At 46.5% G+C, this 72089-nt stretch overlaps 2 non-coding genes across 2 annotated transcripts; both read left to right on the top strand.

Annotated features, from left to right (window-relative positions):
• The first annotated feature begins 7177 nt into the window (after positions 1–7177).
• On the top strand, positions 7178–7251 carry trnan-guu (transfer RNA asparagine (anticodon GUU)). The gene has a single exon. It is a non-coding gene; the product is annotated as a tRNA-Asn (tRNA).
• Positions 7252–46578: 39327 nt separating this feature from the next.
• On the top strand, positions 46579–46650 carry trnae-cuc (transfer RNA glutamic acid (anticodon CUC)). The gene has a single exon. It is a non-coding gene; the product is annotated as a tRNA-Glu (tRNA).
• Positions 46651–72089: the final 25439 nt, after the last annotated feature.

The raw sequence follows: 72089 nt of genomic DNA, 5'->3' as shown, positions 1-72089 counted from the left end.
CCCCTGAACTGCGATTAATGGAGTTCAATGTGGGCAAGTGTCAGATCATCCACTTTGGGTCTAAGAACGATCGGTCAGTGTTTGGTCTGAAAACATTATGTCAGGGAATATTTTTTCTGCGAAAAAACCGGTCCTGTTAAATTTACCAAATTTGTCTCAGATCCCTGCTCTTACAAGCAATGAACATTTTAAACCACTCTCGTAAAATCCAATGTATAAAATGAGATGAGTTAAAAGTTCAGCACATGAAAAGAGCAAAATAAATGACTGAACTTTCGACTGTCCCTCAGTCACCATATTAGAATAGTTTTCATTCTGCAAAAAAGGTTATCGGTTAATTAATGGTGATTAAAACATTTCTTATTTTTTCACATTAGTTGCATGTTAATTATTTACTTAAATATCTTCACTTTAAATAATTAAAAACGGTGATGTCAAAGTTATTTCCCTAACCGGGAATCGAACCCGGGTCACACTCACTGATAAGACCAGGTTATTGAATCATTTAAGGGTGTCCTCGAAAAATATCACTCTGCTAAATTAAAAACACGGCTACCATGTGCTTCGGTGTTGAAGAAGGGGATTGAACATGACAATAAAAAAACGCCAGATAGCTCCCGCGGTGACAGGAACGCGTCTATTGCGAAGTAACCGCTGAGCTAAAGCTGACATCGAGCAGCAAGCGGGAAACCGCTCAGTATAAAGGATGAGCTCACAAATATCAGGCACAGTGCAGTCTGGTCAACGTCAAGCCCCTCCTTTCTTATTCAACAGAGGAAGAAGAGACATGAGTGTGAATCAGACGCCACAAACTTTAATTAAAGGCTCAAATACTTACAAATCTTTTCACTGTAAAATGTTTTCACTTTATTTCAAAGCTGACTGCATTTAATCTGAATGTCAGCACCATGGGATTTTAGTTCGCAACTGTTTCTATTTTCTGATCACGGTGGAAATAACCGGTCCTGTTCGATTTGACAAATATTGCCCCAGATTCCTGGTGTCATCAGCAATGAACAATTTAAAACAGACTCCTAAAGCACAGTGTGTAAAATGACATATGGGCAACAGTATAAGTTATTGAACTGTCGACTCTCCCTCAGTTAGCATTTCTTTCATTGAGCCAAAGAAAACTATCGGTTAATTCATGATGCTTTACCGTGAAAGCAACAAACAAAAAGTTTAACAAAAACCTTCGGCCAACGTGGGCCCCGGTCCCACGATCGTGCTACCGACTGAGCTCGCATAGCCTGATCACTTTGAGTATCTATTGTCACTGATCAGCGCTGGTACAGTAATTAGTGTGGATGGGAGCAGGGAAATGCAAAGGGACATTGATTGAGTGGCAAACTGGAGGCATATGATTCAGAAGATTCAGGGGCGACGCGGAAATTCGAAAGTTTAATGACTTTCAAAGGAACATTTTTGACTTGTGCAGTTTCAGTCAGAGAAATGTTAGTGAAAGGAAATTAATCCAGAATCTGGGATTCAGCATTTCACCTTCTCGCTAAACAGTTCTGAATAGAGGTTTCTATAGTGCAGTGGTTATCACGTTCGCCTCACACGCGAAAAGTCCCTGATTCAATCCCGGGCGGGAAAGATTATGTTCGAAAATGGTTCCTGGTTCGAAACTGGATAGGAATCGTTATCATTAAAATAGAACAAATCTGAAAATGGAAAAATTCATCTTGTAATTAAATATAAATAAAATATCGCATAGAGCTCGTATATTACCTGGGCCCCGACCATTCTTCACAGACTCAAACTCAACAGATACCGACAGTCTCACTCCGGATTCCCTGTTCTAACTGACTCTACCTGGTTCACACTGCGCTGCTCATTAATGATTCTTCAATCAGTGAATTACAGGGTTTGGCGGCACAGTGATTATGTTACTCGACTTGTAATCCAGAGAAAAATTGGAATGGTGGGGAGACAATTGCCCAGTGCTCGCTGGTGGGAGAGGTTTGCCTTGAGGGGGAAGCGATGAATCGCCATTGCAGTGCTGGTCACCGCCACAAACTCTGTTCCTCAACCACCGACTTCATGATGATCTGGAGACCTGAGTTCTAATACAGCATCAAGGTTGCAAGCTGCCTGGTTCAGCCTCAGTGACCAGGGATTGGGATGAAGTCGGTGGCTGGGGAACGGAGTTTGTGTCGGGGACCAGCACCGCAATGGCGATACATCGCTGCCCCCTCAAGGCTACTTGTAAACCTCGCCCAGCAGCAATATTGGAAAAACTGGACAATTTTATCTCCACCATTCCATTTTGGCCCGGCCTTTTCTCATCCATACCTTCAGCTTCTACACTTCCCGCTGCTGAGCAGCCAATCACACAGCTGCCATCAAAATCACTTTAATTTGTCCAAATTTTACAACCGAGATTTAAACTCGGATCACTGCATTCAAAGTCCAGAGTGCGCACCATTACCCCACAGGAGCCTCACGCAGAGTTCTGAAGCCAATTTGCTTTTTTACAAATTAATTCTCTTCTCTCCAACTCACCTGCCATCCACAGCTGCTGAGCATTTCCATCAATTTCTGTTTTTATTTCAAACTTCCAGCATCCGCAGCATTTTGTCTTGTTTTAGAAAAGCAAACGGGATCCTGGGCTTTATAAACAGAGGCATAGAGGGCAAAAGGAAGGAAGTTATACCAAACCTTTGGAGTATTGTGTGTAATTCGGGCACTGCGCTTTAGGACGGATGCGGGACTTCAGTTCCGTGGAGTAGTGGAGAAGAAGAGGCTGTTCTCCTCAGAGCAGAGAAGATAAGGGGAGATTTTGTCGACGTGTTCAATATCATGAAGAGTTTTAATAAAGTAAATAAGGAGAACATTTTCCAGCGGCAGAAGTGTTGCTAACCAGAAAACACATATTAAAGTGATTGGATAAAGTATCAGTAATAAGGTTCTCTCGGGCTTTTGTTGGCAGATTTACTGGTAAAGCTGGGAATTGAGGGGAAACTGGTTCATGATTTGTAACACAAGCAGTGCGCGGGGTCAGACCGGCCCGGCTAGCTCAGTCGGTAGAGCCTGAGACTCTTAATCTCAGGGGCGGTTTGTGTTTCAAATTATTGGGCTGGTTTCACAGGCGATCCCCAGCTCTAAATCCCCGGCACCTCTCGGTCAACGACTCTTTCAAAAAATGTGATTCAACAACATTATCAGGAAATCTGAAGTGTTTATAAACACCGGAAGCTGACACACCAGGGAAGACCTCACAGTGTTGGACACAGAGTGAAATACACTGAAGTGTTTATAAAAAGTTACAGAACACAACACGTGTGTAAAATCCCCCGTTGTTTTCTCGGCCCTGATGGGTTGTGAAGGGAGAGATGGGCCGAAGTCCCACTGAGCCGCACTGACCCCGAGCCAAGGTGAAATTAAAGTCAGTTCAATCTTTAGCAGCGGGCGGCTGGAGAGAGACAAGATTCCGGAATCAAGGAGAGATTTTCTTATTTTGTTGAACAACATTTATATGAAACACTCATTGGCCGAGCTGGGAATCGCCTTTAAAATCAGCCCAAAATTTAAAACGCAAACTCCCCGCCGTGGGGATGAAGTATCCGACACTCCACCGACTGGGCTAGCCGGACTGGTCTGTCGCAAGGACCCTGCCTGTGCTCCAGTTTCCTCTCAATTCCCCGGTTTATCAGTAAATCCACCAGCAAAAGCCCGAGGGAACCTTATTACTGATTCATTGTCCAATTACTTGAATAGAAAGCGAGCGGAGGAGAAGGATTGAGAGCTTTTAGTGTGGGACAGAAATGATGTTGTTTGACGGAGAAGCGACACAATCTCAATCAGTGCAGAGAGAGGTGAGTCAGCGGGTCACCTTCTCCCTTAACACATCCTTCTGACTCGCGGCTGACAAACTGAGCAGAGGTTTCGGGACTGTAGCAATTATCCCGCTCGCCTTACACACGAAATGCCCCCGGTTCCGCTCCAGGGCGGGATGAATGATTTTGGAACTTGCTCCAGGTGAGCCTCCAGGGGCGAGCTTCCTCCCCTGTGTAAAAGCGGTGACAATTGTCGGTCCCTGTTAAACTGAACAACGGCTGCAGCAGATTCCCGGTGTGATAAACACTGAACAGTTTTAACCAACTCCTCAAATATCGTCTGTAAAATGAGAACTGATGACAATTCATCACAAGCAAAAGACAAACCACTTAAAAAAGTTTTGCCCTTCACTCGGTGACCATGTTAGGATTTCCTTCAGTTTGAAACAGAAAGTCGATTCATCAATTAGAACAATTGTTCATCTTTTTACAGAGTTTAACGAAATTCAGATAATAAAGTGTATGAAAACAAAAGTTAATCCCGGACCTGCATTTGTAAACCACATTTCTCTTCTGTGATGCTCTTGCCATAATCAACGGCGGTAGAGTTTCTGCAGTGTAGTGGCTGTCATATCCCCCTCGCGCACGAAATAGTCCCCGGTTCGACACCGGGCGGAAACATTATGAAAACCTTCCCCATTAAAATTGAATTAATATAAAAATATGGAAGAACTGATTTTGTGTTTATTATCAATACAAGTAAAAATCTCAACGAACCCGTATATTTTCTCTGTATATTTCTGCACAGACTCAAACACAGCACAGATGACAGTGTCCCTCCCTCACTCCCGTTTCCTGCCCTGACTGTGCCGAAAGCCCCTCTCAAAGCTGCACATTCGGCTAGTTTCAGTGGATCCGCGGGTGATCTTTAAAGGATCCTGCAGCGTCGCCTCGGATAATAACCATAGATCGTCACCATATTTCACATACCGCAGCAACCCCGTCCATTTCAGTCTAAGTCCCCTTTTTAACTCTTTCGCGCCAGGCAAACTGTTTGTACAAAATTACATTTTAGGTGAAAACACAAATCAAAATCAAAAATCAAATCAAATCACCTTTTATTGTCATTGTAAGTGCACAAGTGCAGTACAACGAAATGTAGGCTTGCGGCTCCCGAGAGTGCACATTTAGATTAAGACATACACGCTCGAGCCGCAAGCCTACATTTCGTTGTACTGCACTTGTGCACTAACAATAACAAAAGACATGTTCGCGCAACCACAGCACCAAGTGTGGGTAGGCATCCACTTGAAATGTACAGTGAGGTGAAATATTACCACAAGCTCCTGATGGACATGTTTCCATGTCTAAAATGCACGCACCGAACAATGCAGCTCCTGGGAAAACTGCAAATCCACGCAGGGCTGTCCTGCATCATTTGAAACAACAGACAGACACAAGATTCTGCCAGTTTCCAATGTCTTCTCCTTCTGCTCCTATCACTTCTTTCCCTCCAGCTGCCTCTGCTCCTCCAGCCTGCAGGTGAATTAGATGCCTGATGTAAACGCAGCGGGTTCATGACACAAACCCTTCCCTTTCCCTCCGAGAGGATGACGCACTGTAGGTTGCTCCGTAGCCGCAATAGCTCAGTTGGGGGGAGCGACTTGAAGATTTATAAAAGTACAAAAGCAAAATACTGCGGATGCTGGAAATTTGAAATAAAAACAGAAACTGCTGGAAATACTCAGCAGGTCAGGCAGCATCTGTAGAGAGAGAAACAGAGTTAACGTCAGACGAACGGTCATCGACCTGAAACGTTAACTCTGTTTTTCTCTCCACAGATTTAATAATGGTCCCGGATTCAATCCCGGGATTCGGCAGTTTTCAGTTCATTTGAGTTTCTTTCCGCTGCCATTCTCGAACTGAACGATTTAAACTGGAATTATTTCTCCGGCACTGAAAGTTTGGCGATTGAATAGAGAGACATCAAGCACGGGAAATATTTATAACGTTTTAGATTGATCGATTTCCTCCTGTGCTTTTCTCTGGATGTTGTCTCTCTCGGTGCCGGCGAACATTTCATTGATGCATTTGTCCTGAACTGAAGCCTTTTGCCCATCTCGCGGGGTCAGAGCCGCTCTGTCTGTCTCTCACCTGCTTGTGACCATTATCGGGAACAGGCCGCCTGTTTAACGTTCATCAGCAAACCCAGAAACACAAATAAACAGAAAGATGTGTCTCTCAGCCCCGGTGGTAAAGGTGCAATGGATGTTAATCCAAATAAAGCCCCCGTGAGATTCTGTGTGGATTGGTTTACTTATAAAGTTTGTATTTTAAATATTTAGAAATTGCGTAAAATAATGAAAACATCCTGATGGTTTATACGGGGATTGAACCCGCGAGTTTGGCATTATTGGCACCACGCTCACACCAACTGAGCTAACCGGCCACAAAGCTCCTATTGGCCAGTCTTGAACCCAGGCTGGGGAATTATCGTTCAGGCTCATACTGGGTGACCGACTTACTGCACAAACATTGAACAGACCACATCGCTTAAACATGGTTAACTGTTCGTATATACAACTGGGCAGAGTGTAAATCAAAAGTAACAGAGAAAGAGCTCTTTAGTTTAACAAACCTCATTCTAAAAATTATTATTGCACCACCGCTGAACAGCCCCTCCCTCAGTCCCGGTATTAAAACAGCCGGTGGGACCCCGACTGGATTCCAACCCCCAGCCGGCGGCTGGAGCCGAATCCCCGGCTCAGATGTGGTTTCACGCTCATTCCTTTAGGAAACGCGGGTTCGGGTACGAAAAATCTCTCCTGATTCGCTCCCCTTACAGTGAAGGAGACAAAAAGTAACTAAAACCTGCCGAAACCTGGAATGGTCAATCTAACGCTTGCCCAACTAAGCTGTTTCGGCTTTACGGGCCGTGGTAGGTTCGTTGTTCTCATTCAGTTTCTACTGACCCCCACATAGAGCAGACAGGGCAGAGTCCCATCATTGGCCTGTGCTCTGGTGTATCTGGTTCCCAGGGCTCACAGTGAAGCGACCACGTGTATATCTGATCTCCACATTGATGAACAAATACAACAGCAAAAGAACTCGTGGGAAGATTCCAACAGTTGTGAGAAACCCAGACACCATGTTAATATCTCACCGTCACCATTGGTCGATGAACCGATCTAATGGCTCAAAGCGGGTTTTCACATCAGTTTGTTTAACGGATTTTCTTTCAGCGACTATTTCCATGTTCCGACAATAAATGTTACATTTCTTTAATTTGCACAAGTAAACAGAGTTTGGACAGTTACTATCTTGCTCTCCGTGACCTGAGGTTTTATCTCGGTAATCTCCGGCTTTAGTATATGTTGTAAATAATTTTGGAACAGGTCTCTGTGGCGCAATCGGTTAGCGCGTTCGGCTGTTAACCGAAAGGTTGGTGGTTCGAGCCCACCCAGGGACGGTGTTTTAACTTTTCCAGGTTTTCAAAATGTGCATTTTGGCTGCAAGATCATGGGATAAACTGTAGCACTGGCTACAATGTCGGTGAGTATGAAATCATCTACTGGGATCCGAAAAAACCGTTTCGTAACATTTTCTTAATGGTGACAGACTAATAGCAACATGAGGAGGCCCTTCAGCACCTCAGCCCTGTTCCTTCATTCAATTAGATCCTGGATAATCTGTATCTCAGCTGCATTGGCCCGCCTTGGTTCCATATCCAGCTTCACCAGTTTGGAATGGTCTCATTTTTAGGTGCGCCTGGTGCCGCTCCTGGCCTGCTCTTCCACACATCTCACTGAACCAGGTTTGGTCCCCTGGTTTGACGGTAATGGTAGAGTGAGGGATCTGCCGGGCTAGGAGGCTACAGATTGTGGTTGAATACAATTCTACTGCTGCTGATGGCCCAGAATTGTACAGAGAAAATACACGTGTTTTATGAGATATTTTATTTTATTAATATTTAATCACAAAATGATTTCAACTTTTTCATATTGATTCAATTTTAATGGGTAATATTTTACAAAATGTTTCCGCCCGGTTTCTAATGGGACCTTTCGTGCGTTAGGTGAATGTGATAACCACTACACTGCGGAAACTCTGCTCCGTGAGCTGTCGTTAGAACATCACAGAAGAGAACCGCAGTCTACAAATGCAGGTAATAGAATCATAGAGTCACAGAGTCACACGGCACAGAAGGAGGGCATTCGGCCCATCGAGTCTGTGCTGGCTCTCTGTAGAGCAATCCAATCAGCCCCATTCCCCCGCTCTATCCCAGTATCCCTGCAAGTTTATTTCCCTCAAGTGCCTATCCAGCCTTCCCTTGAAAACTGAGTGTCTCCGCTTCCACTACTTCCGTCGGCAGTCAATTCCAGGTCCTCACCACTCGCTGCGTAAAAAAGTTTTCCCTCACATCCCCCCTATATCTCTTGCCAAAAATCTTAAATCTGTGTCCCCTATTCATTTTCTCTGTTAACTATTCCAAGGAACATCACAAAGGTTTAAAATTGTGGATGTTAAAATGCATCCTTTCCATCGGGGAATATGAAGCCCGGTCTCTCTCGTGACAGGCAAAGATACTCACAACTCTACTAAGGAGAACTAACAAATACAAAATCTGTCAGAGCAACAGTCGAGCTGTGAACAGAGTGAGAAGGACACAGAAGAGACGGACATAGAGAGAGAAAGAGACAAAGAGAGAGACAGAGACAAAGAGAGAGAGAGACGGACACGAAGAGCGAGATCCTCAGTTTGACGTCTCACAGAGTGGGCCCAGGGATGAGGGACTTCAGTTATATGCAGAGACTGGAGAAGCTGGGATTCTTTTCCTCAGAAGGTTAAGAGGAAATTTAATGGAGGTTTTCAAAATAAGGAGAATCCAGTGGCAGGAGGGTCAGTAACCAGAGGAAACTAATTGAAGATAGCCGGCAAAAGAACCAGAGGGGAGATGAGGAGAATTTTTTTACGCTGCGAGTTATTGTGATTGGGAATGTGCTGCCTGAAAGGTCAGTGGAAGCAGATTCAATAGTAACTTTCAAAAGAGAATTGGTTTACTATTGAAAAGGAGAAATTTCCAGGGCTGTGGGGAAAGAGCAGGGGAGCGGGACTGATTGGAGAGCTCTTTCAATGTGCCAGCGCTGACTTGATTGGCCGAATGGCCTCCTTCTGTGTCGTATCAATCTATAAATCCATGGTCTATGAGTCTCTCCGCCCTGGGGTCGAAGGTGCAATGGATGTTCATCCAAATAATTCCCCATTGAGATTCGGTGTGGATTTGTTTCCTTATAAAGTTTGTATTATAAATTTCATGAAAAACCGTAAATTGCTGAAAATATTCTGATGACCCGAAAGGGGATTGAACCTGTGACCTTGGCGTTATTAGCACCACACTCTCAGCAATTGAGGTAACCGGCAACAAAGTACCCCTTGGAAAGGTTCGAGCCCAGGCTGGGTGGTTGTATTTCAGGCTCCCACTGGGTGACAGAGTTACTGCACAAACAATCAACACACCACATCGCTTAAACATTGTTAACTGTTCGTATATAAAACTGGGCAGAGTGAAAATCGAAAGTAACAGAAAAAGAGCTCTTTAATCTATTAAACTTAATTCTGAAAGTTATTATCACACCACCGCTGAACAGCCCCTCCCTCAAACACTGCCCTGATATAAAACCAGCCGGCGCGACCCTGAGCCGCTGTCACCACAACCGGACTCGAACACGCAGCGGGCGTCTGGAGCCGGATCCAAAGGGTCAGATGTGGTTTACATATAAGAACATAAGAAATAGGAGCAGGAGTAGTCCATTTGGCCCTTCAAACCTGTTCCACCATTCAATAAGATCATGGCTGATCGTCTATCTCATCTCCACTTTCCTGCACTATCCCCATATCATAAGAACATAATTGATTCCTTTAATATTCAAAAATCTATCGATCTCTGTCTTGAATATAGTCAATGACTGAGCTTCCATAGCCCCCTGGGGTAGAGAATTCCAAAGATGCACCACCCTCTGAGTGAAGAAATGTCTCCTCATCTCAGCCCTAAATGGCCAACACCTTACTCTGAGACTGTTACCCCTGGATCTAGACTCCCCCAGCCAGGGGAAACATCCTCCCTGCATCCAACCAGTCAAGCCCTGTAAGAATTGTGTATGTTTCAATGAGGTCACCTCTCATTCTTATAAATTCCAGAGCATATAGGCCTAGTCTACTCAATCTCTCCTCATAGGACAATCAACCCAGCCCAGGAACCAGTGTGGTGAACCTTCGTTGCACTCCCTCTATGGTAAGTATATCCTTCTTGAGGTAAGGAGATCAAAACTGTACACAATACTTCAAGAATGGTCTCACCAGGGTCCTATATAATTGCAGTAAGAAGTCTTTACTGTTATAATCAAATCCTCTTGTAATAAAGGCCAACATACCATTTGCTTTCCTAATTGCTTGCTTAACTTTCCATGATTCGTTTACAAGGACACCCAGGTCCCTCTGAACAACAACATTTCCCAATCTCTCACCATTTCAAAAATACTCTGCTTTTCTGTTTTTCCTACCAAATTGGATAACTTCACATTTCTCTAGATTATATTCATTTGCCATGTTCTTGCCCACTCAAGTAGCCTGTTTATATCCCCCTGAAGCCTACTTGCATCCTCCTAACAACTTTGTATCATCAGCTTACATACAACTTAATATTCCCATCCAGCTTTGTATACAACATTTGGTCCCCTCATCCTATTGATCTGGGAGGCGCGAGTTCAAGATCGGAAAATCTCTCCTGATCCTCTCCCCTTATGGTGAAGGAGAAACAAATTAAACAAAATTGGCGAGACCCTGGATTGAACCAGGGACCTTTAGATCTTCATTCTGACGCTTTCGAAATGAATTGTAGCCGGGCCGCAATGGCGGACTGCAGCTCCCACAATGCCGAGCGACAGCGAAAGGGCCCTATCTCTGTGACACAGGCCGCACTGCACTCTGGGGGCAGAGCTCGCACATGCGCACCTGAGGCACCCGATGAGCCGCCGCTTTCTCTCTGCGGCGCGGGACAAACTTTCAGTCTCTCCGTTAACAGTGAGCGGTGATTTTGCTGGAAACTGACGACACTTTCCCTTTTAATCGCGCGGTTTTATGGCCGTAAACAGCACGCATGCGCAGTGAGCTGGGTCACAGCAAGATGGCCACCGGGCGGCGAGTGACGCCACAATGCTGGCTGACGTCAGAAGGCCGCTGATTGGCGGTTTGCTCCGGGGCCGAGGGTCAGGGGTGAGGGGGCGGATCTTGTGTCCGGCCAGAGAGCGGGCGGGCGCTGAGATTAGAGGGAGCCCGGGGTAACTTGCATTTCACCATCGCCTTTCACAGCCTCAGCCCGGCCCAGAGCCTCACACACAATGGGGGGCTTGGCTTGTGAAGGGAGCTCACTCCAGGAAAAGCGGCAGGCACAGCAAGATCCCACACACAGCACTGTGAGCACAGCAGGATCCCATACACTGCACTGTGGGCACAGCAAGATCCCACACACAGCGCTGTGGGCACAGCAAGATCCCACACACAGCACTGTGGGCACAGCAAGATCCCACACACAGCACTGTTGCCAATGGCCAAATAATCCACTTTAGTGATGTTGATCAAGGGAGAAATATTTGCCCTAGACCCCGGGGAGGACTCGGCCACTCTTCTTCGATATGCTGTCGTGAGATTTTTTGCATCCACCCGAGAGGGCAGACAGGGCCTCGGGTTAATGTCCCATCCAAAAGATGGCAACTGCGACAATGCGGCACTCCCTCAGCACTGCACTGCAGTGTCAGCCTGGATTTTGTGCTTAACTCTCTGGAGGGGGGCTTGAACACACAACCTTTATGATTGTAGAAGCGAGAGAGTGTTATCAATGAACCAAGGCCGACACCGAGTACTTCAGAACGGTCCTTAATTGTTCCGTCCCCTAACCCAATGTCTCTTTTTTTTCCACAGGAGAAGTCATGCTGAAACTTCCAGGAATTTTGAGAAGGAATTTTCACCGGTGTTGAAGAAATGTTCTGGAAAATACTTCATTCCGACTGGAAACTGCTTTGGATGATCACATGGCCGGGAGGCACCGAGACAATTCGATGAGACTGTGAAGGACGTAAAGTGAAATCAGGCACATGGCGAACAACGGTGTTCAGGTAATTGGGATCCCCGGGGTAATGGCCACTCTGTTCAGGTGACTGGGGATCCCCGGGGTAATGGCCACTCTGTTCAGGTAACTGGGGATCCCCGGGGTAATGGCCACTCTGTTCAGGTGACTGGGGATCCCCGGGGTAATGGCCACTCTGTTCAGGTAACTGGGGATCCCCGGGGTAATGGCCACTCTGTTCAGGTAACTGGGGATCTCCGGGGTAATGGCCACTCTGTTCAGGTAACTGGGGATCCCCGGGGTAATGGCCACTCTGTTCAGGTAACTGGGGATCCCCGGGGTAATGGCCACTCTGTTCAGGTAACTGGGGATCCCCGGGGTAATGGCCACTCTGTTCAGGTAACTGGGGATCCCTGGGGTAATGGCCACTCTGTTCAGGTAACTGGGGATCCCCGGGGTAATGGCCACTCTGTTCAGGTGGGCAGTTTAAAAGGAAGTGGAACAGTGCGGGGAGAAAGTTGGCTGAGGATCGGAAACAGAGGCTCAGTGTTAATGGGAGTTGCTCAGATTGGTGATGGGTTGGAAGTGGTTACCCCAGGGCTCAGTGCTGGGCCCACTTTTCTTCTCCCTATACAGAGACTGTTCGGATTTTCACAATCTCAACATTTGCTGATGGCACAAAAGTAGGAGGTTTGACAAACAGTAATGAGACTGTAAATGTGTTCAGGAAGACATTGTGTAGAAAAGGAAAAATCAACCTGGCACGTAATTATTTTGGTCTTAAATTGCTATCCTCTGGTTACCGACTCACTAACCAGCGGTGATAATTTTTTATCAGTTACTTGATCAAAACACCCTTCAAAATTTTGAACCCCGTTATCTGACCCCCTTTTCAACGTCTCTTCTCGTAAGAAAAGTTCTGTGAAGTCTCCCGTCCTTGGGATCATCTCAGTGAATCTCTTCTGCACCTCTCCATGGCCCCGACATTCTTACTAAAGTAATGCACCAAAATCGGGGGACAATATTCTGACTGTGGACCAACCAATGATGTGTCCAGGTATAGCATTAACTCTCCATTTATACTCTGTACCCTTATTTATAAATCCTCGGATACCGTGTGGAATTTTGTAAAACCGCTTTATCAACTTGCCCCCCATTTTTAAAGATTTGTGTATCTGAATCCCTGAATCTCTCTGCTCCTCCACTCCTTTTACAGTTTTACCGTATAGTGTCTATTTCCTCTCATTCTGCTCACCTCACATCTCTGCATTAATTTCCATCTGACATCGACCTGTCCAATCTGCTCACCTGTCTCTCTCCTGAAGTTGTCTACAGTCCTCTTCATGGTTAACCTCACTCCTTATCTTTGTGGAAGCTGCAATGTTTGATATTGTGCTCCAAACACCCAAATTCAGGTCAATCATATCCATATATATTGAGAAAAGCAATGGTGCCCACACTGACCCCTGGGGATCACCACTGTTTAAATCCTTCCAGTGCAAAAAACAGCTGTTAACCACAACTCTGTTTTTTGTTATTTACCCATTCTGTTTCTCTCTCTCTCCCTCCTATCTAACCTCTCACGTTCTTTATCACTTAGTTCTCGGACACAAACAGACACTTTTCCCCTTTTCTCTGTCCTTCTCAATTAAAACTGTTTCTCCCCTTTGTCGCCCCTTGTCTCGCTCCTTCTCACTCTTGTATCCACACCATCTCTCGCACTCCCTCCGTTTCCGATCCTCCCTCATTCAGACGCTTACTCTCACACACTGTCTCGCTCAGACTCTCTCACACACTGTCTCTCTCAGACTCACTCTCTCAGACTCACTATCTCACACACTGTCTCACTCACACTCTCACACACGGTCTCTCTCAGACTCTCTCTCTCTCAGACTCACTCTCTCACACACTGTCTCTCAGACTCACTCTCTCAGACTCTCTCTCAGACTCACTCTCTCACACACTGTCTCTCAGACTCTCTCTCTCAGTCTCACTCTCTCACACACTGTCTCTCTCAGACTCAGTCTCACACACTGTCTCACTCACACTCACACTCTCACACACGGTCTCTCTCAGACTCTCTCTCAGACTCTCTCTCTCTCTCAGACTCACTCTCTCACACACTGTCTCTCAGACTCACTCTCTCACACACTATCGCTCAGACTCTCTCTCACACATTGCCTCTCTCAGACTCACTCTCTGATACAATGCCTCTCTCAGAGTCACTCTCTCACACTCTGTCTCTCTCAGACTCTGTCTCTCACAGTCTGTCTCTCTCCGACTCACCCTCTCACACAGTGTCTCTCTCAGACTCACTCTGAAACACTGTCTCTCGCCGACTCATTCTCTCATACAATGTCACTCTCAGACTCACTCTCTCACACACTGTGTCTCTCAGACTCTCTCTCACACACTGTCTCTCAGACTCACTCTCTCACACACTCTCTCAGACGCACTCTCTCACACACTGTCTCTCTCAGACGCACTCTCTCACACACTGTCTCTCAGACTCACTCTCTCACACACTCTCTCTCAGACTCACTGTCACACACACTGTCTCTCTCAGACTCACTCTCTCACACAATGTCTCTCTCAGACTCACTCTCTCACACACTGTCTCTCTCAGACTCACTCTCTCACACACTGTCTCTCTCAGACTCACACACTCTCTCACACACTGTCTCTCAGACTCACTCTCTCACACACTGTCTCTCTCAGACTCTCTCACACATTGCCTCTCTCAGACGCGCTCTCTCACACAATGTCTCTCTCAGACTCACTCTCTCACACACATTCTCTCAGACTCATGCTCAGACTCTCTCTCAGACTCTCTCAGACACACTCTTTCACACACGGTTTCTCTCAGACTCGTTCTCTCACACACTGTCTCTCTTACACTTTTCCTCTCTCAGACTCACTCTCTCACACACCATCTCTCTCAGACTCACTCTCTCACACACTCTCTCTCAGTCTCACTCTCTCACACACTTTCTCTCTCAGACTCACTCTCACACACACTGTCTCTCTCAGACTCTCACTCTCACACACTGTCTCTCTCTGACTCACCCTCTCGCAGAAAGTCTCTCTCAGACTCACTCTCTCACACTATGTCTCTCTCAGAGTCTCTCTCACACACACTGTCTCTCTCAGACTCACTCTCTCACACACTGTCTCTCTCAGATTCACTCTCTCACACACTGTCTCTCAGACTCACTCTCTCCGACTCACTCTCTCAGACTCTCTCAGACACACTCTCTCACACACGGTTTCTCTCACACATTTCCTCTCTCGGACTCACTCTCACACACCATCTCTCTCAGACTCACTCTCTCACACACTGTCTCTCTCACACTCACTCTCTCACACACTGTCTCTCTCAGACTCACTCTCTCTCTCACACGCGGTCACTCTCAGACTCACTCTCTCACACACTGTCTCTCTCAGACTCACTCTCTCACACACTGTCTCTCTCAGACTCACTCTGAAACACTGTCTCTCGCCGACACATTCTCTCATACAATGTCACTCTCAGACTCACTCTCTCACACACATTCTCTCTCAGACTCATGCTCAGACTCTCTCTCTCCGACTCAATCTCTCAGACTCTCTCAGACACACTCTTTCACACACGGTTTCTCTCAGACTCGTTCTCTCACACACTGTCTCTCTCACACTTTTCCTCTCTCAGACTCACTCTCTCACACACCATCTCTCTCAGACTCACTCTCTCACACACTCTCTCTCAGTCTCACTCTCTCACACACTTTCTCTCTCAGACTCACTCTCACACACACTGTCTCTCTCAGACGCACTCTCTCATACACTGTCTCTCAGACTCACTCTCTTGCACACTGTCTCTCTCAGACTCACACACTGCCTCTCTCAGACTCACTCTCTCACACACTGTCTCTCTCAGATTCACTCTCACACACTGTCTCTCTCAGACTCACACACTCTCACACACTGTCTCTCAGACTCACTCTCTCAGACTCTCTCTCTCCGACTCACTCTCTCAGACTCTCTCAGACTCACTCTCTCTCTCACACGCGGTCACTCTCAGACTCACTCTCTCACACACTGTCTCTCTCAGACTCACTCTCTCACACACTGTCTCTCTCAGACTCACTCTCTCACACACTGTCTCTCTCAGACTCTCTCTCTCCGACTCACTCTCTCAGACTCTCTCAGACACACTCTCTCACACACGGTTTCTCTCACACATTTCCTCTCTCGGACTCACTCTCTCACACACCATCTCTCTCAGACTCACTCTCTCACACACTGTCTCTCTCACACTCACTCTCTCACACACTGTCTCTCTCAGACTCACTCTCTCACACACTGTCTCTCTCAGACTCTCACACACTGTCTCTCTCAGACTCTCACACACTGTCTCTCTCAGACTCTCTCTCACACTCTCTCTCACACTCTCTCTCACACTCTCTCTCACACTCTCTCACACACTCTCTCACACACTCTCTCACACACTGTCTCACTCAGACTCATAGATACATAGATACATAGAAGATAGGAGCAGGAGTAGGCCATTCGGCCCTTCGAGCCTGCTCTGCCATTCAATGAGATCATGGCTGATCATCCAAATTCAGCACCCGGTCCCTGCCTTCTCCCCATATCCCTTGATCCCTTTAGCCTTAAGAAATATATCCAACTCTTTCTTGAATATACTTAATGAACTGGCCTCCACTGCCCTCTGTGGCAGAGAATTCCACAGGTTCACCATTCTCTGGGTGAAGAAATTCCTCCTCATTTCAGTCCTAAATGGCTTACCCCTTATCCTGGACTATGACCCCTGGTTCTGGACTCCCCGGCCATCAGAAACATCCTTCCTGCATCTAGTCTGTCCTGGCCTGACAGAATTTTATAGGTTTCGATGAGATCCCTTCTCAATCTTCTAAACTCCAGTGTGTATAAGCCCAATCGACACAATCTCTCCTGATACGTCATTCCTGCCATCCCAGGTATCAGCCTGGTGAATCTTCGCTGCACTCCCTCCATGGCAAGTACTTCCTTCCTCAGGTAAGGCGACCAAAACTGCACACAATACTCAAGGTGTGGTCTCACCAAGGCCCTGTACAACTGCAGCAAGACATCCTTGTTCTTGTACTCGAACCCTCTTGCTACGAAGGCCAACATACCATTTGCCTTCTTTACCGCCTGCTGCACCTGCATGCTTACCTTCAGCGACTGGTATACAAGAATACCCAGGTAACTCTGCCTTCCCCTTCTCCCAATCTATTACCATTCAAATAATAATCTGCCTTCCTGTTTCTGCCACCAAAGTGGATAACATCACATTTATCCACATTATAGTGCATTTGCCATGTTTCTGCCCAATCACCCAACCTGTCCAAATCGTGCTGGAGTTTCACGACATCCTCCTCGCAGCTTACCCTCCCGCCCAGCTTTGTGTCGTCTGCAAATTTGGAGATATTACATCCAATTCCCTTGTCCAGATCATTAATATATATTGTGAACAACTGGGGTCCTAGGACCGATCCTTGCGGTACCCCACTAGTCACTGCCTGCCACTCGGAAAACGACCCGTTTATTCCAACTCTTTGCTTTCTGTCCGCCAACCAGTTCTCTATCCAAGTCAATACCTTGCCCCCAATCCCATTTGCCTTTATTTTGCACGCTAATCTCTTATGCGGGACCTTATCAAAAGCTTTCTGAAAGTCCAAATACACCACATCCACTGGTTCCCCCTTATCTATTTTGCCAGTTACATCCTCAAAAAATTCCAGTAAATTAGTCAAGCATGATTTACCTTTTGTAAATCCATGTTGACTTTGTCCGATCCAGTCACTGCTTTCCAAGTGCTCTGCAATTACATCTTTTATAATGGACTCTAGCATTTTCCCCACTACCGATGTCAAGCTTACCAGTCTATAATTCCCCGCCTTTTCTCTACCACCTTTTTTGAATAGTGGGGTAACATCAGCTACCCGCCAATCCATGGGTACCGTTCCAGAGTCTAATGAGTTTTGGAAGATGACCAGCAATGCATCTACTATTTCTAGGGCCACTTCCTTAAGTACCCGGGGATGTAGATTATCAGGCCCTGGGGATTTATCGGCCTTCAGTCCCATCAATTTTCCTAACACCATTTCCCTACAAATACTGATTTCTTTCAGTTCCACCCTTTCATCAGACCCTATGTTCCCCGGCATCTCTGGGAGGTTATTTGTGTCCTCCTTTGTGAAGACAGAACCAAAATATGTATTTAGTTGGTCTGCCATTTCTTTGTTCCCCATTATAAATTCCCCCGATTCTGACTGCAAGGGACCTACGCTTGACTTCACCAATCTTTTTCTCTTCACTTATCTATAAAAGCTTTTACAGTCAGTTTTTATGTTCTCTGCAAGCTTACTCTCATATTCTATTTTCCCTTTCTTAATTAATCCCTTTGTCCTCCTTTGTTGAATCCTAAACTGCTCCCAATCCTCAGGATTATTGCTTTTTATGGCCAATTTATATGCCCTCTCCTTGGAACTTATGTTATCCCTAATTTCCCTTGTTAGCCACGGTTGGGTCACCTTTTTTATTTTATTTTTATGCCAAAGTGGGATGAACAAATTCTGTAGTTCATCCATTCGGTCTTTGAATGTTTGCCATTGCCTATCCACCGTCAACCCTTTGAGTGCCATTCCCCAATCAATCCTACCCAACTCGCTCCTCAGACCATCATAGTTTCCTTTATTTAAATTGAGGACCCTAGTCTCCGAGTCAACTACTTCATTCTCCATCTTAATGAAGAATTCGATCATATTATAATCGCTCCGACCCAAGGGGCCTCTTACAACAAGATTGCTAATTAATCCTTTCTCGTTACATAATACCCAGTCTAAGATGGCCTGATCTCTGGTTGGTTCCTCGACATATTGGTCCAGGAAACCATCCCGTAAACACTCCAGGAATTCCTCCTCCACAGTATTGTTACTCATTTGGTTGGCCCAATCTATATGTAGATGAAAGTCACCCATGATGAGTGCTGTTCCCTTATTGCACGCTTCTTTAATTTCTCTTTTAATGCCATCCCCAACCTCCGCCTTACTGTTTGGAGGTCTATAAACCACTCCCACTAACGTTTTTTTCCCCTTAGTATATCTCAATTCTACCCATACAGATTCCACCTCTTCAGAGCTAATATCCTTCATTAAAATAGTGTTAATCCCTTCTTTAACCAGTAATGCTACCCCACCTCCCTTTCCTTTTTGCCTATCTTTCCTGAATATCGAATACCCCTGGATGTTGAGTTCCCAGTCCTGGCCTTCCTTGAGCCACGTTTCCGTAATCCCAACCAAATCGTATTTGTTTACTTCTATTTGCGCAGCCAATTCATCCACCTTATTACAAATGCTCCTCGCATTAAGACACAAAGCCTTCAGGCTTGTTTTTTTAACGCTCTTTGACCTAATAGAATTATTATTTACTGTGGCCATGTTTGATTTAAACCGTTGATTTCTCTGACTGCCACTTTTGTTTTTCTCCTTCCTATCTTTTGCTTTTATCCTTGTTTCCCTTTCCTCTGTCTCCCTGCTCAGGTTCCCAACCCCCTGCCATTTTAGTTTAAACCCTCCCCCACAGCACTAACAAACACTCCCCCTAGGACATTGGTTCCAGCCCTGCCCAGGTGCAAACCGCCCGGTTTGAACTGGTCCCACCTCCCCCAGAACCGGTTCCAATGTCCCAGGAACTTGAATCCCTCCCCCTGGCACCATTCCTCCAGCCACGTATTCATCTGAAGTATCCTTCTATTTCTACTCTGACTAGCACGTGGCACTGGTAGCAATCCTGAGATTACTACCTTTGAGGTCCTGTTTTTTAATTTATCTCCTAACTCCCTATACTCCGCTTTTAGGACTTCATCCCGCTTTTTACCTATATCGTTGGTGCCTATATGCACCACGACAACTGGCTGTTCACCCTCCCCTTCCAAGATGTTCTGGAGTCGCTCGGAGACATCCTTGACCCTTGCACCAGGGAGGCAACACACCATCCTGGAGTCTCGTTTGCGGCCGCAGAAACGCCTATCTATTCCCCTTACAATAGAATCCCCTATTGCTGTAGCTCTACCCCTCTTTTTCCTCCCATTCCGTGCAGCAGAGCCACCCCTGGTGCCAGGAAGTTGGCTGCTCCTGCCTTCCTCTGATAAGCCATCCCCCCGCCCCCCCCCCCCAACAGTACTCAAAGTGCTGTATCTGTTGGAGAGGGGGATGTCCACAGGGGACCGCTGCACTACCTGCCTGCGCCTAGTACTCTGCCTGTTGGTCACCCGTTCCCTTTCTTCCTGTGAAACCTCTACCTGCGGTATGTCCAACTCTGTAAATGTGCTATTCACATTGTCCTGAGCATCGTGAACGCTCCAGTATGTGTCCAATCGCAGCTCCAGCGCCGCAATGCGGTCTGTCAGTAGCTGCAGCTGGATGCACTTCCTGCACATGTAGTTGTCAGGGACACAGGAAGTGTCCCTGAGTTCCCACATATCGCAGGAGGAGCAGATCATGGGGCCCGGCTGTCCTGCCATGACTTACCCTTTATTAATTGAATTTAAATTAAATCAATCAATCCCACTAATTACACTACAGTTAACTGGTTTACATAGAAACATGGAAGATAGGAGCAGGGGTAGGCCATTCGGCCCTTCGAGCCTGCTCCGCCATTCAATGTGATCATGGCTGATCATCCAAACTCAGTACCCTGTCCCTGCCTTTTCCCCATATCCCTTGATCCCTTTAGCCTCAAGAAATATATCCAACTCTTTCTTGAATATATTTAATGAACTGGCCTCCACCGCCCTCTGTGGCAGAGAATTCCACAGGTTCACCACTCTCTGGGTGAAGAAATTCCTCCCCATTTCAGTCCTAAATGGCTTACCCCTTATCCTTAGACTATAACCCCTGGTTCTGGACTCCCCGGCCATCAGAAACATCCTTCCTGCATCTAGTCTGTCCAGACCTGACAGAATTTTATAGGTTTCGATGAGATCCCCTCTCAATCTTCTAAACTCCAGTGAGTATAAGCCCAATCGACACAATCTCTCCTCATACGTCATTCCTGCCATCCCAGCTATCAGCCTGGTGAATCTTCGCTGCACTCCCTCCATGGCAAGAACGTCCTTCCTCAGGTAAGGTGACCAAAACTGCACACAATACTCAAGGTGCGGTCTCACCAAGGCCCTGTACAACTGTAGCAAGACATCCTTGTTCCTGTACTCGAACCCTCTTGCTACGAAGGCCAACATACCATTTGCCTTCTTAACCGCCTGCTGCACCTGTATGCTTACCTTCAGTGACTGGTGCACAAGGATGCCCAGGTCTCTTTGCACTTCCCCTTCTCCCAATCTATTGCCATTCAAATAATAATCTGCCTTCCTGTTTTTGCCACCAAAGTGGATAACCTCACATTTATCCACATTATAGTGCATTTGCCATGTTTCTGCCCAATCACCCAACCTGTCCAAATCGTACTGGAGTTTCCCGACATCCTCCTCGCAGCTTACCCTCCCGCCCAGCTTTGTGTCTTCTGCAAATTTGGAGATATTACATCCAATTCCCTTGTCCAGATCATTAATATATATTGTGAACTACTGGGGTCCTAGGACCGATCCTTGCGGTACCCCACTAGTCACTGCCTGCCACTCGGAAAACGACCCGTTTATTCCAACTCTTTGCTTTCTGTCCGCCAACCAGTCCTCTATCCAAGTCAATACCTTGCCCCCAATTCCATGTGCCTTAATTTTGCACGCTAATCTCTTGTGTGGGACCTTATCGAAAGCCTTCTGAAAGTCCAAATACACCACATCCACTGGTTCTCCCTTATCTATTTTACCAACAGTCGCTACTACACCAGAGAGACCTTAGAAACTATAAACCAGAGTTAAAGTTTAAAAAAAAAAGAGATACACTCACCAACCAAATACTCACCAACCAATCACTTACTTGCTTCCTGGTGACGTCACACTTTGATTACTTTTTACCTCTCTTCCCTGCTCCTGACTCACTGCCACCGGTTTGAACTGCCGCTGAAGCTGCGTTCCCACACATGCCCGCTCTAGTCGGGCTGCTCCTGACTCACTGTCACCCGTTTGAACTGCTGCCGATGCTGTGTTCCCACACAGGCCCACTCTAGTCGGGCTGCTCCTGACTCACTGTCACCGGTTTGAACTCACTCTCTCACACACGGTCCCTCTCAGACTCACTCTCTCACACACTGTATCTCTCAGACTCTCTCTCACACATTGCCTTTCTCAGACTCACTCTCTCATACAATGCCGCTCTCAGACTCACTCTCTCGCACTGTCTCTCTGAGACTCACCGTCTCACACACTGTCTCTCTCAGACTCACTCTCTCACACACTGTCTCCCACTCACACACTGTCTCTCTCAGACTCACTCTCTCACACGCTCCCTCTCAGACTCACTCTCTCACACACTGTCTCTCTCAGACTCACTCTCTCACACACTGTCTCTCTCAGACTCACACTCTCACACACTGTCTCTCTCAGACTCACTCTCTCACACACTGTCTCTCTCAGACTCACTCTCACACACTGTCTCTCTCAGACTCACTCTCTCTCACACTGTCTCTCTCAGACTCACTCTCTCACACACTGTCTCTCTCAGACTCACTCTCTCACACACTGTCTCTCTCAGACTCACTCTCTCACACACTGTCTCTCTCAGACTCACTCTCTCACACACTGTCTCTCTCAGACTCACTCTCTCACACACTGTCTCTCTCAGACTCACTCTCTCACACTGTCTCTCTCAGACTCACTCTCTCACACACTGTCTCTCCCTGACTCACTCTCTCACACACTGTCTCTCTCAGACTCACTCTCACACACTGTCTCTCCGACTCACTCTCTCACACACTGTCTCTCAGACTTACTCTCTCACACTGTCTCTCTCCGACTCACTCTCTCACACACTGTCTCTCAGACTTACTCTCTCACACTGTCTCTCTCCGACTCACTCTCTCACACACTGTCTCTCAGACTCACTCTCTCACACTGTCTCTCTCAGACTCACTCTCTCACACACTGTCTCTCAGACTCACTCTCACACACACTGTCTCTCAGACTCACTCTCTCACACACTGTCTCTCAGACTCACTCTCTCACACACTGTCTCTCAGACTCACTCTCTCACACACTGTCTCTCAGACTCACTCTCTCACACACTGTCTCTCTCAGACTCACTCTCTCACACACTGTCTCTCTCAGACTCACTCTCTCACACACTGTCTCTCTCAGACTCACTCTCTCACACTGTCTCTCTCAGACTCACTCTCTCACACACTGTCTCTCAGACTTACTCTCTCACACTGTCTCTCTCCGACTCACTCTCTCACACACTGTCTCTCAGACTTACTCTCTCACACTGTCTCTCTCCGACTCACTCTCTCACACACTGTCTCTCAGACTCACTCTCTCACACTGTCTCTCTCAGACTCACTCTCTCACACACTGTCTCTCAGACTCACTCTCACACACACTGTCTCTCAGACTCACTCTCTCACACACTGTCTCTCAGACTCACTCTCTCACACTGTCTCTCTCAGACTCACTCTCTCACACACTGTCTCTCAGACTCACTCTCTCACACACTGTCTCTCAGACTTACTCTCTCACACTGTCTCTCTCCGACTCACTCTCTCACACACTGTCTCTCAGACTCACTCTCTCTCACACTGTCTCTCTCAGACTCACTCTCTCACACACTGTCTCTCTCCGACTCACTCTCTCACACACTGTCTCTCAGACTCACTTTCACACACTGTCTCTCTCAGACTCACTCTCTCACTCACTGTCTCTCTCAGACTCACTCTCTCACACACTGTCTCTCTCAGACTCACTCTCTCACACACTGTCTCTCTCAGACTCACTCTCTCACACACTGTCTCTCTCAGACTCACTCTCTCACACACTGTCTCTCTCAGACTCACTCTCTCACACACTGTCTCTCTCAGACTCACTCTCTCATGCACTGTCTCTCTCAGACTCTCTCTCTCACACACTGTCTCTCTCAGACTCACTCTCTCACACTCACTCTCTCACACACTGTCTCTCTCAGACTCACTCTCTCACACACTGTCTCTCTCAGAATCTCTCTCTCACACACTGTCTCTCTCAGACTCACTCTCTCACACTCACTCTCTCACACACTGTCTCTCTCAGACTCACTCTCTCACACACTGTCTCTCTCAGACTCACTCTCACACACTGTCTCTCAGACTCACTCTCACACACTGTCTCTCTCAGACTCACTCTCTCACACAATGTCTCTCAGACTCACTCTCACACACACTGTCTCTCTGAGACTCAATCTCACACACAATGTCTCTCTCAGACTCACTCTCTCACACACTGTCTCTCTCAGACTCTCTCTCACACAATGTCTCTCTCAGACTCACTCTCTCACATGCTCCCTCTCAGACTCACTCTCTCACACACTGGCTCTCTCAGACTCACTCTCTCACACAATGTCTCTCTCAGACTCACTCTCTCACACATGGTCTCTTTCAGAATCACTCTCTCACACAGTTTCTCAGAGTCACTCTCTCACACACTGCCTCTCAGACTCACTCTCTCACACACTGTCTCTCAGACTCACTCTCTCACACACTGTCTCTCCCTGACTCACTCTCTCACACACTGTCTCTCTCAGACTCACTCTCTCACACACTGTCTCTCTCAGACTCTCTCTCTCACACACTGTCTCTCTCAGACTCACTCTCTCACACACTGTCTCTCAGACTCTCTCTCTCACACACTGTCTCTCTCAGACTCACTCTCTCACACACTGTCGCTCTCAGACTCACTCTCTCAGACTCACTCTCTCACACACTGTCTCTCTCAGACTCACTCTCTCACACACTGTCTCTCTCAGACTCACTCTCTCACACACTGTCTCTCAGACTCACTCTCACACACACTGTCTCTCTCAGACTCAATCTCTCACACACTGTCTCTCTCAGACTCTCACACTGTCTCTCTCAGATTCACTCTCACACACTGTCTCTCTCAGACTCTCACACACTGTCTCTCTCAGACTCACTCTCTCACACACTGCCTCTCTCAGACTCACTCTCTCACACACTGACTCTCTCACACACTGCCTCTCAGACTCACTCTCTTGCACACTGTCTCTCTCAGACTCACACTCTATAAACACTGTCTCTCTCAGACTCACACACTGTCTCCCTCAGACTCTCTCTCTCACACATGGTCTCTTTCAGACTCACTCTCTCGCACACTGTCTCTCTCAGACTCACTCTCTCACACACTGTCTCTCTCAGACTCACTCTCTCACACACTGTCTCTCTCCGACTCACTCTCTCACACACTGTCTCTCTCAGACTCACTCTCTCACACACTGTCTCTCTCCGACTCACTCTCTCACACATTGCCCCTCTCAGACTCACTCTCTCACACACTGTCTCTCTCAGACTCACTCTCTCACACACTGTCTCTCTCAGACTCACTCTCTCACACACTGTCTCTCTCCGACTCACTCTCTCACACATTGCCCCTCTCAGACTCACTCTCTCACACACTGTCTCCCTCAGACTCAATTCAATTCAATTCAAATCGCTTTATTGGCATGATAAGGTCCATCTTATGTTGCCAAAGCATCGAAAAACATTCATGGTTGAACATATAAACGCAGATCTATCCATACAGTGTATAAACAGATATATCCCTGAGTGTATAACTATACATTCGTATAATTTGTATATACTCTTTTCTTAGGTTTACTGGTTGTCCCTCTGTTTCTGGCAAGCTGTAACATAGTGTGCCGCTAAGGTTACACAATTTCTCTGTTCCCCTAGTAGGTATGGGAGTTTTTGGTCGTCATTCAAATTTCTGAATTTAGGGCATATTTTTGTGAATTTGGGGTAGAAATTCTCCCTTAAGGCCTGATATTTTCCACAAGCTGTGAGGAAGTGCATCTCTGTCTCCACCACTCCCTGACTGCAGTGAGAGCATATCCTGTCCTCTCTTGGCAGCCGGGTCTGTCTGTGTCTGCCTTTTTCGATGGCCAGGCTATGTTCACTAAGTCTGTACCTTGTCAAGGTTTTTCTCAGTTTGCTATCCTTTACCACGGTCAGGTATTCAGCCATGTTGTATTGTCTGTTTAGGGCCAAGTAGCAAATGAGTTTTTTGGGTTTTTGTTGTTTCTGCCCAAAATGACAGGTATTTTTCCTTTTGCTTAGTGACAATTGTGTTGGGTCGAATTCTCTGTGCTACGATGTCACTCTCCTGGGGCTGGTTATTGTTAGTAGTGTTAGCAGTTACTTCACTGAGTCCCAGGACTAGTTGACTGAGGGTATTCTTCTTTATGGTCCTCTCTTGGCATTTCAGGGCTTCGTAATGATAGCAGTGGGAGTTGCTCATTTTTAGGCGTTTCCAAAATTTGGTGGCTCTTTTTTGGATAGTAATTATTAATGGATATTGGCCTAGTTCTGCCCTGCATGCATTGTTTGGTGGCTCTTTTTTGGATAGTAATTATTAATGGATATTGGCCTAGTTCTGCCCTGCATGCATTGTTTACGGTTTTCCTTTGAGTCCGGAGGATACTTTTACAGAATTCTGCGTGTAGGATCTCAATTAGGTGTTTGTCCCATTTTGCAAATTCTTGTTGTGTTAGCGGTCCCCACACCTCACTGCCATAGAGTGCAATTGGTTCAATTACTGATTTAATAATTTTGAGCCAAATGCTAATCGGGATTTCTATTTGGATTGATTTTTTTATGGCATAGAAAGCCCTTCTAGCTTTCTCTTTCAGTTCATTCACAGCCAGATGAAAATTTCCCGTAAAGCTGATTTTTAAGCCCAAGTATGTGTAGTTAGTGGTTTGTTCAATTTTAGTTGTTCCTAGTGTGAAATTTATTCTGGGTCCCTGATGTCTGGATCTTTGCTGGAACACAAGGACTTTGGTTTTTGGGGGTTTATTGTCAGGGCCCAGGTCTGACAGAATGACTCTAGCAGATCCAGGTTCTGCTGTAGACCCTCCTTAGTTGGTGAAAGCAGAACCAGGTCATCTGCATAGAGGAGGAATTTAACCTTGGATTCATATAGGGTGAGGCCGGGTGCTGTAGATTGTTCAAGTAGTTTTGCCAATTCATTTATGTAAATATTAGAGTGTCGGTGAGATGGGCGAGCCCTGCGTCACACCACGCCCCTGTGGGAAGTATTTTGTTTGTTTGTCTCCAATTTTAACTGCACATTTATTGTTTGTATACATTGATTTAATTACATCATATGTTTTTCCCCCTACACCACTTTCAATAAGTTTCAAGAATAGACCGTCGTGCCAGATGGAATCGAAAGCCTTCTGGAAATCTATAAAGCAGGCAAAAATTTTGCTTTTGTTTTGATGAACATGTTTGTCAATTAGGGTCTGCAGGGTGAAGATATGACCTGATGTTCTATAGTTTGGTAGGAATTCAATTTGGCTTTTACTCAAGACATTGTGCTCCTCAAGGAAGTTTATAAGTCTTTTGTTTATGATACTACAGAAAACCTTCCCCAGGTTACTGTTTACACAGATGCCTCGATAGTTATTTGGGTCAACTTTGTCTCCACTTTTGTATGTGGGCGTTATGAGTCCTTTGTTCCAGATATCAGGGAAGTAACCGACACTCAGAACCAAGTTGAAGAGTTTCAGTATAGCCAATTTCATTTTATCGTCCGTGTGTTTAATCATCTCGCTTAGGATGCCGTCTGCACCGCAAGCTTTTCCTGGTCGCAGGTCCTTGCGTTTTTCAAATAGCTCTTTTTCAGATATTATGGGGTCTATCGGGTTTTGGTTATCTTTTATGGCAAATTCGAGCTTTTCCAGTTTTTCGCATATTTGGTATTGCTCTGGGCTTAGTGTGTTTTTCTGGTATAATTTTTCAAAATGGTTTTCCCATGTGTCTCCATTTTGAATGGCCAATTCGTCGTGTTGTTTTTTGTGTAATGTATTCCAGTTGTCCCAGAAACAATTGGAATCAATGGATTCCTCAATGGAGCTGAGTGTATTCTTAATATACTGCTCTTTCTTGGTTCTGAGTGTGTTTTTGTATTGTGTTAGTGCCTGACAATAAGTAAGGCGTAATTCCTCGTTTTCTGGTTGTCTGTATTTTTGGTTTGATATTTTTCTGAGTTTTTTCCTCGTGTTCTGGCAATCGGAGTCAAACCATTTTTCGTAGTTTTTTGTTTTGGGTTTGTTCTTGCGAACTTTCAAGTTTGACATTGATGCCAAATTATCAAAAATATTTTTTAGGTCATTCACTGCCTGGGTTACGCCTTCTTTATTGTGTGTGTATGTATTTTCCAGAAAGGTGTCCAAGAGAGCTTGAGTTGATTGATTGCTAATTACTTTCTGGTATTTTTCCGTGCTGTTTTTGGCCCATCTGTAGGATTTTTTAATGTTGTACAGCTTACTGGGTTGTGTTTCTGTGTTGGTTGTTTCTGTCCTTTTAAGATATGCAGTAATTTGACTGTGATCTGACAGTGTTGTTTGTGGTTTGACTGTGAATGCTTTGAAAGAGGATGGGTCCAGATCCGTAATCATATAGTCTACAGTGCTGAAGCGAAGAGGTGAGCAATAGGTGGATCTTCCTAGGTAGTCTCCCATGAACCTACCATTGACAATGTACAGACCCAGGCTTCGACAGAGCTGCAGGAGCTGTTTTCCATTAGCATTTGTCTGTTTGTCGCAGTTATGCCTGTGTGGATGGGAAGGGAGATCAAAGTGGTTATTCCCAAATATGTAATTATTCCCCTGTCTCTCAGACACACTCTCTCTCACACTATCTCTCTCAGTCTCACTCTCACACACTGTCTCTCTCAGACTCACTCTCTCACACACTGTCTGTCTCCGACTCACTCTCTCACACACTGTCTCTCTCAGTCTCACTCTCACACACTGTCTCTCTCAGACTCTCTCTCACACCGTCTCTCTCAGACTTACTCTCTCACACATTGTCTCTCTCACACGTTGCCCCTCTCAGACTCTCTCTCTCAGACTCTCTCTCTCTCTCAGACTCCCTCTCTCTCTCAGACTCACTCTCTCACTCTCTGTCTCTCAGACTCATTCTCTCACACACTGTCTCTCTCAGACTCTCTCTCTCACACTGTCTCTCTCAGACTTACTCTCTCACACACTGTCTCTCTCACACACTGTCTCTCTCACGCATTGCCCCTCTCAGACTCACTCTCTCAGACTTTGTCTCTCTCAGACACTCTCTCTCAGACTCACTCTCTCACACTCTGTCTCTCTCAGACTCACTCTCACACACTCTCTCTCAGACTCACTCTCTCTCACACTGTCTCCCTCAGGCTCATTCTCTCAAACACGGTCTCTCTGAGATTCACTCTCACACACTGTCTCTCTCAGACTCACTTTCTCACCCACTGTCTCTCTCAGACGCACTCTCTCATACACTCTCTCTAACTCAGTCTCTCACACACTGTCTCTCTCATACTCACTCTCTCACACACTGTCTCTCTCAGACTCACTCTCACACACTGCCTCTCTCAGACGCACTCTCTCACACACTGTCTCTCTCAAACTCACTCTCTCACATACTGTCTCTCTCAGACTCACTCTCTCACACACTGTCTCTCTCAAACTCACTCTCTCACATACTGTCTCTCTCAGACTCACTCTCTCACACACTGTCTCTCTCAAACTCACTCTCTCACATACTGTGTCTCAGACTCTCGCACACACTCTCTCAGACGCACTGTGACACACACACTGTCTATCTGACTCACTCTCTCACCCGCTGTGTCTCTCTGACTCACTCTCTCAGACTCACTCTCTCTCACACTGTCTCTCTCATACTCACTCTCTCATATACTGTCTATCTCAGACTCACGCTCTAACACCCTGTCTCTATCAGACTCACTGTCTCACTCAGACTCGCTCTCTCACACACTGTCTCTCTCACACTCACTCTCGCACACACTGGCCCCGATTTTCGGGCAGCTGTCGGGCGGCTTTTCATGCGGCCGTGGTTCGAAAATCGCGGAAAAAGCGAGTCGGGACCCCTCCCCCGTCTGATTCCCCGCCTCTTCTGAATTTCGGACCGCCGTTTCCACGCACCCCGCTTCAGTCCCGCCCGCCGCTGGCGGGACTGCTCGTCGGTACACTAATCACCAATGATCACCTTGTTAAGGACGATTTTCCCGTGCCGTTGCGACTTTGGGGCTTTCCCCACCTGAAACCCGCCTGCGGGGAACCCCGCCGATGAGAGCTGGCGTGAAAACAGCTGGCTTGCTTGCTTGCAGCAGCAGGTCGCTGAGTGCTGAAGATATTTAAAGAGGCAGCATTTCCAGGCTGCAGGACCTTGTTGATCAAGGCTTGGGGGAACTATTTGAAGCCTTAGGAGCAGCTGCAGAAAGTTGGAGCCTCACACACTTCTCCAGTGTGAGCTCCTGGAAAGCCGTTCTCACCACCCTAACTCAGGACCTCCTCAACCGAGGCATCTGCTAGAAGCATGGGAGGCCTTTGGCACCTTCCCTTCCTGGCATTAGAGGATCTCCAACAGCAGAGGTGGCAGCAGCAGAACCAGGATCAGCAGGATGAGCACCAGGCTGCTGCTCACTCACCTGAAGCTGCACAATCCAGAAGGGGCCAGCGCTTGGAAGTGGCTTGAGAGCACCTTGCTGCGCTTTAGGGGGCCAGTGGGACCCGTTTCTGCACTGGCAGTCCTACTCAGAAGGACTTCCATGAAGATCTGGTTTCTCTGTTCAACAGATGGCCAACGCTCCTCAAGAGATGTCATTCTCTTATGAGCACTCACCATGTTTTCCGTATGAAACATAGAAACTAGGAGCAGGAGTAGGCCATTCGGCCCTTCGAGCCTGCTCCGCCATTCAACGAGATCATGGCTGATCATCCAAACCCTAGCACCCGGTCCCTACACCGACAGCCATCCCACCCAAGCCCTAACCCCATAACCCCACATATTTAATCCCCCCTAACACTAAGGGCCAATTTTTATCATGGCCAATCAACCTAACCCACACATCTTTGGACTGTGGGAGGAAACCAGAGCACCCGGAGGAAACCCACGCAAACACGGGGAGAATGTGGAAACTCCACACAGACAGTCACCCGAGGCCGGATTTGAACCCGGGTCCCTGGCGCTGTGAGGCAACAGTGCTAACCACTATGCTGGCGAGTTATCTCCTCCATGGAGGTTGCCAACCTTTCCATGGTGCTGCGTTCATGCACCAGTGACTCCACAAAGGCTCTGCTCATGGTCGCTATGGACTCCTCCATTCGCTCCACATTCGCAGCGACCCTGGAGACAAAACCTGCCAGAGACTCCTGCATCTGTGCATGGAGATCCATCAGCTCTTCTCTTGCGGATGGACCCAGAGGCAGAGGGTCGAGATGCAGCGCAGCTGAGCTGAGCTGGCAGAGCCCTGCGCCCTCCAACGAGGACTCTCCACTGCTGTCCCTGTCTCCAGAATCTGCTGAGGCTCACTTGTCAGCTGTGAAACACCAGGTGACAACACTACTCTATGTCCCAAAGGTCCCCCCGAGGTGTGAGTGTCTGCGCTGGTGCTGGGTGCGCTTACTTCTGCTGACGCTGCACCCTCAGAGGTTGGAGCTTCCTCTGAGGAATCTGGCTGCACAGCCTCTTCCTCCTCCACAGTGAGGACGGGGGCTCTGGATGGTACTGTGGGGGAGTCAAGGAAGGAGTTACAGATGTAATGCCAAAGTTCCTCTGGTGACTCCCAGCGAGTTGGCATCTGCTGACACCTGCATCCATGCAGCATTGGTCTCAGTGGGAGGCCTCTTCCTCCCTGACCTAGGGAAGAAGACCTCCCTGTGGGCCCTAGCCCCATCCAATAATGCCTGCAGTGAAGCCTCCTCGAATTTTAAGGCAGCTCGGGGTCTGGCACTGGCCACAGCTGCTGCAGGCTCCTCTGCCATCCTGTATGGTTCATTTGGAAGCCTTCAGAGGATGCAGTGCTTGCCATGGACCTTGAAACCACCACGAATGATGACATCATACTGTGGGGATTTCTGACTCGATTTAGACAATTAGCAAGGCTTCCCACATGCTTGGAATTAATTGGCCAATTGAGGGAAAATTGCATGGGGCGGGCTGACACTATTATGTGTGTCAGAAACCCCACATTCGGGGAAATCCGACCATTTCCCACACAAGCCGAAAATCGGGGCCACTGTCTCTCTCAGACTCACTCTCTCACCCACTGTCTCTCTGACTCACTCTCTGATACACAGTCTCTCTGACTCTCTCTCTGATACACTGTCTCTCTGACCATCTCTCTCTCTCTCTCTCACACTCTCTCTCAGACTCACTCTCTCACACACTGTCTCTCTGACTCACTCTCTCACACACTGTCTCTCTCAGACTCACTCTCTCGCACCCTGTCTCTCTCAGACTCTCTCACACACTGTCTCTCTCAGACTCTCTCACACACTGTCTCTCTCAGACTCTCTCACACACTGTCTCTCTCAGACTCTCACACACTGTCTCTCAGACTCACTCTCTCACACACAGTCTCTCTCAGACTCACTCTCTCACACACTGCCTCTCTCAGACTCACTCTCTCACACACTGTCTCTCTCAGACTCACTCTCTCACACACTGTCTCTCTCAGACTCACTCTCTCAGACACTGTCTCTCAGACTCACTCTCTCACACACTGTCTCTCTCAGGCTCACTCTCTCATACACTGTCTCTCTCAGACTCACTCTCTCACACACTGTCTCTCAGACTCACTCTCTCACACACTGTCTCTCTCAGACTCACTCTCTCACACACTGTCTCTCAGGCTCACTCTCTCATACACTGTCTCTCTCAGACTCACTCTCTCAGACACTGTCTCTCAGACTCACTCTCTCACACACTGTCTCTCTCAGACTCACTCTCTCAGACACTGTCTCTCTCAGACTCACTCTCACACACACTGTCTCTCTCAGACTCACTCTCTCACACACTGTCTCTCTCAGACTCACTCACACTGTCTCTCTGACTCACTCTCTGATACACTGTCTCTCTCTCAGGCTCACTCTCTCATACACTGTCTCTCTCAGACTCACTCTCTCACACACTGTCTCTCAGACTCTCTCTCTCAGACACTGTCTCTCAGACTCACTCTCTCTCACACTGTCTCTCTCAGACTCTCTCACACACACTGTCTCTCTCAGACTCACTCTCTCACACACTGTCTCTCTCAGATTCACTCACTCTGTCTCTCTGACTCACTCTGATACACTGTCTCTCTCTCACTCTCAGGCTCACTCTCTCATACACTGTCTCTCTCAGACTCACTCTCTCACACACTGTCTCTCAGGCTCACTCTCTCACACACTGTCTCTCTCAGACTCACTCTCTCACACACTGTCTCTCAGACTCACTCTCTCACACACTGTCTCTCTCAGACTCACTCTCTCACACACTGTCTCTCTCAGACTTTCTCTCACACTGCTTCTCTCAGACTCAATCTCTCACACTGTCTCACTCAGACTCTCTCTCTCTCACACACATAGAAACACAGAAGATAGGAGCAGGAGTAGAACATTCGGCCCCTCGAGCCTGCTCCGCCATTCAATGAGATCATGGCTGATCATCCAAATTCAGTACCCTGTCCCTGCTTTCTCCCCATATCCCTTGATCCCTTTAGCCTTAAGAAATATATCCAACTCCTTCTTGAATATATTTAATGAATTGGCCTCCACTGCCTTCTGTGGTGGAGAATTCCACAGGTTCACCACTCCTTATCTCAGTCCTAAATGGCTTACCCCTTATCCATAGACTGTGACCCCTGGTTCTTTACTCCTTGGCCATCGGGAACATCCTTCCTGCATCTAGTCTGTCCAGTCCTGTTAGAATTTTATATGTTTCAATGAGATCCCCTCTCGTTCTTCTAAATTGCAGCGAGTATAAGCCCAATCGATCCAATCTCTCCTCATACGTCATTCCTGCCATCCCAGGTAACAGTCTGGTGAATCTTCACTGCACTCCCTCCATGGCAAGAACATCCTTCCTCAGATAAGGCGACCAAAACTGCACACAATACTCAAGGTGAGGTCTCACCAAGTCCCGGTACAACTGCAGCAAGACATCTTTGTTCCTGTACTCGAATCATCTCACTACGAATGCCAACATACCATTTACCTTCTTAACCGCATGCTGCACCTGCATGCTTACCTTCAGCGACGGGTGCACAAGGACACCCAGGTCTCGTTGCACTTCCCCTTCTCCCAATCTATTGCCATTCAGATAATCTGCCTTCCTGTTTTTGCCACCAAAGTGGATAACCTCGCTTTTTTCCACATTGTACTGCATCTGCCATGCTTCTGCCCAATCACCCAACCTGTCCAAATCATACTGGAGATTCTCGGCATCCTCCTTACAGCACACATGCCCACCCAGCTTTGTGTCGTCTGCAAACTTGGAGATATTACATCTAGTTCCCTCGTCTAGCTCATTTATATATATTGTGAATAGCTGGTCTCTGACGGTCTCTCTCGGACTCACTCTCACACACTCTCTCTCTCAGACTCACTCTCTCACACACTGTCTCTCTGACTGACTCTCACACACTGTCTGACTCTCTCTCACACACAGTCTCTCTCAGACTCTCTCACGCACTGTCTCTGTCAGACTTACTCCCTCACACACAGCCTCTGGGTCTCTCTCTCACACACTGTCTCTCTCAGACTCACTCTCTCACACACTGTCTCTCTCAGACTCACTCTCTCACACTGTCTCTCTCAGACTCACTCTCTCTCACACTGTCTCTCTCAGACTCTCTCTCTCACACACTGTCTCTCTCAGACTCACTCTCTCACACACTGTCTCTGTCAGACTCTCTCTCTCTCACACTGTCTCTCTCAGACTCACTCTCTCTCACACTGTCTCTCTCAGACTCTCTCTCTCTCACACTGTCTCTCTCAGACTCTCTCTCTCACACACTGTCTCTCTCAGACTCACTCTCTCACACACTGTCTCTGTCAGACTCTCTCTCACACTGTCTCTCTCAGACTCACTCTCTCACACACTGTCTCTCTCAGACTCACTCTCTCACACACTGTCTCTGTCAGACTCTCTCTCTCTCAGACTCACTCTCTCTCACACTGTCTCTCTCAGACTCTCTCTCTCTCACACTGTCTCTCTGACTCTCTCTCACACACAGTCTCTCTCAGACTCTCTCTCTCTCACACTATCTCTCTCAGACTCACTCTCTCTCACACTGTCTCTCTCAGACTCACTCTCTCACACTGTCTCTCTCAGACTCACTCTCTCACACACTGTCTCTCTCAGACTCACTCTCTCTCACACTGTCTCTCTCAGACTCTCTCTCTCTCACACTGTCTCTCTCAGACTCTCTCTCACACACTGTCTCTCTCAGACTCACTCTCTCACACACTGTCTCTCTCAGACTCACTCTCTCTCACACTGTCTCTCTCAGACTCACTCTCTCACACACTGTCTCTGTCAGACTCTCTCTCTCTCAGACTCACTCTCTCTCACACTGTCTCTCTCAGACTCTCTCTCTCTCACACTGTCTCTCTCAGACTCTCTCTCTCACACACTGTCTCTCTGACTCTCTCTCACACACAGTCTCTCTCAGACTCTCTCTCTCTCACACTATCTCTCTCAGACTCTCTCTCTCACACACTGTCACTCTGACTCTCTCTCACACACAGTCTCTCTCAGACTCTCTCTCTCTCACACTATCTCTCTCAGACTCACTCTCTCACACACTGTCTCTCTGACTCTCTCTCTCACACACTCTCTCTCTCAGACTCTCTCTCTCTCACACTGTCTCTCTCAGACTCTCTCTCTCACACACTGTCTCTCTGACTCTCTCTCACACACAGTCTCTCTCAGACTCTCTCTCTCACACACTGTCTCTCAGACTCTCTCTCTCTCACACTGTCTCTCTCAGACTCACTCTCTCACACACTGTCTCTCAGACTCTCTCTCACACAGTCTCTCTCAGACTCACTCTCTCACACACTGTCTCTGTCAGACTTACTCCCTCACACACTGTCTCTCTCACACTGTCTCTCTCACACTGTCTCTCTCAGACTCTCTCTCTCTCACACTGTCTCTCTCAGACTCACTCTCTCTCACACTGTCTCTGTCAGACTTACTCCCTCACACACAGCCTCTGGGTCTCTCTCTCACACACGGTCTCTGTCAGACTCTCACTTCTTAGGCAGTCCCTTGGAACAGAGGATGACTTGCTTCATTACTGATAATTAGTTCTCAAGTGACTGATGAGTCCAATGCAGGACCTCCAGTCTCTGTCACAGGTGGGGCAGACAGTGCTTGAAGGGGTGGGTGGGTGTGGTGCCTGGGTTGACGTGCGCTCCTTCCACTGTTTGCGCTTGGCTTCCGCTTTCTCCCGTCGAAGAGACTCGAGGTGTTTGGCGCCTTCCCGGATGCTTCTCCTCCACTTTGTGTGGTTTTGGGCCAGGGATTCCCAGGTGTTGGTGGGGATGTTGCACTTTTTCAAGGAGGTTTTTAGGGTGCCCTTGAAGCATTTCCTCTGCCCACCTGGGGCTCTCATGCCGTGTTGGAGCTCCGAGTAGAGCGCTTGTTTTGGGAGTCTCGTATCGAGCATGCGGACGATGTGGCCCATCCATCGGAGCTGATCGAGCGTGGTCAAAGCTTCAATACTGGGGATGTTGCCTGAGCGAGAGCGCATTCATTCATGCGCCTATCCTGCCAATGGATTTGCAGGATCTTGCGGAGGCAGCGTTGGAGGTACCTCTCCAGGGCTTTGAGTTGCCTGTTGGACATGGTCCATATCTCTGAAGCATACAGGAGGGCGGGAATCACGACTGCTCTGTAGACCATGAGCTTGGTGCCGGGTTCGACGTCCTGGTCTTCAAACATGCTCTTCCTCAGGCGACCGAAAACTGCACCGGCAAACTGAAGGTGGAGTTGGACTTCATCACTGCCTCTGAGTCTCACTCTCTCACACACCATCTCTCAGACTCACTCTCTCACACACTGTCTCTTTTAGACTCACTCTCTCACACACTGTCTCTCTCAGACTCACTCTCTCTCACAGTCTCTCTCAGACCCACTCTCTCTCAGAAGGTTGTGATTTCAAGTCCCATTCCAAAGACTTGAGCACATAAAGCTATGCTGACACTCCAGTGCAGTGCTGAGGGAGTTCTGCACTGTCGGAGGTGCAGTCTTTCAGATGAGACATTAAACCGAGATCCCGTCTACTCTCTCAGGTGGATGTAAATGATCCCATGGCACTATTTCGAGGATGACCAGCGGTCTTGGCCAATATTTATCCCTCAACCAACATAACAGAAACAGATTATCTCGTCATTATCACATTGCTGTTTGTGGGAGCTTGCTGTGCACTAATTGGCGGCTGCGTTTCCCACATTACAACAGCAACTCCACTTCAAAAGTACTTCAAAGTACTTTCTTTGTTATTATTGCTATTGTCATATATTCCTATCGCACTTTTACCCTGAATTACATTGAATTTACAGCACGGAAACAGGCCATTGGGCCCAACTGGTGTATCGCGGTGTTTGTGATTGACACAAGCCTCCTCCCAGCCCTCTTCACCTCACCTTTCAGCATCTCCTTCTATTCCTTTCACCCTCAGCTGCTGATCAAGCTGCCCCTCAAATGGGCCTGTGCTGTTCACCTCAACTGCTCCTTGTGGGAGCGAGTTCCACATTCTAACCACTCTCTGGGCAAAGAAATTTCTCCTGAATGCCCGGTGGGATTTATTAATGGCCAGCTTGTATTTATGGAGCCTAGTTCTGGTCTCCCCCCCCCAAGTGGAAGAATCTCTCCACGTCTACCCTATCAAACCCTTTCATAATCTTATAGAACTCTGAGCTCACCCCTCAGCCCTCTCTTTTCTACAGGCCTGTTCTGCCTTTCCTGAAAATTATAACCTCTTAGTTTTGGTATCAACCTTGTAAATCTTTTTTGCATCTTCTTCAGTGTCTCTCCATCCTTTTTATAATATGGAGACCAGAACTGTGAAATTAAAGTTAAATGTGGTCTAACCAAGGTTCAATACAAGTTTAACAAACCTTGTCTGCTTTTCAATTCGATCCCTTTAGAAACAAACTCAAGGGGTTGGTTTGTTTTTTTTGGCCTTATTAACCTGGGTCGTTACTTTTAGTGATTTGAGTATCTGTCCCCCAGATCACTTTGATCATCTGCCCCAGTTAGACTATTAATTTCCAAGCAGTCTGTGGCCTCCTTATTCTTCCTATGAAAATGTAAAATCTCTCACTTATCTCTGTAGAAATTCGTTTGCCAATTACACGCCCATTCTGCAAGTTTATTAATGTTCTCTTGTATTTTGTCGCAGTCTTTCCCAGTATTAACTATACTCCCCCAATTTGGTGTCATCTGCAAATTTTGAAATTGTATTTCCGATTCTCAAGTCCAAACCGTTTGTGTAAACTGTGAACAGTGCTCCCAGCACCGATCCTTGTGGAACACCACTTCCCAACATTTTCCAGTCAGGGTAGCTCCCCTTAACCCTGACTCTCTGTTTTCCATTCTGCATCCAGCTTGCTATCCATTCTGCTACCAGTCCCCTGACTCCACATGCTCTGACCATAGTCATGAGTCTACGATGCGGTACCTTATCGAAGGCCTTTGGAAAATCCTAATCTATTACATCTACTGTATTATCCTTGTCTTCTCTTTGTTACTACTTCACAGAATTGAATAAGGTTGGTCATGCATGACCTTCCCTTTTGAAATCCGTCCTGACTATTCTTTATTACATTTTCTGTTTCCACATGTTTTTCTACTGTGGGTACATTGCAGGATATTGTCATACATGCTTAGTGGCCGCATGTGGGGGTATCATAGATATTGTTGACATGAATCAACTGAGCGGCCTGCGGTTGGCGCTGTCCAGGGAGAGTATGAAAACTCGGGCACGGGCCCAACTTGCGCAGGACATACTTAACAGGAACTAATGAAGGACACAACTGGACCTCCATCTTGTAAAACATTTGATTAAAGCTTTGTTTAATGCTTAGACCAAGTGCCCAGTAGTTTTCTTACGTCTTTCCCTGTTCTGTGGAGGTATTGTATGATATGGGATATACCTCAAACATCCATTGCCTTTATTAACGCTACAATTGACGATTCCAACGCTCTCCTGGCCAGCGTCCCACCTTCTCCATTCCGTAAACTGCAGGTCATCCAAAACTCTGCTGTCCGTGTCCAAATCGCACCAAGTCCCGTTCACCCATCACCCCTGTGCTCGCTGACCTACATTGCCTCCCGGTTAGGCAACGGCTCAGTTTAAAATTCTCATCTTTGTTTTCAAATCCCTCCCGGGCCTCACCCCCTCCCTATCTTTGTAATCTCCTTCAGCCCCACAATACTCCCTCCGAGGTATCTGTGCTCCTCTAATTCCGGCCTCTTGAGCATCCCTGATTTTAATCACTCCTCCATTAGTGGCCGTGCCTTCAGCTGCCTAGGCCCTAAGCTCTGAATTTCCTCTCTAATCCTTTCTACCTCTCTTTCCTCCTTTAAACCTTTGAACAACATTTTGGCCATTTACCCTAATGTGGCTCGGTGTCAAATTTTGTCTGAAATGCTCCAGTGAATCATCCTGGGACTTCTTACCATTTTTAGTACGTTAAAGACGCTATATAAATACAAGTTGTTGTTGTATTACCCTCATGTCGAAGCTTTGTAGGACAATGTCACATATCCCTATTGCCCTTATTGAGGTACTGTAGGATATTGTCATATAAATCTCTATTGCCCTTTTTGAGATATTGGAGGATATTGTCATATATTCCTATTGCCCTTACTGAGGTATTGTAGGATATTGTCATATATCCCTATTGCCCTTATTGAAGTATTGTAGGATATTGTCATATATCCCTATTGCTCTTATTGAGGTATTGGAGGATATTGTCATATATCCCTCTTGCTCTTATTGAGGTATTGGAGGATATTGTCATATATTCCTATTGCCCTTATTGAGATATTGTAGGATATTGTCATATATCACTATTGCCCTTATTGAGGTATTGGAGTATAGTGTCATATATCCCTACTGCCCTTATTGAGGTCTTGGAGGATATTGTCATATATCCCTATTGCCATTATTGAGGTATTGTAGGATATTGTCATATATCCCTATTGCCCTTATTGATGTATTGTAGGATATTGTCATATATCCCTATTGCCCTTATTGAGGTCTTGGAGGATATTGTCATATATCCCTATTGCCGTTATTGAGGTATTGGAGGATATTGTCATATATCCCTATTGCCCATATTGAGGTCTTGGAGGATATTGTCATATATCCCTATTACCGTTATTGAGGTATTGTAGGATATTGTCATATATCCCTATTGCCTTTATTGAGGTATTGTAGGATATTGTCATATATCCCTATTGCCCTGATGTGGAATATGAGAAGCACAGGACATAGAAACAGGAAGAGGCCCTTCAGCTCATCGAGCCTGTTCCTTCATTCAATGAGATCGAGGCTGATCTGTGTCCTAACTCCATCCACCCGACTTAGCTCCAGATCCCTTAATACTCTTGGCGATGATAAATCTATCGAACTCAGATATGAAATTATTATTTGCGCTGACTTCTACTGCTTTTTGTGGGAGAGGGTTCCACACTTCTACCACCCTTTGTGTGAAGAAGTGTTTCCTAAATTCTCTCCTGAATGGCCTGGCTCTGATTTTAAGGTTATTACCCGTTGTTCGAGACTCCTCCACCAGTGGAAATAGTTTTTCTCTATCTATCCTATCAATTCCTTTCAAAATCCTGGAAACCTCAATCAACTCACCCCTTAACCTTCTATATTCCAGGAACAGAAGCCAGGTTTATGTAATCTCGCCTCATACTTTAACCCTTGGTCCCAGTTAACATGCTCCAAGTCCAGGATATCCTTTACCAGGTGCGGTGCCCAGAACTGTACACAGTGCTCCAGATGAGATCTAACCAGGGCTTTGTAAAGCTCTAGCAATCCCCCTTGTATTCTGGCCCTCTCGATATAAATTGGGTGAGTAGCGCCACCTGTTAGCACCTAAAGAGGCAGGCAGTGGCTGTAGCGCCACTGGCTGCACCTCCCGCGATATTCAGGAGGGGCGCTAGTGGTGGCGTTAGCCTGTTGCGCTGCGCCGCCACCGATGACGTCATCGAAGTGCGCAGTGCCCCGTTCGCGATATTTGGTAGCGAATGGCGCAGTTGCGCGGTTGGCTACTGTGGTAAACCACTGTTTGTATTCCTGTTTGTCCTGTTTGTCTTCCACTGTGTACATGCCTGGACATGCCTCGGCTGACTCCTCCCACAGGTCCTAGTATAAAGGTGACTGCTCCCCAGCCCTTGTATCCTGGACCGGTCGACCACTCGAGGCAGACCTCCATTCTGTTGTTAATAAAAGCCTTTGGTTACTCTTCTAACTCTCAGTCTTTTATGAGTAATTGATAGCGCATCAGCTACCCGCACCCGGTTCACGGGGCCTTACTGTGCCGGCAGTGGCGCAAGTTAAGGTGGAGGTGCGGGGCGGCCGCCTGTCAGCACCTCCGTCCCCGGCCTCCTAACCCCACCCCCCGCGGCATTGCCGGCTGTTTCCTGAGAGCCCGGCACTTCTCCTTGGTGCCGGGCTCATTTGCCGGCACTCGCGATTGGTGTTCGCGCTGTTGCAGGCACCTCCCCCTTAACAGTGGGAGGAAGGCCTGCAGTACCGCAGCGTGCCATGCCGCAGTGTGTGGCGCTGCGGCATGTTGCACTGCGACAATCAGTTTCAGCGCCCTAAGAGGGACGCGGAGCGCCTCGAGTCTCGCCCCGTGTCCCTCGAGGGGCACTGAAACTGAATTTCTGGCGATCGGTATCACTACGATCGCTGAGCTAAATCCTGCGCTCAGGCGACTTTTGCGCCACTTTGGTGCCACAACCCAATTTCTAGGCAAAGGCTCACATTCCATTGGCTTTGTTGATTATTTTTTGTACCTGATCACTATATTTTAGTGATCTCTTTACACAAACCCCTAAATGACTTTGGACCTTCACTGCTCCCAGCTTTCCACCATTTAAACAATACTCACATCTGTCTTTCTTTGGTCCAGAATGGATGACCTCACATTTAACTGTGTTGAAATCCAGCTGCCTCAGTTTTGCCCACTCAGTTAATCTATCAATGTCTCTCTGTAATTTTATGCTCCCCTCTGCACTACTTACTGTGCCACCGATCTTTGTGTCATCGGCAAACCTGGATATATGGCTCTCTATTATGTTATCCCTGTCATTAATAAATATAGTGAATAGTTGACCCCCAGCACAGATTCTTGTGGACACCACAAGTCACTTCCTTCCAATTCGAGTACATTCCCACTGTCCCTACTCTCTGTCTCCCACCGCCTGACCAATCTCCTAACGAGCCCAATAATTTGCCTTCAATTCCATGACCTTTAATTTTAGCTAACAGTCTCTTATACTGAACCTCATTGAATCCATTCTGGAAGTCCATATACAAACATCCACAGACATTCCTCTGTCTACTACTTCAGCTAATTCCTCAAAATTCAATGAGGTTCGTTAGACATGACCTGCCCTCTACACATCCATATTGCCTCTCTCTAATCAGCTCACATTTCTCTCCGTGCTCAGTCACTTTGTCCTTGGCTGTAGGAGATTGTCATATATTCCTATCTCCCGTGTGGATGTATTACAGGATATTGTCAAACATCCTTTATCTCCAATACAAGTTCGAGGTGAAGGGAAACAGTGAAAAAACCTTTGACTTCGTTCAATAAAGTTATAATCAATCAGATACTGAAATATAACCCCTTCCATGAAGTGTATATGTGATATCGGTACCAATAAAACTCACACACCCCAGAGATACCGGCTTTGCTCCTCAAAGAGTCGATTTGAAGAGTTCCCCTTTTTTTATTACTCTGAGCTTCAGATTGCTGTATTCTTATATTTTTCATATTGGGACACGTGTGGGAATCATAAACCATCACTCCCTCCCTGTGTGTATCCTGATGATACAGTGGTTCTCATTTGTTCGGGAAGCCTTGGATGTTTGATCGCTTCCAACCTTTATTACAAAGACAACGTTTGTCTCTTCTCCACACGAGCAGTCGAAATTCCTGCTTCACACTCCCCCCTGCTGTGATAAAAGTCTGTCCCTTTCAGTGTGTGTCTTTCTCTCGTGTGTTTTAAACTTGCTCAATCCGGATGGACGACCCGGCATCGAACTCGGCACCAGCTAAGAACACGGCAACGGCACACCCAGCCCCGTCGACCCTGCAAAGTCCTCCTCACCAACATCTGGGCAATTGTGCCAGAATTGGGAGAGCTGTGACACAGACTAGTCAAGCAACAGCCTGACATAGTCATAATCACAGAATCACACCTTTCAGCCAATGACCCAAACTCCTCCATCACGATCCCTGGGTATGTCCTGTCCCACCGGCAGGACAGACCCACCAGGGGTGGCGGCACTGTGGTACACAGTCAGGATGGAGTGGCCCTGGGAGTCCTCAACATTGACTCCGGACCCCATAAAAGTCTCGTTGCTTCAGGTCAAGCATGGGCAAGGAAACCTCCTGCTGATTACCACCTCCCTCCCTCCCTCAGCTGATGAATCAGTGCTCCTCCATGTTGAACACCACTTGGAAGAAGCACTGAGAGTAACAAGGGCACAGAATGTACTCTGGGTGGGGGACTTCAATGTCCATCACCATGAGTGGTTCGGTAGCACCACTACTGACCGAGCTGGCCGAGTCTGGAAAGACATATCAGCCAGTCTGGGCCTGCGGCAGGTGGCGAGAGAACCAACATGAGGGAAAAACCTACTTGACCTCGTCCTCACCAATCTACCTGTCGCAGATGGATCTTTCCATGACAGCATTGGCATCAGTGACCACCGCACAGTCACTGAGGAGACGAAGTCCCGTCTTCACACCGAGAACACCCTCCATCGTGTTGTGTGGCACTACCACCGTGCTAAATGGGACAGATTCAGAACAGATCTAGCAGCTCAAAACTGGGCATCCATGCGGCGCTTTGGGCCATCAGCAACAGCAGAATAGTATTCAACCACAATCTGTAACACCAAGGCCTGGCCTGGTTCAATAAGGAGTGCAGAAAACCATGCCAGGAGTAGCAGCAGGCGTACCAAAAATGAAGTGCTAAAAAGCGGAAGCAGCATGCTATAGACAGGGTGAAGTGATCCCACAATCAACGGATCAGATCAAAGCTCTGCAGTCCTGCCACATTCAGTCGCGAATGATGGTGAATAATTAAACAACTAACGGGAGGTGGAGGCACCATGAATATCCCCATCCTCAATGATGGCGGTGCCCAGTACATGAGCGCAAAAAACAAGGCTGAAGTGTTTACCACCGCGTTTATCACCACCTCACCCCCTCTCTCTCTCTCCCTCCCCTCTCTCTCCCTCCCCCTCTCTCCCTCCCCCCTCTCTCCCTCCCTCCTCTCTCCCTCCCCCCCTCACTCCCTCCCCCCCTCTCTCTCCCTCCCCCCCTCTCTCTCCCTCCCCCCCTCTCTCCCTCTCTCCCTCCCCTCTCTCTCCTCTCTCTCCCTCCCTCCCCCTCTCCCTCCTCTCACACTATCCCCATCTCATCTCTCCCCTCTCCCACTCCTCTCTCCCCCTCTCTCTCCCTCCCCATCTCTCCCTCCCCCCCTCTCTCCCTCTCTCCCTCCCCCCTCTCTCCCTCCCGCCCTCTCTCTCTCCCCCCCCTCTCTCCCTCTCTCCCCCCCTCTCCCTCCTCTCACACTATCCCCATCTCATCTCTCCCCTCTTCCACTCCTCTCTCCCCCCCTCTCTTTCCCTCCCTCCCCTCTCTCTCCCCTCTCCCTCCTCTCACACTATCCCCATCTCATCTCTCCCCTCTCCCACTCTCTCTCCCTCCCCCCTCTCTCCCTCCCCTCCCCCCTCTCTCTCCCTCCCCCCTCTCTCCCCTCTCTCCCCCTCCCTCCCCCCTCTCTCCCTCCCCCTCTCTCCCTCCCCTCTCTCTCCCTCCCCTCCCCTCTCTCTACCTCCCCCCTCTCTCCCTCCCCCCTCTCTCTCCCTCCCCCCTCTCTCCCTCCCCCCTCTCTCCCTCCCCTCTTTCTCCCCCCTCTCACACTATCCCCATCTCATCTCTCCCCTCCTCCCCCCTCCTCCCTCCCTCCCTCTCTCCCTCCCCCCTCTCTCCCTCCCCCCCTCTCTCCCTCTCTCCCTGCTCTCTTTCCTTCCCTCCTTTCCCTCCCTGTGTCTCTCTCTCCCTCCCCGCTCTCTCTCTCCCTCCCCCCTCTCTCTCTCTCTCTCGCTCCCCCCTCTCTCTCTCTCGCTCCCTCTCTCTCTTTCTCTCTCGCTCTCACTCTCCCTCTCTCTCCCACCCTACGATTCACACTGTTGTCTCCCTATTAATGTGTCCAGTTTTAGATGTGGCCGTGTAATAATACTGTGTAATGTCGATGTAATGAGTAGACTCTGAGCACAGAGCTTCCTGTGGGGAATTGGGGAGATGAACGCCAGCAGACTCTGCAGGAATTCCCACTGGGAGCACAAATTCATAACATCTACTAGTTTATGTCGATTAGATTTGATTGGCTTTCAGGGAAATAATTTTACATCAATTTAAACATCAGCCCACAGCTGTATGACGGGGTTAATTATGAGGTCATCATCAGCAGTGAGGTCATCAGCTGGCAGGTCAGGTGACCGCTTGAGCCACAAGGCATCACAACCCGACCTGTGACTGGGCTCAGAGCCCAAACCCTGTCACAATGGCCTTTTCAAATCAACTTACTGGCTGCTGGAAAACACAGCCGGTAAACTTTGTGTTTGACCGCGAGGAGAGCGAGTGAGAGATTTACAAAACACAATCACATCGTGTGAAGATCAGTGAGTAAAGGCTGAGAGCTCTGTGCTCCAGCAGACCGTGAGTTTATCAATAGGAGCTAGGCCGAGAGATTCCTTTCCCCGAGAATGGGTGCGGGGATCGAGATGGGCTCGCAACCCAGGCCCGTTCGGAGGACTGCAGGCAGTTTGCCAACTTCATGCTGCCGACTCTGCTGAGCGTCTGAACACTGAGCACGGGGGGCGAATAACGCCAAGGGCGCGGGTTCGATCAGCGGATGGGCCATCAGCCTAATTTTACGGTTTTTGCGAAAATATAAAATACAAACTTTATAAGGAAGCCAATGTACACAGAATCTCACGGGGGATTTATTTGGATTAACATCCATTGCACCTTTGCCACGGGGGCTGAGAGACACATCTTTCTGTTCATTTGTCTTTCTGGGTTTGCTGTTGAAAGTTGAACAGGCGGCCTGTTCCCGATAAGGGTCACAGGCAGGTAATAGACAGGCAGAGCGGCTCTGACCCCGCGAGATGGGCAAAAGGCTTCAGTTCAGGACAAATGCATCAATGAAATGTTCGCCGGCCCCGAGAGAGACAACATCCAGAGAAAAACACAGGAGGAAATCGATTTCAAGTGGATGCCTAGCTGCACTTGGTGCCGTGCTTTCGCGAACACGTCTGTTGTGTTCATAAGTAAAAAATATAATTTTGTCCGAACAGTTTGCCTGGCGCGAAATGATCTGAATTGCAAAGGAGCAGGCAGGAAAAACTGTGTTGCTGGCAGGAGGTTGGCTGCAGCTTCCCTGGTGGTCTAGTGGTTAGGATTCGGCGCTCTCACCGCCGTGGCCCGGGTTCGATTCCCGGTCAGGGAACAGTGCGTTTTCGGTCTGTTTGAATTGCCACCACACAACTTTCCACACCACTGCTGAATATCACTCTTCATGCAGCGATACCAAATACACCGGTTTCAAAGTCAGCAGGAATTGATTTCTGTCAACTTTTACACTGGCTGACTTTAAATGTTGCCAACATTTAACTGCAGCTCACAGTGTCAGGGCAGTCACGGTTTTTATCAGTCTTCCGTGTATCTTCTTGCCCACTGCATCTCCCTAACAAACTTACCTTATCACAGGCACGGCTATCAATCAATTCATTGCCAGTGTGAAAAATGCAATATTTGAAACTTAGCAACGTGTGCAAGACTGGAATCAGAGAGTCCGTGGCCCGTGATAACTTGAGCATTAAGATGGTCATTAGCCCTTCCTGTATTGCTCAGTAGCCCACTGTGTGAGGAACTAAGAACCACAGGCATTTTCACTTCTGTGTCGGGCTCAGCACCATACCTGCAGCTGAAGATTGAACTTGATTTGGCTCGTGATCAGTGCGGCTCAGTGAGACTTCGGCCCGTCTCTCCCTTCACAACCCATCAATGTGGAGAAAAGAACAGGGAATTTTACACATGTGTTGTGCTCTGTAACTTTATTTGAACATTGCATTTCACGCTGTGTCCAACACGGTGAGGTCCACCGTGCTGTGTCAGCTTTGTATCTTTATCAACACTCCAGCTTTACTTTAACACAACCTGAGCTCCGAGATCTGGTCGGGTCACATTGCCCGAAGTGAGGAATGAGCGAGAGGGGCAATTCAACCCGGGGTTAGAAAATCCTCCAAAAGAACGACAGAATAGGGATTTGATGTGAAGCCGAAATAGCTCAGTTGGGAGAGCGTTAGACTAAAGGTCCCTGGTTCGATCCCGGGTTTCGGCAGATTTTAGTTACTTTCTGTCTCCTTCACTGCGAGAGGAGCGAATCAGGAGAGATTTTACGCTCCTGCTGCCGCGTTTCCCAAACGAATCGGAGTGAAACCACATCGGACATGCTGGGTCCGGCTCCAACCGTCCGCTGCAGGTTCGAATCCAGTCGGGGTCCCGCCGTCTGCTTTTATACTGGGACAGTGTTTGAGGGAGGGGCTGTGGTGCGATAATAAATTTTAGATGAGGTTTGTTCGACCATAGAGCTGTCTTTCTGTTACTTTCGATTAACACACTGCCCAGTTGTATAAAGGAACAGTTAACAATGTTTAAGCGATGTGGTGTGTTCAATGTTTGTGCCGTAACTCGGTCACCCAGTGTGAGCTTGAAAGACAATCTCCCAGCCTGGGTTCGAGCCTGCCCCAGCAGAGCATTGTGGCCGGTTAGCTCAGTTGGTGAGAGCGTGGTGCTAATAACGCCAAGTTAGCGCGTTCGATCCCCGTACGGGCCATCGGAACATTTTTATAATTTTACGCTTTTCCCGCACATTTAAAATACAAACGTTATAAGGACGCCAATGCACACAGAATCTCCCGGGGGATTTAATTGGATTAACATCCATTGCACCTTTGCCACCGGGGCTGAGAGACACATCTTTCTGTTTATTTGTCTTTCTGGGTTTGCTGTTGAAAGTGGAACAGGCGGCATGTTCCCGATAATGGTCACAAGCAGGTAAGAGACAGACAGAGCGGCTCTGACCCCGCGAGATGGGCAAAAGGCTTCAGTTCAGGACAAATGAATCAATGAATTGTTCGCCCAGCACCGAGAGAGACAACATCCAGAGAAAAACACAGGAGGAAATCGATCAATCTAAAACGTTATAAATAATTCCCATTCCCATAAATAAGTCTGTCTATTCAATCGCTAATCCTTCAGTGCCAGAAAATAACTCCTGATTAAATCGTTCAGTTCGAGAATGGCAGCGGAAAGTAACTCGAATGAATTGAAAACTGTCGAATCCCGGGATTGAATCCGGGACCATTATTAAATCTGTGGAGAGAAAAACAGAGTTAACGTTTCAGGTCGATGACCGTTCGTCTGACGTTAACTCTGTTTCTCTCTCTACAGATGCTGCCTGACCTGCTGAGTATTTCCAGTATTTCTGTTTTTATTTCCAATTTCCAGCATCCGCAGTATTTTGCTTTTGTACTTTTATAAATCTTCAAGTCGCTCCTCCCCACTGAGCTATTGCGGTTACGGAGCAACCTACAGTGTGTCATCCTCTCGGAGGGAAAGGGAAGGGTTTGTGTCCTGAAACCGCTGCGTTTCCATCAAGCATCGAATTCACCTGCAGGCTGGAGGAGCAGAGGAAGCTGGAGGGAAAGAAGTGATAGGAGCACAAGGAGAAGACATTGGAAACTGGCAGTATCTTGTGTCTGACTGTTGTTTCAAATGATGCAGGGCAGCCCTGCGTGGATTTGCAGTTTTCCCAGGAGCTGCATTGTTCGGTGCGTGCATTTTAGACATGGAAACATATACATCTGGAGCTTGTGCTAATAGTTCACCTCACTGCCTTTCAGGTAGATGCCTACCCGCACTTGGTGCTGTGGTTGCGCGAACATGTCTTTTGTGTTCTCACCTGAAATGTCATTTTGTAGACACAGTTTGCCTGGCGTGATATATTTAAAAAGTGGACTTAGACTGAAATGGACGGGGTTGCTGCGGTGGGTGAAATATGGTGACGATCTATTGTTATTATCCAAGGCAACGCTGCAGGATCCTTTAACGAGCTCCCATGGATCCACTGAAACCAGCCGAATGTGCAGCTTTGAGAGGGGCTTTCTGCACCGTCAGGGCAGGAAACGGGAGTGAGGGCGGGACACTGTCGGCATCTGTGCTGAGTGTGAGTCTGTGCAGCATTGTACAGAGAAAATATACGGGTTCTGCGAGATTTTTCATTTTATTGAAATTTAACCACAAGATCAGTTGTTCCTTTTTTATATATTAATTCAATTTTAATGGGGAACGTTTTCAAAATGTTTCCTTCCGGTTACAAACCGGGGAATTTTCCCGTGTTATGCGAATGTGATAACCACTACACTACGGAAACTCTGCCATTGGTTGGGCCAAGAACATCACAGAAGAGAACTGCGATCTGCAAACGCAGGTCCGGGATTAACTTTTGCATTAATACACTTTATTATCTGAATTTGACAAAGCTCAATAAACTCTTTAAAAAGGTGAACAATTCTTCTAATTGACGAATCAACTTTCTGTTTCAGACTGAAGGAAATCCTAACATGGTCACCGAGTGACAGGCAAAACTTTCATAAGTGTTTTGTCTTTTGCTTGTGATGAATTTTCACCAGTTCTCATTTTACAGACGGTATTTGAGGAGTTGGTTAAAAATGTTCAGTGTTTATCACACCGGGAATCTGGTGCAGCCGTTGTCCAGTTTAACAGGGACCGACAATTGTCGCCGCTTTTACACAGGGGAAGAAACTCGCCCCTGGAGGTTCACCTGGAGCAAGTTCCAAAATCATTCATCCCGCCCTGGAGCGGAACCGGGGGCATTTCGGGTGTAAGTCGAGCGGGATAATTGCTACAGTCCCGAAAGCTCTGCTCAGTTTGTCAGCCGCGAGTCAGAAGGATGTGTTAAGGGAGAAGGTGTCCCGCTGACTCACCTCTCTCTGCACTGATTGAGATTGTGTCGCTTCTCCGTCAAACAACATCACTTCTGTCCCACACTAAAAACTCTCAATCCTTCTCCTCCGCTCGCTTTCTATTCAAGTAATTGGACAATGAATCAGTAATAAGGTTCCATCGGGCTTTTGCTGGCGGATTTACTGATAAACCGGGGAATTGAGAGGAAACTGGAGCACAGGCAGGGTCCTTGCGACAGACCAGTCCGGCTAGCCCAGTCGGTGGAGTGTCGGATACTTCATCCCCACGGCGGGGAGTTTGCGCTTAAAATTTTTGGGCTGATTTTAAAGGCGATTCCCAGCTCGGTCAATGAGTGTTTCATATAAATGCGGTTCAACAAAATAAGAAAATCTCTCCTTGATTCCGGAATCTTGTCTCTCTTCAGCCGCTCGCTGCTAAAGATTGAACTGACTTTAATTTCACCTTGGCTCGGGGTCAGTGCGGCTCAGTGGGACTTCGGCCCGTCTCTCCCTTCACAACCCATCAGGGCCGACAAAACAACGGGGAATTTTACACACGTGTTGTGTTCTGTAACTTTTTATAAACACTTCAGTGTATTTCACTATGTCCAAGACTGTGAGGTCTTCCCTGGTGTGTCCACTTCCGGTGTTTATAAACACTTCAGATTTCCTGATAATGTTGTTGAATCACATTTTTTGAAAGAGTCATTGACCGAGAGGTGCCGGGGGATTTAGAGCTGGGGATCACCGGGTGAAACCAGCCCAATAATTTGAAACACAAACCGCCCCTGAGATTAAGAGTCTCAGGCTCTACCGACTGAGCTAGCCGGGCCGGTCTGACCCCGCGCACTGCTTGTGTTACAAACCATGAACCAGTTTCCCCTCAATTCCCAGCTTTACCAGTAAATCGGCCAACAAAAGCCCGAGAGAACCTTATTACTGATACTTTATCCAATCACTTTAATATGTGTTTTCTGGTGAGCAACACTTCTGCCGCTGGAAAATGTTCTCCTTACTTACTTTATTAAAACTCTTCATGATGTTGAACACGTTGACAAAATCTCCCCTTATCTTCTCTGCTCTGAGGAGAACAACCTCTTCTTCTCCACTACTCCACGGAACTGAATCTCGCATCCGTCCTAAAGCGCAGTGCCCGAATTACACACAATATTCCAAAGGTTTGGTATAACTTCCTTCCTTTTGCCCTCTATGCCTCTGTCTGTAAAGCCCAGGATCCCGTTTGTTTTTCTAACACAGGACAAAATGCTGCGGATGCTGGAAGTTTGAAATAAAAACAGAATTCGCTGGAAATACTCAGCAGCTGTGAATGGTAGGCGAGTTGGAAAAAAGCGATATGGCCTCAAAAATGCTGTATAAGGGTTTCATGCTGCAATGGGGAGCATTCTGGACTTTGAATCCAGCGATCTGAGTCTCGGTGGAACCAGGTTTCTTCTTGTCCCAGCTGGGGACAAATAAAACAAATTTTGATCGCAACTGTGTGATTGGCTGCTCAGAAGTGGCAAAGTGTAGACGCTGAAGGTGTGGATGAGAAAAGGCCGGGCCAAAATGGAATGGTGGAGTTAAAATTGTCCAGTTCTTCCAATATTGCTGCTGGACGGGGTTTGCAAGTAGCCTTGAGAGGGCAGTGATGTATCGCCATTGCAGTGCTGGTCCCCGACACATACTCCGTTCCCGAGCCACCGACTTCATCCCAATCCCTGGCCACTGAGACTGAACCAGACAGCTTGCAACCTTGGTATTTGTCCCCGAGATGAGCTTCTGCCCAAGATGGTCTACTTCCACCTCCGTATCATCACCCGACTCTGCCTCAGCTGATCTGCTGCTGAAACCCTCATCCTTGCCTTTGTCACCTCCAGACTTGACGATTCTAATGTACTCCTGGAAGGCCTCCCATCACCCTCCCTCCATAAACTTCAGCTCATCCAATCCTCTGCTGCCCGTATCCTAACTCGCACCATGTCCCGTTCACCCATCACCCCGGGTCTCACTCGCCTACATTGGCTCCCTTCAGGCGACAGTTCAGTTTTCAAATTCTCGTCCTTGTTTTCAAATCCCTCCATGGACTCGCCTCCCCCTATCTCTGTAACCTTCTCCAGCCCTACACCCTCTGTGATCTCTGCACTCCTCCAATTCTGGGTTCTTGCACATCCCCGATTTTAATCCTTCCACCATCTGCCGTGGTGGGATTGTGAGCTCAGGTCTCCAGATCATCATGAAGTCTGCGGCTGAGGAACAGTTTGTGGCGGGACCAGCACTGCAATGGCGATTCATCGCTGCCCCCTCCAGGCAAACCTCTCCACCAGCAAGCACTGGACAATTTTCTCCCCACCATTCCACTATTCCTCTGGAATACTGGTCGATTAACAAACTCACTGTGCCGCCCTACCTCATAAATAATTGATTGAAGATTCGTTAATGAGCAGCGCAGTCTGAACCAGGATCTGTTAGAACAGTGAATTCAATGTCAAATCAGGCACAGAAAGCGAAATAAATAGAGCGAAATAAAGGTTGGATTTAGAGAGAGAGAAGAAAAATAGAAAAATGTAAAAACATTTTTATTATATAAAAAATATTCAACAACAATTTATATCTGAAGGAATGAGATTCCACACTTATAAAATATATTTTCAGTGCCAGAGAGGTTATTTGGCAGTAATTAAGACTGTTAAAAAGGGGACTTAGACTGAACTGGTCGGAGTTGCGGTGGTGTGTGAAATATGGTAATGACCTATCATTATTAGCAGAGGCGACTCTGCAGGATTATATTAAGATCTCCTGTGGATCCACTGAAACCAGTCGAATGTGCAGCTTTGAGAGGGGCTTTCTGCACCATCAGGGCAGGAAACGGGAGTGAGGGAGGGACACTGTCGGTATCTGTGCTAAATTTGAGACTGTGAAGAATGGTGTGGGCTCAGATAATATACGGGCTCTATAAGATAGTTTATTTTATTGATATTTAATTACAATATGAATTTTTCCAATTTCATATTTATTCAATTGAAATGGGGAAGGTTTCTTTCCAGTTTTGAACCGGGGACCATTTATCGAACATAATGCTTGCGCCCGGGATTGAATCGGGGAGTTTGCACTTGTGAGGTGAACGTGATAACCACTACAATATGGAAACCTCTGTTTAGCTAAATGTCCAGAAAGAACTGTTCAGCGAGAAGGTGAAATGCTGGATCCCAGATTCTGGATTCATTACCTTTCAGTAACATTTCTCTGGCCGAAACTGCACAAGTCAAGAATGTTCCTTTCAAAGTCATTAAACTCTCGAATTTCCGCGTCGCCCCCGAATCCTCTGAATCAGATGCCTCCAGTTTTTCCACTCAATCAATGTCCCTTTGCAATTCCCTGTTCCCATCCACACTAATTATTGTGCCACTGTCGATCAGTGATAATTGATAGTCAAAGTGATCAGGCCATGCTTGCTCAGTCGGTAGCAAGCTCCTGGGTTCGTGCCCACGTTGGTTGAAGGTTTTTGTTAAACTTTTTCTTTGTTGCTTTTACGGTAAAGCCTCATGAATTAACCGACAATTTTCTTTGTCACAATGAAAGAAATACTAACTGAGGGAGAGTCAACAGTTCAATAATTTGTACTGTTACCCATATCTCATTTTACACACTGTACTTTAGGAGTCTGGTTTAAAATGATCATTGCTGATGACACCAGGAATCTGGGGAACTTTGGTCAAATTGAACAGGACCAGTTATTTCTACCATGCGCACAAAATAGAAGCAGTTCTGAATTTAAAATCCCATGGTGCTGACATTCAGATTAAACGCAGTCAGCGTTGAAATAAAGTGAAAGAATTTTACAGTGAAAAGATTTGTCAGTAAGTATTTGTGCCTTTAATTAAAGTTTGTGGCTTCTGATTCCCGCTCATGTCTCTTCTTCCTCTGTTGAATAAAAAACAAGGGATTTGACATTTGACTGCACTGCGCCTGGTATCTGTGAGCTCATCCTTTATATTGAGCGGTTTTTCACTCTTTGATCGGCGTCAGCTTTAGCTCAGCGGTTACTTCGCAGCACCAACTTAATTCTAAGTTCGAGCCCTGTTTCACCGCGGGCGCTGCCTGGCGTTTTTTTGTCATTTTCAATCTCCTTATTTTACACCGAAACAAATTGCAGCCGTGATTTTAAGTTAGCAGAGTGATATTTTTCGAGGGCGCCTTTATATGATTCAATAAGCTATTCTGATCCGTAAGTGTGACCGCGTTCGATTCCCGGTTAGGGAAGTAACTTTGACATCACAGGTTTTAATCAATTAAAGCGAAGAAATTTGAGTAAATAAATAACATGCAACTAATGTGAAAAAATAAGAAATGTTTTAATCGCCATTAATTAACCGACAGCCTTCTTTTGCAGAGTGAAAAATATTATAATATGGTGACTGAGTGTCAGTCGAAACTTCAGTCATTTATTTTGCTCTTTGCATGTGCTGAACTGTTAACCCATATCTCATTTTACACATTGTAATTTAGGAGAATAGTTTAAAATGTTCATTGCTTGTGAGAGCAGGGATCTGGGGAAACTTTTGTTAAATTAATCAGGACCGTTTTCTTCACAGAAAAAATATTCTCTGACATAGTTTTTTCAGACCAAGCACTGACCGATCTTCCTTAGACCCAAAGTGAATGATCTGACACGTGCCCACATTGAACTGCATTAATCACAGTTCAGGGGAGATTTAATAGAGTTGTTCAAAATTATGGGGGAAACAGTTTCCACTGGCAGGAGGGTCAGCGGGGCGATGGGGGAAGAGCAGCGGAGTGGGACTAATTGGATAGCTCTTTCAAAAATGCTCCATCAATTGTTCATTTTAATCTGCGATTGATAGATTTTTGTTAACCAAAGGTAATAAGGGATGATTCAAGTCAGTGAAACTCTTTATAATTGTTTCAATCATCATTAATCAACCCACAACATTGTGTTGCTCACTACAGGAATTGCTAACAAGTTTACTGGGTGACAGACAAACTGTAATAACTTAATATAGAATCATAGAATCAGACAGCACAGAAGGAGGCCATTCGGCCCATAGTGCCTGTGCCGGCTCTTTGAAAGAGCAATCCAATTATTCCCACTCCCCTGCTCTTTTCCCAAAGCCCTGCAAGTGTTTCTTTTTCAATTATTTCCCCTTTGAAAGTTAACATTGAATCTGTTTCCACCACCATGTCAGGCAGAAAAATATTGACATTAATATTATCCAAGTCCCATTTCACACAGTACTTTCCATGCTTTGCATGCCATGAACTTTTATCACTTCTGATTTTACACACTCTAATTTAGAAGTTTGCTTAAAAATGTTCGGTGCTTGTGACATCAGCCATTGTTAGATTTAAATGGATTTCAGCCGCTTTCCTTGGAAATCTCTGCCCCAAACTGCTGCTGATGCTCATTCGTTGAGTATATTCAAGGCAGAGATCGATAGATTTTTGGACTGTAGTGGAATCAATGGATATGTGGATAGGCAGGAAAGTGGAGTTAAGGTCGATGATCAGCCATTATCTGATTGAATGGCGCAGCAGGCTCGGGAGCCATATGGCCTACTCCTGCTCCTAATTATTTCATTCTTATTTTCTTATGTCCTTTCACAGGAGAGCAAACTCGCCCCTGGACATGCATGAGGAGCAAGATCCATCAAAATGATTCCGTGTATGTGATAGCTCCCACACTGCGGAAACGTCTCCACATTCAGTACCGGGTGAGATGGGAATGCTCAGCGAGCAGGTGAACCGCTGAATCCCACTTTTGAGGGATGTCCCAAAGCGCTTCACAGTGGCGTCAAAAGAAATGAGTTGCACTTAGTAATTAAATATGCAGAATGTCAGCAGTGGGATTTGCACACACGCCTACCAGAAGAGACTGCGACCTAAACGCAGACGCCTTAGACCGCTCCTCAATGCTAGAAAACTCACTTGCTCACTTCTGCATTTAAAATGTTTCAGTCCTGGTGCTTGTTCAATGTTTCTCGAAGGCTCAGTGACTGTGTTATCATCTCCCCTGGGGATTTCCTGAGCCTGTGCTCGGTGTATGGGGAGGTTTGGCCCGGGTCACTGGGGTGGACAATAACAATCTGAGCTCTGGAGCTGGGGAAGAGCGAATAATTAATGGGTTTGTTTCCGTGTCTGAAATGTGGCTTAGATCTGTTGGTGTTAACCGAGGCCGGGGCTGCGAGATATTGCATTTTGTTCACTTTAAATCAGAGGAATATCCGCAGTCAGGAGCTGAAAAGGACCAAGAGCTGAAAAAACACAAGAAAAAAGAGAAGAAATGTCAGCAATTGTGATAAACTCTTCAAAGTGTTTTCTGGTAGTTTAGTGGTTCAATTGCTTTAATCACCATTTATTAACTGATAGCGTTGATTTTGCAGAATGAAAGAAATGCTCACACTGAGGGACAGTCGAATCTTCAATAACTAAACTTTAATAATTTGTGAAACTTTATTCATTGATGAAGTTTTATCACCTATCTGATTTTACACACTGTGTATCAATTAATTTCACATAAATAATAGTCTCGAGCATAATGCGCCCGCTCGGGCTCGAAGCGGGGATCTTTCACGTGTTAAGCGAACGTGATAACAGTTAACCTACAACAACTGATACAGAACTGCTCCAGAAAGATCTGTTCAGCGAGAAGGTGAAATGCTGAATCCCAGATTCTGGTTTAATTTCCCATCACTAACATTTCTCTGAACAAAACTGCACAAGTCAAAAATGTTCCTTTCAAACTCATTAAAGTCCCTAAATTCCTTCTCCCGAATCTTTTGAATCAGATGCCTCCGATTTTACCCACACAATCTATGTCCCTTTGCAATTTCCTGCTCCCATCCGCACTACTTACTCTGCCACTATATTAGTGTCGTTAACCTTGGTAATATATGCATATAGAAGACTTTTGGATTACCTTTTATGTTCGTTGTCATTCTATTCTCATACCCTGTCTTTTCCCTCTTATTTTCCTTTTCACTTCTCCTCTGAACTTTCTATATTTAGACTGATTCTCAGATATGTTAGGGTAGTTGAAGCCCCCATTATCACTACTCTATAGTTCATAGTCATAGAGTCAAAACGGCACAGAAGGAGGACATTCGTTCCATCAATTCTGTCCTGGCTCTCAGTGGAGCAATCCATTCAGTTCCATTCCCCCACTCTATCCCCGTACCCCAGTACGTTTATTTCTCTCAAGTGCCTATCCAGTCTCCGCTTGAAAACATTAAGTGTCTCCGTTTCCACCAGTTCCGTCGGCAGCGAATGCCAGGTCCACACCAGTCACTGCATAAAAAAAGTTTACCTAACGTCCCCCCTGTATCTCTTGCCCAATACCTTAAATCTGTGTCCCCGAGTCCATTAACATGAACTAGTGGGAACAGCCTTTCCCCATCTAACCTATCCAAGCTCATCATAATCTTGTACACCTCTATCAAATCACCCCATAACCGCCTTTGTCTTTAAATACTCCTGTGCAGCACCTTGGGAGGATTTACTACGTGAAAGGTGCTATATAAATACACGTTTTTGTTGTTATAATGAAAACAAATGCAGCTTCTCCAACCTGTCCTTGTAGCTCAGATCCCTCATCACCGTGAACATTCTGGTAAATCTCCTCTGCTCCCTCTCAAGGGCCTTCACATCCTTCCTAAAGTGCAGTGACCAGATCTGGATGCAGTACTCCAGTTGTAGCCTAACCAGTGCTTTATAAAGGTTCCACATAACTTCGCTACCTTTGTACTCATTACCTTTATTTATGAAGCCCAAGATCCCATATGTTTTTTTTAACCACTCTCTCCATATGTCCTGCCACCTTCAAGGACCTATGCACATTAACTCCCAGGCTCCTCTGTCCCTGCACACACTTAAAACTGTGCCATTAAGTGTATATTGCCTCTCACTGTTCCTTCTGCCAAAATACATCACCTCACACTTCTCTGTATTAAATTCCATCTGCCACTTGTCTGCCCATTCTGCTAGGCTTTCTATTTCTTGCTGCAGTCGATTGGTATCATCCTCACTGTTTGCTACACACCCACGTTTGGTGTCGTCGACAAATTTAGAAATTCTACTCTTTATTCCAATATCCAGATCATTTACAAATATCACAAAAGTAATGGCCCCAGCACTGACCCTTGGGGAACCTCCTCCAGTGTGAAAAAACAGCTATTTACCACAACTTGCTGTTTTCTGTCCTTAAGCCAGTTCCTTATCCAAGCTGCCACTGACCACCTATTCCATGAGCATCAATTTTGTTAACCAGCCTTCTATGTGGTACTTTGTCAAACACCTTCCTAAAATCCCTGTGGACAACATCCATTGCATTCCCTTCTGTGCAGTCTTCAGGGAACATCCCCATTTCTGTCCTTATTTTGATGAAGCAGTTGAAGGTGGTTGGGCCTAGCACACTGCATTTCTTTCTTTTTTAAGCATTTATGGGATCTGGTCGTCGCTGGCAAGGCCAGCATTTATTGCCCATCCCTAGTTGCCCTTGAGAAGGTGGTGGTGAGCCGCATTCTTGAACCGCTGCAGTCCGTATGGTAATAGTGCTCCCACAGTGCTGTTCGGTAGGGAGTTCTAGGTTTTTCACCCAGTGACGATGAAAGATCGATGATATACTTCTACATTAGGAAGGTTTGTTACTTGGAGGGGAACTTGGAAGTGGTGGTGTTCTCATGTGCCTGCTGCCCTTGTCATTCTAGGTGGAAGAGATCGCGGGTTTGGGAGGTGCTGCCGAAGAAGCATTTGCGAGTTGCTGCAGTATATCTTGTAGATGGTACACACTGCAGCCACGGTACACCAGTGGTGGTGGGAGTGAATCTTTAAGGTGGTGGATGGGGTGCCAATCAAGCGGGCTGCTTTGTACTGGCTGGTGTCGAGCATCTTGAGTGCTGTTGGAGCTGCACTCATCCAAGCAATTGGAGATTATTCCATCACATTCCCTACTTGCGCCTTGTACATGGTGGAAAGGCTTTGAGCAGTCAGGAGGTGATTCACTCGCCACAGAATACCCAGCCTCTGACCTGCTCTTGTTGCCACAGTATTTATGTGGCTGGTCCAGTTACGTTTCTGGTTAATGGGGACACCAAGATGTTGATAGTGGAGGATTCGGCGATGGTAATGCCATTAAATGTCAAGGGGAGGAGGGTAGACTCTGGCTTCTTGGAGATAGTCATTGCTTGGCACTTCTGTGGCGCGTATGTTACCTGCCACGTATCAGCCCAAGCCTGAACGTCGTCCAGGTCGAGTTGCATGCTGGCATGGACGGCTTCATTATCTGAGGGGTTCTGAATGGCGCTGAACACTGTGCAGTCATCAGGGAACATCCACAAATCTGACCTTATGTTGGAGAGAAGGTCATTGATGAAGCAGCTGAAGATGGCTGGGCCTAGGACACGGCGCTGAGGAACTCCTGCAGGAATGTTCCGGGGCTGTGATGATTGACCTTCAACCACCACAACCATCTTCTTTTGTGCTAGGTATAACTTCAGCCAGTGGAGCGTTTTCCCCCTGATTCCCATTCACTTCAGTTTTACTCGGGCTCCTTGATGTCAGACTCGGTCAAATGCTGCCTTGATGTCAAGGGCAGTCAGTCTCACCTCACAATTGGAATTCAGCTCTTTTGTTCATGTTTGGACCCAGGCTGTAATGAGATCTGGACCCGAGTGTTCCTGGCGGAACCCAAACTGGGCATCAGTAAGAATATTATTGGTGAGTAAGTGCTGCTTGATAGCACTGTCGATGACTACTTCCTTCATGTTTTGATGATTGAGAATAGACTGAAGGGGCGGTAAAGTGCCGGGTTGGATTTGCCCTACATTTTGTGGGCAGTTTTCCACATTGTGGGATAGATGCCAGTGTTGTAGCTGTACTGGAACAGCTTGGCCAGATGCGCGGCTAGTTCTGGAGCACAAGTCTTCAGCACTATTGCCGGGATGTTGTCCGGGCTCATATCCTTTGCTGTATCCAGTGCGCTCAGCCGTTTCTTGATATCACATGGCGTGAATGGAATTGGCTGAAGACTGGTTTCTTTGATGGTGCGGATCTCGGGAGTAGGCCGATATGGATCATCCACTCGGCACTTCTGGCTGAAGTTGTTTGCAAACGCTTCAGCCTTGTCTTTTGCACTCACGTGCTGGGCTTCACCATCATTGAGGATGGGGATATTCTTGGAGCCTCCACCTCCCATTAGTTGTTTAATGGTCCACCAACATTCACGACTGGGTGTGGCAGGACTGCAGAGTTTTGATCTGATCTGTTGATTGTGGGATCGCTTAGCCCAGTCTATTGCATGCTGCGTCTGGTATTAAGTCCTGTTTTGCAGATTCCCCAGGTTGGCACTTCATTCTCAGGTACGCCTGGTGCTGCTCCTGGCATGCTCTTCTACACTCGTTGTTGAATCAGAGTTGGTCCCCTGGCTTGGTGGTAATTGTAGAGTGAGTGATATGCCTAGTCATGTGATTACAGATTGTGGTGGAATACAATTCGTTGCTTCTGATGGCCCACAGCGACTCCTGGAGGCTCAGTTTTGAACTGCTAGTCTGTTCTGAACCTATACCATTTAGCACAGTGGTAGTGCCACACAACACCAAGGTGGGTGTTCTCAGAGTGAAGACGGGACTTCGTATCCACAGTGTTTTTGCGGTGGTCACTGCTGCCAATGCTGTCATGGTCAGAAGCATCTGCGACAGGTAGATTGGAGAGGAAGAGGTCAAGGAGGTTTTTCCCTCACCATCTGTCACAGTCCCAGACTGGCAGTTATGTCCTTCAGGACTTGGCCAGCTCGGTCAGTAGTGGTGCTGCTGAGCCACTCTTGGTGATGGACATTGAAGTCCTCCACCCAGAGTAAATTTGTGCCCTTATACACTCAGTTCTTCTTCCAAGTGGTGTTCATATATTTTGGCCAGTAAAAGCAGCAAACCTGAGGATTAGGAGCAGTTTAGGATTCAGCAAAGGAGGAAAAATGGATTAATTAATAGGGGAATAAAGATTATGAGAGTAAGCTTACAGGGAACATAAAAACTGACTGTAAAAGCTTCTATAGATATGTGCAGTGAAAAAGATTGGTGAAGTCAAGCATCGGTCCCTTGCAGTCAGAATCAGGGGAATGTATAATGGGGAACAAGGAAATGGCTGACCAATTAAATACATACTTTTGTTCTGGCTTCACAAATGAGAACACAATTACCCTCCCAGAGATGTCGGGCAACATAGGGTCTAATGAGAGGGAGGAATTGACTGAAATCAGTATTTGTAGGGAAATGGTGTTAGCAAAATTGATGGGATTGAAGGCCAATAAATCCCCAGGGCCTGATAATGTACATCCTAGTATACTTAAGGAAGTGGCCCTAGAAATAGTAGATGCATTGCTGGTCATCTTCCAAAATTCTATGCACTCTGGAACAGTTCCCATGGATTGGAGGATAGCTAATGTAACCCCACTATTTATAAAGGGTGGTAGAGAGAAAACAGGGAATTATTGAATGGTACGCCTGACATTGGTAGTGGGGAAAGTACTAGAGTCAATTATAAAAGATGTAATAGCAGAGCACTTGGAAAACAGTGACAAAGTCAACATCGATTTACCAAAGGTAAATCATGCTTGACTAATCCAGTGGAATATTTTGAGGATGTAACTGGTAGAATAGATAAGGGAGAACCAGAGGATGTTGTGTATTTGGACTTTCAGAAGGCTTTTAATAAGGTCCCACATAAGAGATTAGCGTGTAAATTTAAAGCACCTGGGATTGGGGGTAAGGTACTGACTTGGATAGATAACTGGTTGGCAGACAGGAAGCAAAGAGTTGGAATAAACGGGTCTTTTTCTGAGTGGCAGGCAGTGACTAGTGGGGTACCACAGGGATCGGTGCGAGGACCCCAGCTATTCACAATATATATAAATGATCTAGACAAGGGAACTAGATGTAATATCTCCAGGTTTGCAGACGACACAAAGCTGGGTGGGTGTCTCTGCTGTGTGGAGGATGCAGATAAACTCCAGTATGATTTAGACAGGTTAGGTGATTGTGCAGATGCATGACAATTGCAGTATATTGTGGATAAATGCGAGGTTGTCCACTTCGGTGGCAAAAACAGGAAGACAGATTATTATCAGACCGGCAATAGATTGGGAGAAGGGGAAGTGCAAGGAGACATGGGTGTCCTTGTGCACCAGTCGCTGAAGGTAAGCATGCAGGTGCAGCAGGTGGTTAAGATGGCAAATGGTATGTTGGCCTTCATAGCGAGAGAATTTGAGTACAGGAGCAAGGATGTCTTGCTGTAGTTGTTCAGGGCCTTGGTGAGACCACACCTTGAGTATTCTGTGCCGTTTTGGTCGCCTTATCTGAGGAAGGATGTTCTTGCCATGTAGAGAATGCAGCGAAGATTCACCAGACTGATACCTGGGATGGCAGGAATGACGTATGAGGAGAGATTGGATCGATTAGGCATACATTTGCTGGTGTTTAGAAGAATGGGAGGGGATCTCATTGAAACTTATAAAATTCTAACAGGACTAGACAGACTAGATGCAGGTAGGATGTTCCCGATGGCGGGGGAGTCCAGAACCAGAGGTCACAGTCTAAGGATAAGGACTAAGCCATTTAGGACTGAGCTGAGGAGGAATTTCTTCACCCAGAGAACGTTGAACCTGTGGAACTCTCTGCCACACAGGGAAGTTGAGGCCAATTCATTAAGTATATTCAAGAAGGAGTTGGACATATTTCTTCAGGCTAAAGGGATCAAGTGATATGGGGATAAAGCAGGGACAGGGTACTGAATTTGGATGATCAGCCATGATCTCATTAAATGGCGGAGCAGGATCGAGAGGCCGAATGGCCTACACCTGCTCCTATCTTCTATGTATCTATGTTCAACATGGAGGAGTACTGATTCATCAGCTGAGGGAGAGCAGTATGTGGTAATCAGCTGGAGGTTTCCTTGACCATGCTAGACCCCTCCTGATTTTGAACACATCTATCAAATCTCATCGCTATCTTCTCTACTCTGAGGAGAACAACGAAAACGTCTCAATCTATACACCTAACTGAAGTCCCTCATCCCCTGAAACAAGCTTGTAAATCTTTTCTGCCTTCACATTCTTCCTGAAATGTTGTGCCCAGAATCCTCCAGCTGAGGCCTAACCAATGATATATAAAGGCTCAGTATTACTTCCTTGATTTTGTACTCTATGCCTCTATTAATAAAGCCAAGGATCCCGTGTGCTTTTTAACAGCCTTCTTAACTTGTCCCGCCACATTCAGAGATAGATATTTACACCCCCAGCTCTCTCTGTTCCTGCACCCGATTTAAAATTGTATCATTTAGTTTGTATTGCCTCAGTTCAATCATCCCACCAAAATGGATCACTTCACACATCTGCTATGTCTCTGCCCATTTCATTATTTACTATAGTTCTGAGTTTCCTGTCATCTGCAGACTTTGATATTATGCCCAGTATATCCAAGTCCAGGTAATTAATGTATATGAGAAAGAGCATTGGTCCTAATACCGATCCCTGGGGAACAGCGCTGTATATTTCCCTCCAGTCTGAAAAATAACCGTTCACCACTATTTACAACTGACACACGTGCACAGCATCGTACTCATTCTATAAACACCCATTTTATATATAAACACCACACACATATACATAACAACAACAACAACTTGCATTTATGTAGCACCTTTAAAGTAGTAAAACGTCCAAAGGCGCTTCACAGGAGCGATTATCAGACAGAATTTGACACCGAGCCACATAAGGAGATATTAGGACAGGTGACCAAAAGCTTGGTCAAAGTGATAGATTTTAAGGAGCGTCTTAAAGGAGGAAAGAGAGGCGGAGATGTTTAGGGAGGGAATTCCAGAGCTTAGGGCCTCGGCTCACACACACAGTTTATATTTTTACACGGCCTTGTTTGCAGTTATGAATATTGCTTCCAGCCGCAAGTTTAATTGTTTTTCAGAAGCTGCTCGACCAGTTGTGTATTTTGGGCAGTTTCCCAGTTTATTTCCCTGTGATGTGATGATTGTGGGGGCTCGGTGTGTGTAATTGGATTTGCTGCAGTCAGCCGGCAGCAGGCGGTGAAAGCGGGCGTGAGACGGTGAGTGACAGGTGAGCGCTGCTTCTGATGCTGTCTGACACCCGGGGGACTCGAGTGGGCGGGGATTATAAAGCCCGTTCATTACTCCAAGGCAGGAGAAATGAAACAGTGTTTGATGAACGTGTATATATGCAAACATCGCTTGTTGCAGTGTGGAGCGCGTGGCGCAACGGTACCGTGTCTGACTCCAGATTCGAAGGCTGCGTGTTCAAATCACGTCGAGGTCATCGTTTTTTTGGATAATCCCGTAATTAATATTTTCTTTGCTGTTTCACGATAACCAGACCCTTGCTCCAAAGTCTGTCTCACTGTTTCCCCAGTGTCAGGGAGTGAAGCGCCTGATGCCCTCATGTATTTAATTTTACTATTCACAAATACAGTTATTCGTTCAAAGTCAACCTGCAGGTGGCCACACATAGAATAAACAGAGCCAGAGAGACAGACAGAATCGGGAAACACCGGGAAGTCGGCAAGAGATATTGACAAGCAGATGTTTCCGAGACCAGAACCTGTCATCATTGATGAAGAACTGGATCCGGTCCCAAAAACTATCAGCACAGAGCTGGATATACTGGGTTTATAAAGATTGCTGATATTGCCAGCCCACCTGTCCTCTCTTGGCACTTGGTTCTACCCATAGCCCTGAATAAAGAAGGTAATGACCTGGGGAGTGGATTACCTGAAGAAACTGAAGATGAGAACTCTACTTCTCAGATTGCTGGAAAGATGCCATATTTTTGTGTCTAAAAGCGCTTTGCGATCAGAACATTGCCTGAAGCCCTGTGGTTAATGAAAGGGCTTTTGATGCTTGATTTTCTTACACACCTTGGAATTCAGGAGAACCTGGTTCATGGTTTGCAGGACAAGTTAAACCCCTGGAGCGGAGCCACCAGGCACCTGGCTGCAAGCAGCGACAAAGACGTTCAAAGTGATCAGACCCGGCGAGCTCAGTTGCCAGAGTGTGAGACTCTTAATTTCAATGTTCGTTAGTTCGAACCCCACGTTGGGCGAAAGCATTTTGATAAACTTTATGTTGCTTTCACGGGAAAGCATCATTAATTAACCAATAATCTTCTTTTGCACAATGAAAGAAATGCTAACAGTGGTAGAGTCGATAGTTCAATAATTTGTACCGTTGCCCATATCTCATTATACACACTGAACTTTAGGAGTCTGGTTTAAAAATGGTCACTGCTGATGACACCAGGAATCTGGGGAGCTTTGGTCAAATTTAACAGGACCGGTTATTTCTACCGTGCACAGAAAATAGAATCAGTAGTGAACATAAAATCCCATTGTGCTGAATTTCAGATTCAACGCAATCAGCTGAGAAATAAAGTGAAATTAATTTACAGTGAAAAGATTTGGAAGTAAGTGTTACTCGTATTTGTGCCTTTAATTCAAGTTTGTGGCGTCTGACTCCCTTTCACGTCTCTGACTAAGAAAGGAGGGGCTTGACGTTGACCAGACTGCACGGGCCCTGATATATGTGAGCTCATCCTTTATATTGAGTTGTTTCCCACTTTTTTTTATTGGTGTCAGCTTCAGCTCAGCGGTTACTTCGCTACTATCTGTTTAAATTTAAGCATTGTCTTACCGCGGGCGCTGCCTAGCGTTTGTATTGTCAGTTTCAATCCTCTTTCACATTGTAACCGTGATTTTAATTTAGCAGTGTGAAATTTTTCTAGGACAACTTTAAACGATTCATAACCGATTCCTTTCAACACTTTGACCCGGGTTCGATTCCCGGTTAGGGAATTAATTTTGATATCACCGTTTTTAATTAATTAATGCGAAGTAATTTTATTAAATTAATAACATGCATCTAATGTGATAAAATAAGAATTGATTTAATAACCATTATTGAACCAATAACTTCCTTTTGCAGAATGAAATACATTAAAATATGCTTACTGAGGGACAGTCGAAATACAGTGAATTATTTTGCTCTTGCATGTGCTGAACTTTTAACCCATATCTCATTTTACACATCGTATTTTAGGAGAATGCTTTCAAATGTTCATTGCTTGTGAGAGCAGGGATCTGGGGCAACTTCTGTTAAATTAAACAGGACCGGCTATTTCACAGAAAAAAAAATTCTCTGCCAATGTTTTCAGATCATAGACTGACCGATCTTTCTTAGTGGATGACTTGACATTTGCCCACATTGACCTCCATTAATCACATTTCAGGGGAGATTTAAGAGAGTTGTTCAAAATTATGGGGGAAACAGTTTCCACTGGCATGAGTGTCAGCAGGGCTATGGGGGAAGAGCAGCGGAGTGGGACTATTTGGATAGCTCTTTCAAAGGTACAACATCAATTGTTCATTTTAATCTGCGACTGAGAGATTTTTGTTAACCAAAGGTATTTAGGGATAATTCAAGTCAGTGAGACCCTTCATAATTGTTTCAATCATCATTAATCAACCCACAACATTGTGTTGCTCACTGCAGGAATTAATAACAAGTTTACTGGGTGACAGACAAACTGCGATAACTTATTATAGAATCATAGAATCAGACAGCACAGAAGGAGGCCATTCGGCCCATAGTGCCTGTGCCTCTTTGAAAGAGCGATCCAATTATTCCCACTGCCCTGCTCTTTTCCCAAAGCCCTGCAAGTGTTTCTTTTTCAATTTCCTTCCCCTTTGAAAGATAATATTGAATCTGCTTCCACCACCATGTCAGGCAGAAAAATATTGACGTTAATATTATCCGAGGCCCATTTCACACAGTAATTTCCATGCTTTGCATGTCATGAATTTGTTCCCTTCTCATTTTACACACTTTATTTCAGCAGTTTGCTCTGCAAACCATGAACCAGGTTCTCCTGAATTCCAAGGTGTGTAAGGAAATCTAGCTCACCTGGCAGTCACTGTCTCTGGCCCGCTTTCACCACCTGCTGCCGGCGGACTGCAGCAAATCCAGTTACACACACCGAGCCCCCACAATCATCACATCACAGGGAAATAAACTGGGAAACTGCTCAAAATACACAACTGGTCGAGCAGCTTCTGAACAACAATTAAACTTGCGGCGTATGGACAATATTCAGAACTGTGAACCAGGCCTTGTAAAAATAAAAACAGTGTCATAGAATCATAGATTCAACATTAACTTTCAAATGGGAAATGTAGTTGAAAAAGAAACACTTGCAGGGCTATGGGGAAAGAGCAGGGCAGTGGGACTAATTGAATAGTTCTTTCAAAGAGCCGGCACAGGCACGATGGGGCTTAATGGGTTCCTTCTGTGCATTCTGATTCTACAAAAATGTTACTAAAGTTTGACTCTCACCTGGAAAACATGTTAGCATTCCCTTCAGTGTGCAACAAAAAGCAGTGGGTCGATTAAGAGAATTATTAAGTGTCTAACAGACTTGAATTATTTTATTAAACAATTTTGTAAGAACCAATGGGTCGCGGCGATGAGAGCGCCGAATCCTAACCACTAGACCACCAGGGAACACTTGTACAAACTGCAATATCTCGCAGATCCTTGCTCGCTTACTACCAGCAGATCAAAACCGTATTTTAGTTTTGGTCACCTTACCTGTTGAAGGATATACTTGCCTTAGATGGGGTGTGAGAAGGTTCAGCAGACTGATTCCTGCAATGAGAGGGCTGTCCTATGAGGAGCGATTGAGTAGATTGGGCCTATACTCTCTCGAGTTGAGAAGAACGAGAGGTGATCTCAGTGAATCATACAATCATACAGCTACTTATGCAACTGCCTTTTGAAAACCACGATTGAATCTGCCTCCAGCACCCTTTCAGCCAGTGCATTCCGGATCCTACGATCGATAACTGTAAACCAAGTCTGACAGTGGCACAGTAATTAGTGAGGATAGGAGCAGAAAATTGCAAAGGGACATTGATTGAGTGGGAAAACTGGAGGCATCTGATTCAGAAGATTCGGGGGCGACCTGGAAATTCGAGAGTTTAATGATTTTGAAAGGAACATTTTTGACTTGTGCAGTTTCGGTTCGAGAAATGTTAGTGAAAGGAAATTATTCCAGAATCTGGAATTCAGCATTTCACCTTCTCGCTGAACAGTTCTTTCTGGATGTTTAGCTAAGCAGAGGTTCCCGTAGTGTAGCGGTTTATCATGTTCACCTCACAGGCGAAAAGTCTCCGGCTCGATCCTGGGGGGAAACATTATGTTCTAGAATTGGTGCGTGGTTCAATCTGAAAATAAACCTTTCCTATTTCAATTTAATAAAAATGAACAATGGAAGAAATCATATTGTAATTATAAAGGAATAAAATAAAATAATTCATAGAGGCTGTACATTATCTGATCCTGGACCATTCTTCACAGACTCAAACTCAGCACAGATACCGACAGTGTCCCTCCCTCACTCCCGTTTCCTGCCCTGATGGTGCAGAAAGCCCCTCTCAAAGCTGCACAATCGACCGGTTTCAGAGGATCCGCGGGACAACTTTAAAGGATCCTGCAGCGTCGCCTCAGCTAATAACCATAGATCGTCACCATATTTCACACACCGCATCAACCCCGTCCATTTCAGTCGAAGTCGTCTTAATTTCCACCAAGTAACCTCCCTAGCACTGAAAATTAACTTTTATAAGTGTGGAATCTCATTCCTTCAGATATAAATTGTTGTTGAAGATTTTTGATATTATAAAAATGTTTTTACTTTTGTCTCTTTCTTTTCTCCCTCTTAATCCAACATTTATTTTCCTCTCTTTATTTCTCTTTCTGTGCCTGATTGGACATTGAATTCCCTATTCTAATTGACTCTTCCTGGTTCAGATTCTGCGCTGCTCATTAACGATTCTTCAATCAATTAATTATGGGGTATGGCGGCATAGTGATTATATTACTCGACCTGTAATCCAGAGGAAAAGTGGAATGGTGGGGAAAAAATTGTCCAGTGCTTGCTGGTGGAGAGGTTTGCCTTGAGGGGGCAGCGATGAATCGCCATTGCAGTGCTGGTCCCGCCACAAACTGTTCCTCAGCCGCAGACTTCATGATGATCTGGAGACCTGAGCTCACAATCCCACCACGGCAGATCGTGGAAGGATTAAAATCGGGGATGTGTAAGAGCCCAGAATTGGAGGAGTGCAGAGATCACAGAGGGTGTAGGGCTGGAGAAGGTTACAGAGATAGAGAGGGGCGAGTCCATGGAGGGATTTCAAAACAAGGAAGAGAATTTGAAAATTGAGTTGTCGCCTGGTTGGGAGCCAATGTAGGTGAGTGAGAGCCGGGGTGATGGGTGAACGGGACATGGTGCGAGTTAGGATACGGGCAGCAGAGGATTGGATGAGATGAAGTTTATGGAGGGAGGGTGATGGGAGGCCTTCCAGGAGTACATTAGAATCGTCAAGTCTAGAGGTGACAAAGGCAAGGATGAGGGTTTCAGCAGCAGATCAGCGGCGGAGTCGGGCGACGTTACAGAGGTGGAAGTAGACCGTCTTGGGCGGAAGCTCATCTCAGTGTCAAATGCGGCACCAAGGTTGCAAGCTGTCTCGTTCAGTCTCAGTGGCCAGGGATTGGGATGAAGTCGGAGGCTCGGGAATGGAGTTTGTGTCGGGGACCAGCACTGCAATGGCGATACATCACTGCCCTCTCAAGGCTACTTGTAAACCTCGCCCAGCAGCAATATTGGAAGAACTGGACAAATTTTACCTCCACCATTCCATTTTGGCCCGGCCTTTTCTCATCCAAACCTTCAGCTTCGACATTTTCCCGCTGCTGAGCAGCCAATCACACAGCTGCCATCAAAATTACTTTTACAAAAGCTGGGACAAGAGGGAACCAGGTTCCAGCGAGATTTGAACTCCGATTGCTGGATTTAAAGTCCAGAGTGCTCACCATTACACCATGGAACCCTTACACACTACTCCGAGCCTAATTCGCTTTTTTCCAACTCACCTGCCATTCACAGCTGCTGAGTATTTTCAGCAAATTCTGTTTTATTTCAAACTTCCAGCATCCGCAGCATTTTGTCTTGTGTTAGAAAAGAAAACGGAATCCTGGGCTTTACAGACAGAGGCATAGAGGGCAAAAGGAAGGAAGTTATACCAAACCTTTGGAGTATTGTGTGTAATTCGGGCACTGCGCTTTAGGACGGATGCGGGACTTCAGTTCCGTGGAGCAGTGGAGAAGAAGAGGTTGTTCTCCTCAGAGCAGAGAAGATAAGGGCAGATTTTCTCGACGTGTTCAACATCATGAAGAGTTTTAATAAAGTAAACAAGGAGAACATTTTCCGGCGGCAGAAGTGTTGCTAACCAGAAAACACATATTAAAGTGATTGGATAAAGTATCAGTAATAAGGTTCTCTCGGGCTTTTGTTGGCCGATTTACTGGTAAAGCTGGGAATTGAGGGGAAACTGGTTCATGGTTTGTAACACAAGCAGTGCGCGGGGTCAGACCGGCCCGGCTAGCTCAGTCGGTAGAGCCTGAGACTCTTAATCTCAGGGGTGGTTTGTGTTTCAAATTATTGGGCTGGTTTCACAGGAGATCCCCAGCTCTAAATCCCCGGCACCTCTTGGTCAATGACTCTTTCAAAAAATGCGATTCTACAACATTATCAGGAAATCTGAAGTGTTTATAAACACCGGAAGCTGACACACCAGGGAAGACCTCCCAGTCTTGGACACAGAGTGAAATACTCTGAAGTGTTTATAAAAAGTTACAGAACACAACACGTGTGTAAAATTCCCCGTTGTTTTCTCGGCCCTGATGGGTTGTGAAGGGAGAGACGGGCCGAAGTCCCACTGAGCCGCACTGACCCCGAGCCAAGGTGAAATTGAAATCAGTTCAATCTTTAGCAGCGGGCGGCTGGAGAGAGACAAGATTCCGGAGCTCGGAATCGCCTTTAAAATGAGCCCAAAAATTTAAAACGCAAACTCCCCACCGTGGGGATGAAGTATCCGACACTCCACCGACTGGGCTAGCCGGTCTGGTCTGTCGCAAGGACCCTGCCTGTGCTCCAGTTTCCTTACAATTCCCCGGTTTATCTGTAAATCCACCAGCAAAAGCCCGAGGGAACCTTATTACTGATTCATTGTCCAATTACTTGAATAGAAATCGAGCGGAGGAGAAGGATTGAGAGTTTTTACTGTGGGACAGAAGTGATGTTGTTTGACGGAGAAGCGACACAATCTCAATCAGTGCAGAGAGAGGTGAGTCAGCGGGTCACCTTCTCCCTGAACACATCCTTCTGTCTTGTGGCTGACAAAAAGAGCAGAGGTTTCGGGACTGCAGCAATTATCCAGCTCGCCTTACACACGAAATGCCCTCGGTTCTGCTCCAGGGCGGGATGAATGATTTTGGAACTTGCTCCAGTTGAACCTCCAGGGGCGAGTTTCTTCCCCTGTGTAAAAGCGGCGACAATTGTCGGTTCCTCTTAAGCTGAACAACGGCTGCAGCAGATTCCCGGTGTGACAAACACTGAACATTTTTAACCAAATGCTGTTGAAAATTCTTCACAAGCAAAAGACAAAACACTTATGAAAGTTTTGCCTGTCACTCGGTGACCATCTTTGGATTTCCTTCAGTCTGAAACAGAAAGTTGATTCTTCAATTAGAACAATTGTCCATCTTTTTACACAGTTTAATGAGTTTTGTAAAAATCAAATAATAACGTGTATTAATACAAAAGTTAATCCCGGACCTGCATTTGCAGATCGCAGTTCTCTTCTGTGATGTTCTTGCTGCAACTAATTACGGCAGAGATTCCCGTAGTGTAGTGGTTATCACGTTTTGAAAACCTTCCCCATTAAAATTGAATTAATATAAGAAAATGGAAGAAATT

Source organism: Somniosus microcephalus, unplaced genomic scaffold, assembly GCF_052327205.1.
Source record: "Somniosus microcephalus isolate GS21.2 unplaced genomic scaffold, FLI_Smic_1.0 scaffold39, whole genome shotgun sequence".
Classification (NCBI taxonomy): Eukaryota; Metazoa; Chordata; class Chondrichthyes; order Squaliformes; family Somniosidae; genus Somniosus; species Somniosus microcephalus.
The sequence above is the reverse complement of the archived record's forward strand: the minus strand, read 5'-3'. Positions and strand labels throughout refer to the sequence as shown.